Source organism: Musa acuminata, chromosome BXJ1-3 (genome assembly GCF_036884655.1).
Source record: "Musa acuminata AAA Group cultivar baxijiao chromosome BXJ1-3, Cavendish_Baxijiao_AAA, whole genome shotgun sequence".
NCBI lineage: Eukaryota > Viridiplantae > Streptophyta > Magnoliopsida > Zingiberales > Musaceae > Musa > Musa acuminata.
In genome coordinates, this window is record NC_088329.1 from 13,056,123 (window position 1) to 13,128,211 (window position 72,089).

General features: G+C 40.3%; 3 protein-coding genes across 6 annotated transcripts; all 3 read left to right on the forward strand.

Annotated features, from left to right (window-relative positions):
• The first annotated feature begins 351 nt into the window (after nt 1-351).
• Nucleotides 352-29,056, forward strand: LOC103978313 (choline/ethanolaminephosphotransferase 1). Of its 4 annotated transcripts, XM_009394070.3 has the most exons (19): nt 352-763; nt 1,222-1,361; nt 8,774-8,783; nt 8,882-8,932; nt 12,132-12,209; nt 12,562-12,637; nt 12,722-12,744; nt 12,827-12,927; nt 14,927-15,021; nt 15,164-15,232; nt 24,824-24,893; nt 25,660-25,723; nt 25,796-25,836; nt 25,927-26,011; nt 27,667-27,729; nt 27,927-27,985; nt 28,085-28,137; nt 28,481-28,553; nt 28,646-29,056. In XM_009394070.3, the coding sequence occupies exons 2-19, from the start codon at nt 1,225-1,227 to the stop codon at nt 28,665-28,667; spliced, it is 1,170 nt and encodes a 389-aa protein (XP_009392345.2). In that variant the 5' UTR covers nt 352-763; nt 1,222-1,224; the 3' UTR covers nt 28,668-29,056. The 4 variants fall into 4 exon arrangements, with proteins under 4 accessions (XP_009392345.2, XP_064982705.1, XP_064982695.1 ...); XM_065126633.1 differs by lacking the exons at nt 352-763; nt 1,222-1,361 and adding an exon at nt 1,916-1,939 and having other exon boundaries at nt 8,774-8,932; nt 25,660-25,836; XM_065126641.1 differs by lacking the exons at nt 352-763; nt 1,222-1,361; nt 8,774-8,783; nt 8,882-8,932 and adding an exon at nt 11,092-11,723.
• Nucleotides 29,057-30,977: 1,921 nt separating this feature from the next.
• Nucleotides 30,978-36,739, forward strand: LOC135623553 (rop guanine nucleotide exchange factor 1-like). Its single transcript, XM_065126664.1, has 5 exons — nt 30,978-31,561; nt 31,678-31,794; nt 31,877-32,412; nt 35,523-35,873; nt 36,041-36,739. The coding sequence occupies exons 1-5, from the start codon at nt 31,294-31,296 to the stop codon at nt 36,461-36,463; spliced, it is 1,695 nt and encodes a 564-aa protein (XP_064982736.1). The 5' UTR covers nt 30,978-31,293; the 3' UTR covers nt 36,464-36,739.
• A 959-nt stretch (nt 36,740-37,698) lies between these two features.
• LOC135623558 (cytochrome P450 71A1-like) lies at nt 37,699-39,777 on the forward strand. Its single transcript, XM_065126669.1, has 2 exons — nt 37,699-39,005; nt 39,090-39,777. The coding sequence occupies exons 1-2, from the start codon at nt 38,082-38,084 to the stop codon at nt 39,699-39,701; spliced, it is 1,536 nt and encodes a 511-aa protein (XP_064982741.1). The 5' UTR covers nt 37,699-38,081; the 3' UTR covers nt 39,702-39,777.
• Nucleotides 39,778-72,089: the final 32,312 nt, after the last annotated feature.

Below are 72,089 nucleotides of genomic sequence, written 5' to 3' on the forward strand. Positions count from 1 at the left end.
CATTTTTAGGTTTTCGTTTTTATTATTTATCATGATTATTGATTGATAGTCCAAAATGCTCAAGTTCATGATAGTAATTTCGTTTAGGTTCCTCTCACATTTAGGTAAATTGGGTTTTTACAACAAGAGCCTCAGTCGAGTTAATTTTGGACTCGAGTCACCTTTCTATTCTATTTCTCCAGCATCCCATCGGAATCTACTGTTTTTTATAAAAATAAAAAGCATAGAGTCCAGCTAAAAAGGCCCGACTACGTCTTGATAACAACGAATCAAGCGTGTGACTGCATTTATAAAGGTCGGCGCTCCTTTTCCACCTATGACAAACGAGTAAGCATCAACGGAAACGGTGCACATTTTGTAAAGGTTGGACAAGAACAAACCTCGCCTGGCCAAATGGTTCCTGACCCGTGTTTTGGCCGATTTCTGCTGAACCGCATCGGACCGTCGTGAAAGCGAACATCGTCTTGCGTGTCGAACCGGACTGATCGACCTCCCCAGGTGCTCGATTGTACTGATCCACGCTCTAGGCCGCGGATTTGCCGTCGCTGAACCGTGCCCGCCCGTGTAACTCGTTCCGCGGATAGGCCGACTGGTGAACCTTGTACCAAGCCAAAAGAATTTGGCCGTTTGGGGGTCTTTCATTCGCCCCCTCTCCGCCCATTACCAACCCACATCGATCTTTCCTTGTCTAGGGTGCCGCGCCAACGAAGCGAGCTCCCCTCTCCTCCCTCCTCTGCACACACTCGCCCGCCCAAACCCTAAGGTATGGAACCCTCCACCTGATTCCCCTCTAGATCTGCTCTTGGATTTGCTTTTCTTGATCGCGATCTGTCCGTGATTCGATCTATTTTCTTGCTTTGTTTATGGTGGGAGCTATTGCTTCCGGTCTCTTGGGGCTCGGTTTTCTTGATGTCGATTGAATCTAGCTATTGCTTCCGGCTTCTGGGGTCTCGGTTCTATTGATGTGGATCGCATCTAGTTATTGCTTCCGGTGTCTTGGGTCTTGGTCTCTTGATGTGGATTGAATCTAGCTTTTGCTTCCGGTTTCTTAGGTCTTGGTTTCTTGATGTGGATTGAATCTAGCTTTTGCTTCCGGTTTCTTGGGTCTTGGCTTTGTTGATGTAGATTGAATCTTTTTGTTAGGTGGTGATTTGGTAAAAGAACCAAAAGAAAAGAAAAAAAAGGAAATTAAAGAACTGCTCCTTTGTTCTGGTTGGGCAGGAGATGGGATACATTGGACACCATGGGGTAGCGACGCTTCACAAATACAAGTATAGTGGTGTGGACAAATCGCTTCTTGCTAAGTATGTCTTGCAGCCGTTTTGGAGTCGCTGCGTTGCCCTTTTCCCTCTTTGGATGCCGTAAGTTCTCTCGGTGGTATATGGAAGAATTTTTTTTCTTCTGGGTTTTCTATCAGTCTTTTTTTATCATCAATATTTTTTTGATCGACTGATGTACCTACTTGGTTATTAGCCAGGCTGTGAATATTGCACTATTATTTATGTTATTTTGCATGATATACATGCTTTCGGAGAAAACTAACTTAGAGTACTTCAATACGGCACCTGAATCTTGAAGTTTGGCATAGGTTCATTACATGGAATTTATTATCACTGTTGTCGATAGTGTTACTTGGACAGGGTGTCGGGTACCAGACATTTAAAAGAATCCCATATGAGAGCTTATGAAATAAAGAGACACTGAGACATGTCTACACACACACACATTAAAGTAAGTAGTTGTTTGTTGGGTAATATGACTTGTGGTTGGGAAGGTCTAATGGCTTTGGGGAATCCTGATGTGTGAAATCTTTTCTTTGAAATAATATGTCAATTATTAACCTAATTTCCTTTTCTGATGTCTTATATGTGAAATCTTTTCTTTTAACTAATATGTTAATTATTAACCTATTTTCTTTTTCAGATGTCTTATGTGGAAGGTTTTTGGGGGAAATTAGTGCTAAATTTTCATCTAATCTGTAGAGTATCCTTTGTTTACCCTGCAGAAACATCTATTTAGTTTCTGCTTAGTTGATGAAATTTATCTATTGTGAAATGTAGTGGTTGGATCTCGTAATGCCTTATAAAGTAGGTTGATACTTGGGTTGGCTTATGTAGAGCATGTAAGGGTAAACCAATTTAACTGAATTTGATTGCTAACTCCTGTACCCTTCTGCTTTTCCCTTGTAATCTCTGATATAATTTGGCATGCTTTATGAACACTGGAAAGTATGTCAACTGAGAGATTAAAATGTGACATAAGCATGGGGCTAGTTCTAGGCCATCCAATTTTAGTTTTCCATTTAGCTGCATGCATCAACTACAGTGAATAAGTTACCTAACAAGAGTTCAAGATATCAAGTTCACTTAGGGTGATGGCATTGGTCTCTATTCAGGTTAGATCATGATTTGCAATATCGTACCATATCTCTCGGTACGGGTGGTACGTACTGGTCTGATAGACCGGTACGGGTGGTACGTACTGCTCTGATCGGTATAGCTTGGCACATATTATACCGACAGCTGATCGATACACCGATATGGTACTGTCACGGACTTAGCTGGTTTTGCTTGAGTCGCGCGACACCCTTGCGTGTCCGTCTGCAAAGGTCAGCCTCCCTGAAACCTCCTATGGTCTCTTAGGACCTACAAAAGAGAAAACGGGTTAGAGAAAGCGCCTTACTCGGGATCCACAAGCAATCATTTCAGGAAACACTTCATAACTAATACAAATTATAAACAGACTTCATAAGCTCTGAACGGTCACACAACAAAGGATCCAAAATGGTCCACTACAGATCAAAAGAAAATGGGGCTGCTAAGCCTATTGTCAGCCCTTTACATGCTGTGCAAAGCATGAACAAACCAAAAGACACGGACATACATAAGCATTACGTCGAACACTCCATTTACAATTTTGTCCGTGACATTCTCCCCCACTTATTCCTTCGACGTCCTCGTCGAAGCCTTTGCTGATGCTGCAACTCCTTGCCTTTGCTAAGTCTTCAATCTTCTGCTCCAACTGCAATGCGCCTCTTGGCTCCTAGCTGCTCTCCGCTGCTGTTGTTGAGTAGTCGAACTTTTAATCCACTATGCTTCTTCAACTCGCCAATGACTCTGACTCTATTGTAGGGTTGGCTAAGTTGGGTTGATCCCTGTTGGTTCTTGCGGATCCTTCAGATGAAGGAAAAGACCATCCTTAGTATGTGCTAGTCTCTCAAATGCTTCATGCCGCTTGAATTGGGTGGATGCCTGTTGGAGCTTTAACGAGCATTGCCTCGCAAACTTTTGAAGCTTTTGGGTCCTTCTTCCATAAAATTTGCCTATCGACCCTTCTTTCACTTAGTTGTCATTTCCAAGTAGGTTCGCATCACTTCCGCTCTCGATTGATATTCTGTTGGGAAATGAAGCGGATAATTTACTCTCAGTAGCATTGATCACCATTGGTGAGGATTTAACAACTATTGTCTTCCATTTGGTTTTTTCGAAGGGTCTTTGAACATGTGCAGAGCTCCTCTACTGGATAGATAAGAGAATTAGGGTACTCGATTTCGCCCATTCTCTTAAGAGTTGAGAAGACAAATGTTATTTGACTTCGCTTACCTCCTCGAGGGTTGTCCTCCATGCATCGAGCTGGTTACTAGCCTTCGCTCGCTCTTCTTTGCTCACACTTCTGGAGCACTCGAAGTGTTTGCGCTCCTTGCGTTGAGTTAGCTACTGTGATTCACCTTCTCAATGCCATCGAACTTCTGGAATGCAGGAAGTTTTCACCCCAACTTGGAGTAAGTCTCTAATAGTTTTGGTCGCCTTGGGATTATATCGTCTTCTTCATCAACCCAGCCGCCTACTCCATTGAGTAGCAAAGGTACAGCACCGCGTACTGCTTGCTTCGTTCCTTGATCATGCACTCTCACATCGACCTGAAGTCCTCAAATTTCAACTATCTTGATGAGAAGCTCGTTGACACCGATCTTACGAAGTTCCCTGGCTTATGCCCTTCAGCCTTGTCTTGGTACTTGGAGTCTGCCTCTGCATTCTCCACCTCCTTGGCCATTTTCACGAACAAGCGCTCTCCCCCCATGAGAGCAAGGGATCGATGACTTCACGGAAGTCTCGCCTCTACGGTACCATGACGCTGCCATGCCCATGACCCTATTATCCGTCGCCTCACATCTGTATCCCTTTCTTCGCGATCGATAGATCTGCCTCTATGGCACTGTTGTCACGGACTTAGCTGGTTTTGCCTAAGTCGTGCGGCACCCTTGCGTGTTCGTCCGCAAAGGTCAGCCTCCCCGAAACCTCCCATGGTCCCTTAGGACCTACAAAAAGAGAAAACGAGTTAGAGAAAGCATCTCACTCGGAATCCACAATCAATCATTTCAGAAAACATTTCATAGTCAATGTAAATTACAAACATACTTTACAAGCTCTGAACGGTTGCACAACAAAGGGTCAAAATGGTCCACTACAGATCGAATATCTCTCACAAGTGTCTACATGACACAACCTTTATTTACAAGCTTAAAATGCCACCAAACCCAACTAAAATGGGGCTGTTAAGCCTTCAACCGGGACTCTACATGCTGTGCATAGCATGAACAAACCAAAAGACACAGACATACATAAGCATTACATCAAACATCCTGTTTAGAATTTTGTCCGTGACATTGTGGCACTCCTCCGAGTCCACCTCTATTTTAACCGATGCTTGGTTTTGGGTAGCTAAGTCCCTTTGGACTCGTCGTCGCTTCCTCGCCCCTTTCGACTCCCTGCTTTAACACCTCTGTGTTCTCCAAGTAGTTCCCCTTGGTCGATGGAAAGACAGTCTGCAACTCCCATGCATGGCCTCTGCCATCATGTTGTAGGGTTCGCACCGATTCTGTTCTCCTTAGCTTCCTCGTAGCAACGTTCACTTACTTGGTCTTGTCCTTTGACTTGTCGAGCTCCCTTAAGACAATATGGGCTTTGGAGCAGTCCAACTCTCCAGCCGCTCTGATCATACCTCTATATGATCAAGTCCCTCCCATGAGACTCACTGGTACTTGCATTCAAACTTTGCCTTTAGTGGTACATAACCCCCATATGTTGATGACCAAGGCTTTCATCCGTTATAAAATTCGATGCATGCACGAAAGACCCGCCTCTGCGGTACCATGGCTTTCACTCATTGAATTTATAGCCCTTCTTATCGTCGTGTTGTTCACCAAAGTGGAGCTTCCAGTAGCTCCCGATCATACCTTTGTATGATATAGTCCATCACGGGACTAGATTCGTGTGTATCGCTTTGCCACGAACTGTTCCACCACGATCCGTTGCACCATGTCGCTTCCTGGTGACATCTCCACTGCATTCTGATCCTTGTGGGGTGAACTCGGATTGTGATCCCTCCATGTGTGGCCTTTGCCAAAACATCGCAAGGCCTCTTTCACTTTCGATTGTGTTCGCTCTTTTTGGCAATCGACCTTTGTCCATCCGCTCTCGGGTCACACCTAAACGAAACACTGCTCTAGGACAGTCCGTCGCCTAGTAGCTCCCGAAGTCCATCGACTTCGCTGAATGTTTGGATCCTAGGCCTCTACCCCTGCTGGCACAATCTCCGCTGCGCACTGCTCCCTTCATGACAACTTGAATTGTAGCACTGTGACATATTCTTCAAGAGTACCCACATTCGCATCCTCTTGCCCCATGCCAAGGCCTTTTGAACCCAACTTCGCCTCCGCGAGTTGATTTGCATTAATTCCTCCATCAAATGCTTTTTCGAGATAAGGTGCATGTGCCCAGAAGCTCCTTTCGTCTTTGACACCATGTAAGATGAGTCTGCTCCATCAGAATGAAGGACCCATGGAACGACATGATCCCGCTCTTGCCTCTGCAAGAGTTTATGTCCTTGATCTCTGTCCAAGAAAAGCTCTGTGCCTTCGCTCCATGTCCCATCTTCTATGTTGGCTCCCTTCATACGGTTTGGATACTTCGCCAAGTTACACCCAAGTTGCTCCACTCCTCGATTTGCATTGAGTTGATGATGGTCCTCACGCCCACCATTCCACGGGTCAGCCCTCCATTGAGTCCGATCTTCATATCGACTCTAAGTGTGCCTTCATTTGTGTTGCCTTAGATCGCTCCCCCACTTGATCTTGCAAATGCATCCCTCAATGCATTATCTCAGGCGAGATCATGCAACGACTCATCGTAGCTCGCTCGGTTCGTTGAGCTTTGTGGAGTTGTTTTGAGGTACTCCTCAACATGTGCGATCTGTTGTACATGGTTCTCCCTCTGGAGAGCCGGGACTTATCCCTCCTGGATATGTGTCTTGTTGGAGTAACATGTACGATCCGTTGCACATGGTTCCAAGGTCTGCAATTTTGTACCGTATCGGAGTTTCGACGTTCGCTCGGTACGGTACGAAACTGTATACTGAGCGGTATACCGCTCGGTATATATATATATATATATATATATATATATATATGTATATATGTATATAACTCGGCGACGTCGTCGAAGCGACGTCGCCTCTCTCTTCTCCCAGGCGGGGCGACGTCGCCTCGTTTATATATATATATATATATATATATATATATATATATATATATATATATATATATATATATATAAAATTTAAAAGGCGACGTCGTATCGCCTCGGCGACGTCGCCGAAAAAGGCAACGTCGCATCGCCTCGGCGACGTTGCCGAACGTCGCCTTTTTCTAAAATATTTATATATAAATAAATAAATAAATAAATAAATATTATTTTATTATTATTATTTCGTTCCACTCGGTAGCGGGCGGTCTGTGTATCGGTATGCCGTCAGACCGGTGCGTACCGCCCGTACCGGGTGGTATCATTCGGTATTGCCTACCTTGCATGGTTCTCCCTTTGGAGAGCCGGGACTTATCCCTCCTGGATATTTGTTCCGTTGGAGCAACATGTGCGGTCCGTTGCACATGGTTCTCCCTTTAGAAAGCCGAGACTTATCCCTCTTGGATATTTGTCCCGTTGGAGCAACATGTGCGGTCCGTTGCACATGGTTCTTCCTTTGGAGAGCCGGGACGTATCCCTCCTGGATATTTGTCCTGTTTGAGCAACTTCTCTCTTCGCTTCCTTCTCTCTGAAAGTTTCGGAGACCACCATCTCCTTGGACTACTCCGCCTTACTGAACAAACTGTGTATTGTTCTGCCTCCCGCAAACGTACTTGCTAGATTGTGACTCCACGTCAATACAGCCTCCGCTGCACCCCTCAAAGCCTAGCAAAATGCTGAACTTGCTGCACACTTTAGCCTCCTACGGACGTATCATTCTCATGTTGAAGAGAAAGTTTCAAAGCTCCAGGGCGTCGAGTTTCGGTCGCCTTGGGATGGCCACGAACACTCCATCGTTCGCATACAATCCTTTGCATGAGTACCAAATTCTTCGAGTTAGCAATTCCCCTTACCTCTGTGAGCTTTGCACAACTCTTTTGGTCGCTGAACATCCCATTCCACCTTACATGATCTCATCTTTTACCAAGCGCCTCGCTTGCCTTTAGCCGTAGCTCAAACGTTGAGCACCATCAAGTATGGTTGCCAACATTGAGCCGTAGCTCAAACTCAGCCATCCCAACCTTTGTGCGCTACACATTCTTCCCAGCTTACTTGTCCTCGTGGTGTCTCTTGCGCGAAGGGTTGGCCATTCCTCTGAATGCCAATCTCAGATGTCCGCTCCTCTGAGCGACTTCTTTTCCCTACATCTCCATGCCCATTTTCTCCCAAACGGTCATACGTGCTGACTGTCCCCAATGCAGCCTCGCTAGGTCCCCCACGTTTGAATGCCAAGTGTTTCTATGAGTGCTTGTCCCGCTCTGATACCATATGTCACGGACTTAGCTGGTTTTTCTTAAGTCGTGCGGCACCCTTGCATGTTCGTTCGTAAAGGTCAATCTTCTCAAAACCTCCTATGGTCCCTTAGGACCTACAAAAGAGAAAACGGGTTAGAGAAAGCGCTTCACTCGGGATCCACAAGCAATCATTTTAGGAAACACTTCATAACCAATGCAAATTACAAACGGACTTCACAAGCTATGAACGGTCGCACAATAAAGGATCCAAAATGGTCCACTATAGACCGAAAGAAAATGGGGCTGCTAAGCCTATTGCCAGCTCTTTACATGCTGTGCAAAGCATGAACAAATCAAAAGACACGGACATACATAAACATTACGTCGAACACTCCATTTACAATTTTGTCCATGACAGTACGATATTCAGAACCTTGGGTTAGATTGTGAGTAATGGTGACATTCGACAAGCGTAGTTCAAGATATCACAGTTGAGTATTCTTCCCTTACCAAAGATAAGAAAGTAGAACACACTTGTTTACATCAAACAGGACTTTGGTCAAAATTTCTGCACTAGCTCATAGTATAATCAAACAGTAAATGTTTTTGGTGCAGGTGTAGTTTTGAAGTCAAGCAATAAGAATTTGATCTATATTGGGGTTTGCCATAGATATATAACCTTTGTTTTCCCCATCTGGTACTTATGGCTGAAGTGATTTTTGTATGTCTTCTAATTTGTGAGCTTGTCTTCTAATATTTCATTTTATTTTGTTCCATCTGATACATCCTCATATGTATACACTTCAATGTGTGTGTGTTTACATATAAACACATCCATATAGTAATAGTGTAAAAGTTCTTCTATCTTTGGTTGCAAGTTGTACTCTACATCGGATCTCTATTGATGTTTTCTACTTCTCTACTTCTTCATTCCTCACATGTGAGATGCTTTTGCAGGCCAAACTTGGTAAGAACCCCACCAGTGTTGCTTCTTTTTTCTGCACTTCTTCTATAGCCAAATCATCTTTGCTGAAGGAGCAGTCATCTCATTTATGTGATTTCCAGATTACACTTATGGGGCTTATGTTCTTAGTTACATCTGCAGTTCTTGGCTATGTAAGTAGTTCCAACAACCCTTCTATCTGATTATTTTTGTGTGTAACCATCTCTTCTTCTATATATGTGCTTAAGTTATAGATTAAGGAAGCCATATTTTGTATGCTTAATCTTAGTTGTGCTGTCATTTTCTTAGGTATGTGTTTAATGGTCCTCTGAAGTTGGTCCATCCTAAACACACTTTGGAGATAATGTACTGGGCTAAACTTGTTATCACTCTTAGATAAGGTTTGATTTGTAAGGGCTATAATTGAGATTCTTTTGGCTCAATTGTGTCAAAAGTTTTGATATAAACTGCTATCTCCCTACCTTTCAGGGATAGGGTTCCACAGGCAATGGTGAGGGCATGTTTTTGTAATAGCATGCTGTCTGCTGCCTTAATTGCTTGTTTGATTGATCATCATGTCTAGGGTTTAACGAGGCAATGGGATGGATGGATAAAAGCCATGGAAGGAAGAATAACTAAAAGGAGAAGGAAAGGATGAAGTTTGAGCTAGTTCAACCTTCAGATATGAAGTTACTGTTCATTTGAAAATTTGATACATCATTTTATCTGAACCACAATGATAGGCTGGAGTGGGACTCAACTGAGTGGAAAAGATACTTATTTGAAGATAGACTCTTACCTTTCTCACTAAAACCATATCCACGTGAGGTGGCTGCATATTACTGTAGCCTTCCAGCTGCATGATTTTCACTTTATAGCATTGGAAATATATTTTGTTTGTGTTACTGTCAATTTGAAACTAGCTAATAAATGTTCTTAAAAAATCCTGTTAGGAAAAAAGAAAACATTAATTTAATTACATACTTTTCTTTACAAACTGTGGGGAATTACCACATTGACAAAGAAAATATTTTGATGGCATGGATTTATATCTGAGTGGAAGTTGTGAATAATGACCAACCAGGCCTTGGCCTATTGGTTGTCTCTTCTTCTTGAAGAGTTTTTAGATTTAATCGTTTTGGAGGATGGGCTCAAACATTCAACCATGGTAATTCTGTAGGTGGGGGATCAGTTCCCTCAGAGAGAGTATATAATTTTTGAATTAAATGAGTAATAGCTTAACTCTTAGAAGCCAATTTTCTCCTTTAGCTATAATCAAAAGATATGAGAGAGAGAAAGGACAAATAATCTTTGAATTAAATGAGTGACAACTTTACTCTTGGAAGCCAATTTTCTCTTTTAGCTATACTCAATATGTGAAAAGATATGTAGTTAATGCTTCTTTGTATCACTAGATGGAAGGTATTGAAGAGGCAATTAATTAAGTTGAGCTTAAACACAACTTGTATGAAAGGTATATTCCAAACAAAATTGCAATAACAAAGAAAAAAGATTGTGGTCCTACAGATCTGCCCATTCATCGAGGCACATTCGTTGATGTGGACTTACTGGTCTGCAACTAACTCTGTGCCATAAATAAGAAAAGTGGCATGTAATAATGTGTTCTTGGGACAATATTTAACAAGGCTGGATTGGCTTTCCTCAAGTCTTCATGCAAAGTATAAGGTGTAAGTGCATAGAACTGGCAAAATTTCTCTTATGTAATTTGGTATATATTTCATGCAATTACTATTGGTCTCTCTCAGTGGATATTCTCTCAATCACCTCAAGTCTTTGACATTTCAGGATTTTGTTTCTTCTCTCTCCCTTGTGGCTTTGTAATTATTTAAGTGTTATTGTGTTAGGTTGCTATTTTCATTGACACAGTCACAGCTTTTGTTGTCTGGCAAAATTTAGTTATAACAGTGTTATATGCATTGCAATAACTGATGCACTGATTCCATCTTAAATGAGTCACATGGTGGACAGTCTTTTGCTACCATGGATTGCCTTGGGTAATGGTCAAGAATTACCATGCTATGTTCTGGTTACCAGCCTACTTGTGAGGATCCTGCAAAATATGTCATTCTCTTCTGCCATTCAACCATGCGGCAAGCATAAACTATCCAATATGCACTTATGCTTCTGTATTGGCACACACCGATGTGTCTGGTGAACTGTTTCATAGCTATGTATCCGACCAGCATAACCAGCATTACAACTTAAGTATGAGAAAATGATTTTACTCAAAGTTTTTAATTTCATTTCATACCGGCATACTAAGCGGTACGCCCTTCTTTTAAGAAGAAACCATCCTCGCCCGCTCCGCATGCGAGATGGTTTCTTCTTAAAAGAGAAAGAAACCATCCTCGCCCGCGCCGCATGCGAGATGGTTTCTTCTTAAAAGAAGAAGAAACCATCCGGCGGAGTGGGCAAGGATGCAACAAGTTGCCTCTGTCCACAGCTCAAAGTCATCCCCTGCAAGGCACTTCGTAATGCTCCCTTGGCAGCCGTATTTGGCGGGGATCCAGCCCAGGGCGAGCTCATCTCCCGCTCCCCCGCCGCTACCGCCCTTAGCGAATGTGAGGAACAAGACCAAGATGACGGCGAGAGCGAGAAGGGGAAGCAGCAGTCCAACTTGGGCCAGAATCCCTTCCTTCGTCGTCGACCGTGACCTCCCCGACCACAGCATCCACGATCCCTTCACTCCGTACCACGTTTCGCTCGATGGAGCAAGGACCCACCCCCTACAGTGTACTGCCCGACGAAGTGAGGACTCTCCCCCTATCGTGTTCTGCCCGATGGAGCGCTTCTTCGTGTCCCACCACGTCCAACTCTCTTCTCCATCATGTCTTCTCCATCCAACGAGCGTTGCAGCCTCGTCTTCCTTGTCGTCCTCATCCTATAGGCCAGCTGACACTGCTTGGTAGCGGGTGGCCTGTATGCCGGTCAGCTGGCAGACTGGTACGTACCACCCATCCTAGGCGGTACAATTCGAGATTCAAATCCTTGATTTTACTTACCTAGTTTCTTGGCTCCAATGTTATGAGAAATTATTTAATCTTTGGAATGGTTTTGGACAATGCAACTGAAGACTAGCTCAAACCTTTCTTTTTGAAATTTTTTTTGTGCGCTTAACCTTGAGCAGCATCTAACAAAGACTTTTTTTTTTAGTTGCTTTCTTTCATGATGAAGAAGCTACCAATGACTATCTCATGCCTACCTCAACTAGCCGCTTGTCTTGTATAAAAGATGCCTCTTTGTTGTTTTAATGAATGTTAATATGCATTTAACTGCAAGATGCATTTACTTTGTCATATTTTAATTTTCATATTCGATAACTACAGTCTGACTTGGCCTATTCTTTCACAGATATATTCACCCCATTTGGACACTGCCCCACCAAGATGGGTTCACCTTGCACATGGATTGCTTCTCTTCTTATATCAGGTTTGTTCAAAGACCTAGTAGATTTAGAAAATAATCCATTGCTATGTAAAAGAAAGAAATGGAACAGGGATGAAAAGAAAATGATCATGCAGATGAATCTTGAATTATGTTTTTGTCCTTAGGAGGAGGGGGGAAATGAAGAAGAAAGAAGAGGGGGGGGGGGGGGGGTGTGGGAAGGGATTGTTTTTGGGGTTTGAGGGAGAGAGAGATGTAAAATTGAAAACCTGGCATGTCGTTAGCTTTGATTAAAAACAAACTTGTATTGCAAAATATGTTTGATGGTGCAGCTTTTGTTAAGTAGGATCTATTTCCAATTTACTAATACTAAATGTTTTAATGTTGTCATGCCCAGACTTTTGATGCAGTGGATGGTAAACAAGCAAGGCGGACCAATTCCTCTAGTCCATTGGGAGAACTTTTTGATCATGGTAAATCTCTTCCCATTAGTAGTTACCTTACCATCTGATGTTATATCGCTATATCTTGATCTCTTAAATTTTTTATCATTGCAGGTTGTGATGCTCTGACATGTGCTGTATGTCATTTTTCTTGTCTTCTCCTGTTGATTACTGTTTTTGATGTTTCACTTATGACCTTGTCTCTCTTTCTCATATCAGTTTGAAGCCTTAGCTTTTGGGAGCACTGGCATGTGTGGAAGAGCTACTTTCTGGTTCTGGGTAATTGCAGCTGTCCCATTTTATTTTGCAACATGGGAACAGTATGTTCTTCTCCTTAAACAACATTATACTACATTCATTCTGATAGATGAAACTTTACTGTTGTTTATTGTTCATTTTGCTCTGTAATTTTTTCATTTGATTTGGCCGATGTGTTTAACATATAGTGCTACCATTCATCGTTGGCTATATCTAATCTTTGTCATCTTCTGCAGTTCCTAGAATTGGCATAAATCATACACAAGCTTTTTATTAGTTCCATCACGAGCTGTTAGAAATGTATGATTTAGCATGCTGTTTGTGCACCTTTTTAGGAAAAAGGGAAAATAAAAAGAAGTGTACTTATTAGTTATTACCAAGAATCATATATATATTTATATTTATAAATCATATATATATTTATTTATATATGTATGTATATATGTATGTATGTATGTATGTATGTATATATGTACGTATATATGTATATGTATATATGTATATATATATGTATATATAAATATACATATACATATATATATATATATATATATATATATATATATACATACATATATATATATACATACATAAATATACATATATACATACATATATATACATATATACATACATACATACACACATATATACATACATACATACACACATATATACATACATACATACACACATATATACATATATATATATATATATATATATATATATATATATATATATATATATATATATATATATATATATATATATATATATATATATATATATATATATATATATATATATATATATATATATATATATATGTTAAAAAAGAGGGGCGACGTTGCCTCATTTTTTTGCTCGCATGGGGAGAAGAAATCCAGGTTTCCTTCTCTTCGCGCAAAAAAGGGTGACGAGGCGACGTCGCCACCTCGTTGCCTTGGTTCTTCTCCCCGCGATGTCGTTGAGGCTTCTTCTCCTCGCGCGGATGAGGAGAAGTCGCTGACGACGCCGAGACCTCGTCGCCTCAGATGAGGAGGAGGCGACATCTCATCTGCAGTGTCCGACGAGGGAGGGCGGTGATGGATCGGGATTGTCGAGAGAGAGCAGCGTCGGATCTCCAAGTTCTCCCTTCTCTTCTCCCTCTTCTTCTCCCTCTTCTTTCTTCTCCCTTAGCTCTCCCTCAGCTAATACCACCCGGTAGTGGGCGGCAATGGTCGCCGATCGATTTAGGGTGGTGACGGGGTGGAAGTAGCCCCAATCGACGGTACTGTCTGATAGCGGGTGGTCCACGTACCGGCCTGTTGGCGGACCGGTACGTATCGCCTGGTACGGGTTGTATTATTCGAAATTAAAATCCTTGCTTATTACAATTACAACTGTTGGTGGGTCTCAGCTGGATAGTTTTAAGAAGGATTGAGAAGGTGTAGATATAGGTCTTTGTGTACATGTGATGTGACGAAGGAAACGATGCCACAAACCTTTCTTTGCTCTCAGCTTCCTCTTGGTCCCTCATCTTCCTTTCTTCTTGTATATATTTCCTGTTAATCTTTGAATCAGGGTTTACTGTTATGCTGCTGTAATTGATGCTGGAAACAACCTAGGAGCATCATTCTTTAGTTCTTAGATCTGATCGATATCATTCTGTAGAATGGTATTATTTGATTGGTTGGAGGTTATAGAGGTTTTAGGAGTCTGAAAAAATTGAAGGGCTATATCCACAATTCATGACTTTGAAAGTGCATAGACACTACAATCGAAGCTTGCATGTCTCTATAAAGACCCAATATGTAAGGAGTTACAGACAACTTTTTTTGGTTTCCTTTTCACCTAAGGATGAGGTTGTCTCATGCCAGACAAATCACAATGGTAAGTAATTGTCTGTTGATACTGTTGACCTTAGGTCTGATATTCAGTATTATGGTGGCATTTTCTTCTCTTTGTTCTTTATTGGCGAACTAGTTGGCGAACTAGTTGTTGCCTTGACTTCTGTATGTGATCCTTCTTCTTAGAGTTCTATTTGCATATAATGAAACACATTTGTCTTTGATACAGCTTCTTTACAAATACACTTATTCTTCCAATAATTAATGGACCTACAGAGGGACTCATGTTGATATACGTTGCCCATTGGCTTACCTTCTTTTGGGGTATGTGGATTTAAAGCTTATTTTGTACTGTAATTTAAACTGAAGAATTAATTTGTCCTCCATTTTTTTGGTTTTTGTGTGATGGCCAACTACTATTTAAGAAATCGGATCTCCATGTTTCTAAAATGTTTTCTTCTTTTAGGTGCTGAGTGGTGGGCACAGGACTTCAGGAAATCAATCCCTTTCGTGGGTTGGATGCCAGTTGCTCATGGTAAGTTTTGAATAAGTTATTGATATCATCTTTTGGGTTTTAGTAAAATACCTTGTGATTAACCATTGGTCGGGGTGGTTGGATCACTTTCATAACTCCATTACATCACTTTTTTTTTCATCAGTTGTGATTAAATGGTAATATTATTTCATCCATGGACTTCATTTGCTTAGTGACTAATCAGTCTTCATAAATCTGCTGTTCTCTTAAGAATTTCTTGTGACTATTGTTAGCCAAACATTGGATAACTCTTTTATGTTATATTACTTATGTTTCTGTATCCTTGTATTAAATCTACAATGAGTTCCTAGTATACCATTTTTTTGTAGCCACTGTTTCATAAAAGTATTAAAATAGAATTTCTATTATGTGTCATTGATGATCATTTCCTTGTAAAAAATTCTAATCCTTGGTACATTATAAGTAGGTGATAAGTTTATTTTCCCTATGTGTTTAGTGTTGTTGTAGAGCATATATGAGAGAGAGTATGAATTTAGGATTTTAGTACAAAGGACAACTATCGTTGAGACAAGCAAAATTTCATGTTAGCAAAGAGTTGATTGGATTAGAATGTACCAATGACATGTTGATTGTATCATCAAAGTATCATTGAGACATGTTGACAGATAAAGAGTTGATTGTATCATTGAGAGTTGATTGAGACAAGCAAAATTTCCTTGTCTCAATGATAGTTGTCTCAATGACATGTTGATTATAATACATTGTTATATTTATCTGGGAAGCCACATGTCAACATGTACAATCCTTAAAGGATATTCGACTGTGAACTCTTATCAGGTTTATAAAAGATTGGATTAGTTTTTTGAACTACAGATTAATGAGAGACTTGCATACAATTATGTTTAAATATCTTTGAAGTTAAAACATTTGACGTGGATATTATCTTTAAGGTGCCTTGATGAGCAGGTACCTAGAAACGGTTCAAGCATAAAAATGATACTTTGATGAAGCTTTTAGATCTTGACAGTGCGACAGAAACATGAATGTGAATTTTATACACTTATGACTTTGTTTGAACTTTGGAACTTAAGTTTAGTTCGTCACACATGATTTATGGACTTCAACTTGTTATGGCCAACATGAAAAGTGGTACATTGTTTATTGCGATTGCCACTTCAGAAAAAAGTTTCGGCTTATGAACTGTATATGCACGTGAAATGTGTCTTTGTGTTGTAGAATATACCTTCTATTTCAAATTGAAGAAACCCTCTTGAATAGGGACTAAAGAACATGAGCATTTGGAGAGGTTGTACAAACTGGATCCGGAAGAACTGTTAGGAATGGTTCCTTTTACTAACACTCTTTCTAGTTCAAGGAAGAGAAGAAACCTTCAAAGTTATGAACTAACAAGTAACAATTAAGTTCTACTAATTGAACTAAATTTTTGCATAAAAGAGGAGAAGACAATCCAGTAGCATGCCCTCTTGGTGTTATGTGACACATATACGGACTACCATTTACTAGTGGAGCTAAGTTGTATCTATGGGCTGCCCCACCACACCCCCCCCCCCCCCTTTTTTTTTTCTGTTTAGGAATCCTTTTCAGAGCTAAATACCAATCTTCTCCCTTCCAAATCCATTGTCATTACTGCCTGAACTATCTATAAGCTGTAAACATGCATCGTGAAGTATCCAATCCCATTTCAGGCCTTATACAGGACAAGTCCAGCCTGTAAGGTAACAGCTGAACTGCTGTGGCAGCCCAATGAGAGCCAAAAGATCTTGGCTGGTCTGGTCTAGGCTTGAGTTGGATTGAGGTTGAGCCCTGTCCACTCCATAATAAACTGTATGGTTGGGTACTCAGATTTTGTTCCATTTAATTTTCTGGCCGCTCTTAGTTAGATATGAGCTTGTATAGTAGGAAATGGGAGACTCATATCGAGGAGCTTTTCAGGTGATATTTGATGTAAAATAAGTTCTGGATCCAGAGTTGTACTGTGATGATTTGGTTTTCAGTTGAACTGAAGGTCAGCTTGCAATACTATCATACTGTATATGGATGCAACAATCAGATTGCACGATTTAAGTTTGACTTGGATAAAAAGACAGGAGTTCCTTAGGCGACTTTTCAACTGGTGTTTCCTATGATCTCTACAACAACCTTTGAAAATAATACGATGTATAGTAAAAAAATGGATCTCCTAGCAACATGGAGAATTGTTGCAATCCACATTCCAGCTATTGGCCATCAATGCTATCCTACTTATTATCCTTATCTCACTAGAATTGTAAGAGCCCCTCAATTAGAACAATAAAGACTTCAGAGATGTCTTTTAGTACTAATTGATTTTTTATCAGAAGCAAAGAACATTGTCTCCATATCTTCAGCAATTGTTGTATCATGAAGCCCAAGAACAATTTTATATAGCTTTTTTTTCTCAATTTGATTTTCCAATGCCCAAGGATTTACTTTTATTTATTGGTTCCTTATTGATCATTAGAGTGACTAGTACGGCGCCTCAATCTAGTTTGGCAATATTGTGGTATACGGAAAAAGCAATGCAACCAAAGCTAAGAAAAAAGGGAAAGAAAAGATTTGGATTGAGGTTGAGCCCTGTCCACTCCATAATAAAAACTGTATTGTTGGGTACTCAGATTTTGTTCCATTTAATTTGATGGCCGCTCTTAGTTAGATATGAGCTTGTATAGTAGGAAATGGGAGACTCATATCGAGGAGCTTTTCGGGTGATATTTGATGTAAAATAAGTTCTGGATCCAGAGTTGTACTGTGATGATTTGGTTTTCAGTTGAACTGAAGGTCAGCTTGCAGTACTATCATACTATACACAAATCAGTGATTTAAAAAGCGTTAGGCGCTAAACAATGCCCGAGGCGCTAGGCGCACGCTCGAGCGAAGCGAGGCGTTAAAATATAAAAAATATATAATATAATTAATAAATATAATTATTTAAAATTTTAAATTAAAATATGTTATTAAATTAAGAAAATCTATTAACAGTATTGAAAATTAATAATTTCAAATAAACCTAACAATATTAACAGTATACAGTATACTATTAACAGTATACAGTATACTGTTAACAGCAAGGTTTGCTGTACCGGACTGTACCGCCCGGTACGGGCGGTACGTACCGGTCCGACAGGCTAGCGGTGCGCGGACCGCCCTGTATCGGTCCGCCCGTACCGTGCACTGTAGCAGTGCACTGTAGCACTGCTACAGTCCTCGGTACACCTGAGTGTACCGCTCGGTACACCTGGGTGTACCGAGCGGTATACCGTACCGTACCGGTACCGAGCCCGGGTCGAAACGCCGGTACGATACGGTACGGCGAACCTTGGTTAACAGTATACTATATACTGTTAACAGAAGGAGAAGAAGGAAGTGTAAGGGGGTGCTGAGCCTGCTGACTGAGAAAAGAGGAAGCGGCAGCGGCAGCGGAGTGTAAGGAGGCAGCGGCGAGCAGCGGGAGGCGCGAGCGGCGACAGCGGCAGCGTTTGTGAGCAGCGACAGGAGCGGGAGCAGGAGCGGCGAGCAGCGGGAGGCGCGAGCGGTGACAGAGGCAGCGTTTGTGAGCAGCGACAGCAGTAGCGGGAGTAGGAGCGGCGAGCAGCGGGAGGTGCGAGCGGCGACAGAGGCAGCGTTTGTGAGCAGCGACAGCGGCGAGCAGCGACAGCGGGAGCAGGAGCGGCGAGCAGCGGGAGCAGGAGCGGCGAGCTGTCACGGACAAACTTCTAAACAGGATGTTTGATGTGATGCTTATGTATGTCCGTAACTTTTGGTATGTTCATGTCTTGTACAGCATGTAGAGGGACGGTCGAAGGCGTAATAGTCCCATTTTAGTTAAGTTGGTGGCTTCTTTAGGCTTGTAAATAAAGGTTGTGTCATGTGGACACGTGAGAGATTTTCGGTCTGTAATGGACCATTTTACCCTTTGTTGTGCAACTGTTTAGAGCTTGTAAAATCTGTTTGTAATTTGCATTGTCTATGAAGTATTTTTCGGAGATGTTTGCTTGTGGATCCCGATTGAGGCGTTTTCTCTAACCCGTTCTCTCTTTCGTGGGTCCTAAGGGACATGGGAGACTTCGGGGAGGCTGACCTTTGCGGACGGACACGCAAGGGTGCCGTACGACTTAGGCAAAACCAGCTAAGTCCGTGATAGATGGTATCAGAGCGGGACAAGCACTCATAGAAACACTTAGCATGCAAACGTGGGGGACCTAGCGGGGCCGCGTTGAGGGCAGTCAGCACACGCGCGACCGTTTGGGGGAAAACGAGCATGGAGATGTAGGGAAAAGGAGTCGCTCGGAGGAGCGGGCATCTGACATTGACATTCAGAGGAATGGCCAACCCTTCGCGCAAGAGGCACCACGAGAACAGGCAAGCTTGGAAGAATGCGGAGCGCACAAAGGTTGGGATGGTTGAGTTTGAGCTACGACTCAACGTTGACAACTATACTTGATGGTGCTCAAGGCAAGCGAGGCGCTTGGTAAAGGATGAGACCATGCAAGGTGGAATGAGTTGCTCAACGACCAAAAGAGTTATGCGAAGCTCACAGAGGTGAGGGGAATTGCTAACTCGAAGAATTTGGTACTCATGCATGGGCTTGTATGCGGACGATGGAATGTTCGTGGCCATCCCAAGGCGACCGAAACTCGGCGCCATGGAGCATTGAAACTTTCTCTTCGGCATGTGAAGGATACGTCCGTAGGAGGCTGAAGTGTGCAATGAGTTTAGCATGTTGCTAGGCCTTGAGTGGTGCAGCGGGGGTTGTATTGACGTGGAGTCGCAATCTAGCAAGTGCGTTTGCAGGAGGCAGAACAATGCACAGTTTGTTCAGCAGATCGGAGTAGTCCAAGGGGATGGTGGTCTCCGAAACGAAGAGAGATGTTGCTCCAATGGGACAGTTATCCAGGAGGGATAAGTCCCGGCTCTCCAGAGGGAGAATCATGTGGGACGGACCTCACAAGTTGAGGAGGAGTACCTCAACAAACAACAACTCCATGAAGCTCAATGGACTGAGCAAGCGGCGAGGAGTCGTCGCATGATCTCGCTTGAGAGAATGCATTGGTGGATGCATTGCGAGATCAAGTGGGGGAGCGACCCAAAGCAACCCAAATGAAGGCACACTTGGAGTCGATGTGGAGATCAGACTCAAGGGAGGGCTGACCCGTGGAATGGTGGGCACGAGGGCCACCATTGACTCAATGCAAAAACAAGGAGCGGAGCAACTTGGGTGTAACTTGGCGAAGTACCCAAGCCGCATGAAGGGAGCCAGCATAGAAGTTGAAACATGGAGCGGAGGCACAGTGCTTTCCTTAGACAGAGGTTAAGGACATGAACTCTTGTAGAGGCAAGAGTAGAATCATGTTGTTCCATGGGTCCTTCATTCTGACGGAGTGGACTCATCTTGCATGGTGCCAAAGACGAAAGGAGCTTTTGGGCACATGCACCTTATGTCGGAGAAGCATTTGATGGAGGAACTAAGGCGACTCAATTTGCGGAGGCGAAATTGGGTTCAGAAGGCCTTAGCACGGGGCAAGAGGACTCAGAGGTGGGTACTCTTGAAGAATATGCCACAGTGTTGCCATTCAAGTTGCCATGAAGGAAGCGGTGCGTAGCGGAGATTGTGCTGGTAGGGGCAGAGGCCCAGGATCCAGACAATGGTGCACAAATTACAGTGAAGTCGGTGGACTTCTGGAGCTACTAGGCGACGGACTGTCCTAGAGCGGTGCTTCATCTAGGTGTGACCCAAGAGTGGGTGGATGAAGGTCGATTGCCAAAGGAGTGAACAAAATCGAAGGTGGAAGAGACCCTGCGATATATTGGCAGAGGCCACACATGGAGGGTTCACAATTCGAGTTCAACCCACAAGGATCAGAATGCAATAGAGATGTCACCAGGAGGCGACATGGTGTAGCGGATCGTGGTGGAACAGTTCGTGGCAATGCGATACACACGACATAGCCCCGTGAGGGACTAGATCATACGGAGGTATGATCGGGAGCTACTGGAAGCTCCACTTCGGTGAACAACACGACGGCGAGAAGGGTTATGGATTCAAGGAGTGAAGGCCATGGTACCGCAGAGGCGGGTCTTTCGTGCGTGCATCGAATCTTGCATCGGATGAAAGCCTTGGTCATTAGCATATGGGGTTGTGCTCCACCAAGGGAAAAGTTCGAATGCAAGTACCAGGGAGTCCCATGGGAGGGACTTGATCATGCAGAGGTATGATTGAAGCAACTGGAGAGTTGGACTGCTCCAGAGCTCATATTCGCTTAAGGGAGCCCGACAAGTCAGAGGACAAGGTCGAGTAAGCGAACGTTGCTACCAAGGAAGCTAAGGAGAACAGAATCGGTGCAAACCCTATAATGCGATGGCAGAGGCCATGCATGGGTGTTGCAGTCTGTCTTTCCATCGACCAAACAGACTGCTTGGAGAACACAGAGGTGTTGAAGCAGGGGGTCGAAAGGGGCGAGGAAGCGACGAGGAGTCCAGAGGGACTTAGCTACCCAAAATCAAGCATCAGTTAGAATGAAGGTGGACTCGGAGGAGTGTCACAGAGGCATATCTACTGATTGTGAAGAAAAGGGATGTAGATGCGAGGCGACGGATAGTAGTGCCATGGGCATGGCAGCACTATGGTACCGTAGAGGCGGGACTTCCGTAAAAGTCATTGATCCCTTGCTCTCATGGAGGGAAAGCGCTTGGTCGTGAAAGGGGCCGAGGAGGTGGAGCATGCAGAGGCAATCTCCAAGTACCGAGACAAGGCTGAAGGGCAGAGGCCGAGGAACTTCGTAAGACCGGTGTCAATGAGCTTCTCATCAAGATAGCCGAAAGTGAAGGACTTCGGGTTATGCAAGAGTGTATAACCAAGGAACGAAGCAGGCAGTTCGCGGTGCTGTACCTTTGCTACTCAGTGGAGTAGGCGGCAGGGTTGATGGAGAAGACGGTACAATCCCAGAGGTGACCAAACCTATGAGAGAATTACTCCAAGTTGGGGTGAAAACTTCCTACATTCTAGAAGTTCGATGGCATTGAGAAGGTGAATCACAGTAACTAACTCAACGCAAGGAGTGCAAAAACTTCAAGTGCTTCAGAAGTGTGAGCAAAGAGCAAGCGAAGGATAGTAACCAGCTCGATGCATGGAGTACAACCTAGAGGAGGCGGGCGAAGTTAAGTAACCTTTGCCTTCTCAACCCTCAAGAGAATGGGCGAAATCGAGTACCCTAATTCTCTTATCTATCCAGCAGAGGAGCTCTGCACAAGTTCAAAGACCCTTCGAAGATAATGAAAGACAATAGTTGTCAAATCCTCACCAACGGTGATCAGTGCTACTGAGAGTAGATTGTCCGCTTCATTTCCCAACAAAATGCCAATCCAAAGCGGAAGTGATGCGAACCTACTTGAATGTGACAACTAAGTGAAAGAAGAGTCAATGAGCAAATTTTGTGGAGGAAGGACCCAAAACTTCAGAAGTTTGCGAGACGATGCTCGTTAAAGCTCCAACAAGCATCCACCCAGTTTAAGCAGCATGAGGAATTTGAGAGACTAGCGCAGTAAGGATGTTCTTTTCCTTCATCTGGAGGATCCGCAGGAATCAACAAGGATCAACACAACTCAGCCAACCCCGCACCAGAGTCAGAGTCATTGGTGAGTTGAAGCAGCATGGCAGATCAAAGGTTCGACTACTCAAAAACAACAGCGGAGAGCAGCTGGGAGCCAAGAGACGCATTGCAGCAGAAGATTGAAGACTCAACAAAGGCGAGGAGTTGCAGTGTCGACAAAGGCTTCGACGAGGACGTCGAAGGAATAAGTGGGGGAGAATGTCACGGACAAACTTCTAAACAGGATGTTTGATGTGATGCTTATGTATGTTCGTGTCTTTTGGTATGTTCATGCCTTGTACAGCATGTAGAGGGACGGCCGAAGGCGTAATAGTTCCATTTTAGTTAAGTTGGTGGCCTCTTTAGGCTTGTAAATAAAGGTTGTGTCATGTGGACATGTGTGAGAGATTTTCAGTCTATAATGGACCATTTTACCCTTTGTTGTGCAACTGTTCAGAGCTTGTAAAGTTTGTTTGTAATTTGCATTGTCTATGAAGTGTTTTTCGGAGATGTTTGCTTGTGGATCCCGATTGAGGCGTTTTCTCTAACCCGTTCTCTCTTTCGTGGGTCCTAAGGGACATGGGAGACTTCGGGGAGGTTGACCTTTGCGGACGGACACGCAAGGGTGCCGCACGACTTAGGCAAAACCAACTAAGTCCGTGACAGAGCGGCGACAGAGGTAGTGTTTGCGAGCAGCGACAACGGCGAGCAACGAGATCGGGATCGGGAGCGGCAGCGGCGAGGGTTAGGGTTGGGTTCTCACTTATATCGATTTTAGTTGGTTCGATTGAACCAACTAACCATCAGAGACCGAACCAGGACCGAACCAGACCTAAAATCTTGGTTCGGTCGCCTTGGTTAACCCAGGCACTCACTCGAAGCGCCCAGCGCCTGGGCTCGGGCGAGCGCCCAGGCGGCGCTTGTTTGAAGCGCGCCGCCTAGGAGATTAGCGAGGCGCTCGGGCCTTGCCTCACCTCGCTCGAGCGCCTTTTTAAATCACTGACACAGATGCAACAATCAGATTGCAGGATTTAAGTTTGACTTGGATAAAAAGACATGAGTTCCTTAGGCGACTTTTCAACTGGTGTTTCCTATGATCTCTACAACAACCATTGAAAATAATATGATGTATAGTAAAAAATGGATCTCCAAGTGACATGGAGAATTGTTGCAATCCATATTCCAGATATTGGCCTTCAATGTTATCCTACTTATTATCCTTATCTCACTAGAATTGTAAGAGCCCCTCAATTAGAACAATAAAGACTTCAGAGATGTCTTTTAGTACTAATTGATTTTTTATCAGAAGCGAAGAGCATTATGTCTCCATATCTTCAGCAATTGTTGTATCATGAAGCCCAAGAACAATTTTATATAGCTTTTTTTTCTCAATTTGATTTTCCAATGCCCAAGGATTTTACTTTTATTTATTGGTTCCTTATTGATCATTAGAGTGACTAGTACGGCGCCTCAATCCAGTTTGGCAATATTGTGGTATACGGAAAAAGCAATGCAACCAAAGCTAAGAAAAAAGGGAAAGAAAAGAAATGTCTCAATTGTCTCTGCTAAGATACTAGTGTCTAGTCAGATATCTAGTGTTTGGCCAAAGCATTTATATTTTAACTGACAGATGTGTCCTTGTCTGGGCTTGGACTTGGTAATATCCAGCATCATTGAAATTCCATGAAATATAATTCCTTTTCATTTTCTGATCTAAATATATTGGGCAGTTTCTTTTTCTGTATGTATCTTCACTGCACTGCAACTAATAGTGCTTGGACCAAATCATTTCTAAGAGGGTATACTTTGCACGCAACTTTAGGGACATGTATATTGTATTTATCTTTTTTATTTTGATGGTCCTCCAGTACTTGGATAACTACATGTCTTTTCTCACTTATTACTTAACATTTTAACTGGTTCTGTTTCAGTTCATTGATGATGAATTGCTCATATCTTCATATCCTTATCTATAAATGAACCTTTTTCCTGATTTTTTTTTCAGAGATTCCAACCTATGGAGTTGTGCTGTTTATTTTGATTGTTTTTGGTGTATTCCCAACCATCAGCTCCAAGTAAGCTTCTTTATCATGATTTATGATAATTTTCCAGAAACACATTTTTGGTACTTTTAGTTGTGATTATACTAATTAGTTCTAACCAAAAACAAATGTGCTTTCTCATAACTTATGCTTTCTCAATCTTGCTGTTAAATTTACCATTAAGATAGTTATTGCTCAGTAATTTCTATTAAATTAATAAATTTATGCTTGAAATTTAATTTAGCAGTTTCTTGAGCTCACAAAAGTCCTTGTTGGATCATAGTGAGCAACAGATGCGTAGCTTTCCTGTTGTTAAGGAGTAAAGCAAAATTAAGGAGCATTGGTTGACGAAAATCATTTTTTGCAGATACGTGACATGTCAAGTCAATGCCTGTTGATGGATATGCATGCTTGATTGAGCTTATAAAGATTTTCTCTAATTATCTAGCAAGAGTTAATAATAGTAATTACATCTGATTTTGTTTCTGTCAAATCAGAAAATTAGTTATATTTTTGTTAATTACCCACTAACCCTTTCTTTGATGTTGATGTCCCAAGTTGGGATGATTTAAGTTATTCACACCACATATTCTGGCTTGAATTATAATGTAAGATTCTTAATTGGTTTTAAAGAGATTCTTGAGTATACACTGGTGATATATTGATTATGTAGCATATCCATTTTAAATATATAGTTACTGAAAAAAAATTCAGCCAACCTATCAACAAATTGTATGGTGGGGCAAGTTGCAGTCTCTTTTGGTAATGGTTGAAATTTTATTGTATGTTATTTCTGCAGCATTAGCAATGTCCGCAAGGTTGTCCAAGCAAGAAAAGGAAGCATGTTGCTCGCGCTAGCAATGGTAATTTCTATTTACAAATTCCACCATCTCACATTATCAAGATTTTTTGATGAACTTATTTGTTCTTGCCAGATATTTCCTTTCGTTGTGCTGATGACTGGAGTTCTTATCTGGTTTGAATACAATGAAACTAACTATTTGGATACTGTTCCACGAGCTGTAATTTTGTAAAATGTTGTTAAGAGAGATCTTTGTCTGTGCAGGTCATACTTATCTCCTTCAGATGTTATGTGCAACCATCCACATTTGCTTATAGTTGGAACAGGATTTGCATTTGGTTTTCTTGTGGTAAGATTGCTAACCACTGAACTTGCTAACTGTTGAGCGATCAATCTACTTTAAGAATTTGTGTGTTTGTGCTTGGTGTACTATTTGGTAGCGCTATTGTGAAGCTCAAATCTTAGACATGGTTGGAACCTAGACTGCCTATCTAAGGTTTCATGGCACAGACAAAGGAAACAGCATTTACCTTTGATATATTTCTGGTTCCTTAGTTCAACAGTGGGCAGTAGATAGATATGTGCCTGGAATCTGATGGAACTTGTGGATCTTAGTTATTTGCTTAATTGTTTTCAAGACAAGCTATTTTATTCCACAAAGCTACAATTTCTTTGGATCTTGCTTTTGTAATTAAGTTGAATTCTTCTTTTTATGATGATGGTACGACTGTTTGTTAAACCATTCTCCCCCCTTCAACTTGTCTCTTCATTTCCCATTTTGTTATATATAGCATGGGTGGTTATTTTAGTACCACTAGGCTGCTTTGGGCTGAGGGGCATGTGAATACAACATCAAGTTTGCAAGAGCATGTTGCTCGCTGAACGTTGTGCCACCAAACTGAATTCTATCAGACCCAAAATATGGACTTGCAACCTATGTAGCGATTATTGTTCGATGGTCAAGAAAGGTTGATTGGAGCAGGGAAATTTATTCCAAAATGATTGTGCTATTTATATGTGAGGCAGACTGTCGATGTAGATGGTAGTTATCTTATTTGTGGGCATTTATTCTCCTGGAAGATCTAGTTCTTTTGATGGGTAGTCGGTCAGAAGTATCAGTCAAAAGTGAGCTAAGATGATATAAGGTAGAAACAGGAAATTTGAGCTTATTTTAGCAAGCTGAAGAAAGCAGTGATTAAGACCTCAAGATAACTCTTTAGATTACTCAGTTCTGTAGATTGTGCATAGACGAGTGTGCTATCTGTGTGGTAGTTATCTACCAGAAATATATGAAGGCATTGTCTGAGACTTTTTAATAACCATCATATTCATGGGAAGAGTTGGAGCTGAGAATCATGGGATGAGTTGCAAACGGCAAGAACATATCTGTGGACCAAAACCAGTCCATGCCAATTGATTTACTTCAAATGCTTATTATATCGATACAAATCATCTATTGAATATACAACATGGACCTGTCATTTACAGTATGACGTGCATTTATTATTGTGCAACCATTTATGTTAATCTTTCATTCATCACAGAATTTGGTGACACTTACTAGGAGATCCTGTTGCATTCATTTTCACAATGGACGACATGTTTTATAATCAAACATCATGACAATGACAGAAATTGGTAATGATAACTATACAATTATAGCATATTAAGGGAGTTGTGATCATGGAGTTGCAATAGTTGAATTTATGAGTAAGACCATTGTGTCATGCAGCATTAACATAATTACCTTTATGGATCTTTAGGGTACTACAGATCCTTGTAATAGAAGAATTTGGCTTCTGTAGGCATTGAATGTTCATTGTGTCACTTTTATTTTGTGTTTTATGTTTGGAAAATCTCATTTGTGTAAATGGCTAGTTGCCTATATATGCCATGTCCATAAATAAGTTTGTGATAATCTATTTTACAATTTTTACCTCTTTTTCTTCTAGAAATATGATAGTGTGCTTCCTCTCTTTACTAGAATTATGAAATTATTGACAGGGGAGGATGATTCTTGCTCACCTATGCGATGAACCCAAGGGTTTGAAGACAGGGATGTGCATGGTACACACCTCTCTCTGAAGCTGTGGTTCTGTGCATCTTGTGTTCTTGTTCTCAATTTTTTTATTAAGTACATCATCAATTACATTTCACTCTTAGGATTTCTGAAACCTGAGTGGATAGGATGTTGCCAATACTTATTTGCCTACTCTTATTGATGTGTCATTTGAACATATTCACTGAGAAATCTTTGTTAACAGTCACTACTGTTTCTTCCTCTTGCCATTGCAAATGCTCTCACCGCTAGGCTCAATGATGGGTACGTTTTTGCCTTTACATAAAAAACATGTCTGCGGAAATAAAAAAAATATTCTGCAGTCCAATTCATTTACTTATCGGTTTTTCTCTTTTTCTACAGAGCTCCTCTCATTGATGAATATATCATTCTTCTTGTGTATTGCTTGTTCACAGGTAATTTGTTTTTTCCATCTTGAGATTATCTGTTATGAAGTGACTTTTCTATGTTACTCCTGAAAGCTTGTTTCAACAAATAAAAAACTAAAAATGCCTCTGATTTTGGGTAGTATTAATCCAGCATAATAAAAGAAGGCTTGATATTTCCTTCACATGCTAAAGATCGACTAGCATATAATTGGAATGTTCTTAGTATTAAGTTATGCCCTTCCATAAGAGCAAGATTGGCTCAAACATTATGAGATTTGTGTTCAACTCTTGCTTTTGAATCCCTTTTTCATATTGGTCTTTTTTTTGTCCCCTGGTGCTTTTCATCATGAATCTATTTTATTCAAAACAGTGGGGCTTTACTTGCATTTTGCTACATCTGTCATCCATGAGATAACAACTGCTCTGGGCATTTACTGCTTCAGGTTAGGAAACTTTCCTGCTGTTAATGTGCTGACATTTTGTGACTCAACTGCAAGATTTGAATGTGGTGTGCTGTTTTTGGTTTGACCTACAGGATAACCAGGAAAGAAGCTTGAGAAAGACTTTGACGTGCTGTTCTTAGTGCACGTCTTTATTGTTGATTATTTTTTTACTGAAAGCAGGGCTACCTGACATTCAATCTGTGTGCCATATAAGATGGGTTCCCCACTCTATTAAATCAGTGCTTGTGGGGAATGCTGTGTAGAAGATAAGCCACGTTAGTTAGATAAGATGAGAAATTGTTGTCATTATTTTGGTCCTCTGTAGGAATTGACTGTAGTTGATCGGTTGTTGTATCACTATCAATTTATCCAATTGTGAGAATGCATGTTATACATGAAGGACCACTACAAAAGTTGGAAAGAGGATAATTGACGTATAAATTCCAAAGAAAATGTTTTGGTTGTGAAAAAACTTTATTGAATACAACCTTCCTATTTCTCTATTTTCTTCCTTGGATCTGCTCACTTTCATATTATCTGACATGTATAAACGAGCAAACCCAATTGATTTCATGCCACCCTTATTGCTCAGCCAAGTCCCTCATTGTTGATTGATTTGATCAGCTCCCTGCATCGAATAAGCCAGGACTAACAAGTCCGGCTTAAGATAACCATGGTTATCGCCCTCAAACTCTTGATATGTTTTACTAGGACAGCCATCACATCCTTCATCTCCTCGAGAACCCCATTTGCGAAATAAGAAAAAGATGATGATGCTTTTAGATAAATATCGCGGACCTCCAATGCGGATCTTCTTCATAAGCAACATCGGTTCGGTCTTCTCGGATGGTTACGTGTATGAGATGATGATGTATTGCAAAAAGCTATGTTCAAATGTTTTGAAAACTAGGATGCTTTTGTTTGGAGGGAAATCAGGGGCTGTGTAGTGATTAATGGAAGAGGGCAGGGGGTTCTGAGTGACATCATAACTTGTTTCTTTTCCCTCCTTTCCACAAAAAAAGAAAAAGAAAATGGCATCACAACTTTGCCCAAAGCGACACTCTTTCAACTTTGAACGCTCTTCTATACATGTTATTATATCCAATGAATAAACCTCGTCCCAAATCACACTCTCCACTGTGCGAGGAAGCCGTCAAAACTCCTCCTGTGAGCCAGCCATGTCTCCCGAGCATCAGCCGTCGCTGCATTAATAGCATCCTCGGAACCACCTCTGCATTAAGAATGGGGCTTAGCAACTAACTCCCTAGCTGCCCATTGAAAAGGTAAACCTCGAACAAGCCACTGGGCCCCGCCACAGCTCCAAACCAGAAATTCGCAGGACCCAATTAGATCCAAACAAAGATCCCACGTTTCATCTCCTCCCGAACAGACGCCCGTGAAAGCCAGGGAGAGTCGGCAAGACTTACGTGGTCGACACCAGCGACCGGGCTTTCTCTCGTCATGCCCTCGTCCCCGTGCGGTGCCAACCAGGAAGGGGCAGCAAAAAGAAGAGCGTTCCTTGTTACTGTAGCCCCACATCTCGCATACGCCCAGAAACCACATGCCCATGCGCTTGCTTCACGCAACAACGCACCCGGAAATATTTTTGTTCTCCTCGCGTACTCACTCCTCCTTCACGTGAACGCAGGTGATTACCCCCTCGCTCATCTCGCAGTGCACATTACGACTAATCATCATAACGCCGCCCCCCTCCCACCCCTTTCACATATCCCAATCCCCGCCCTCGACAACATTACGTTAACGTTCCATCGCCGAATGAGTGTGTAATCCCAGCAGAGTAGCGGTAGAAGTAGCAAAAGAGCCACCGGGTAGAGTCCAAATTGTGAGTAATCCCCCTACCCCCACCCCACGTTGGTCCCCCTTCGTCATGGCATAATTATATTTAAGCCTTCACCAACCATTATATGTAAGCACAACTATAATTTCATGGCATTTAAGTCTTTTTTCCTATTCTTCGTAACCAGCAATTCCAACCAAAAATTAAAATTTAGAGAAATAAGGTGGAAAGGATTCGTAGGGACGATCAAATCTATTTTTTTTCCCTTAGTTGGTCCATCTATATTCCCTTGTCTCCATTTCAATTAAAAAGCTTTTACGAGCTTATTCTTTTTTTTTGTCTTTTTTTTTTCTGAGCTATAATAGTTTTCCTTCCAGTCGGAGCTTGTTGAGTACGATGAAATGTATATGTACTGGCACAAGTAACCAGGAGTCTTCACAGTATGCTTTGGATCCGAAGTATAGCTGGGTATAACTGAGAGCAGCGCCGTAGCCGGGAAACCCATGTGGGTACTGTGGACTCATTATAAAGCAAAGGGAACCAGAAAAGTAAAAGGCCGAGTAAAAGAAGCGCAACTATGTGGGTTGGTGTGTGTGTGTGTGTGTGTGAGAGAGAGAGAGAGAGAGAGAGAGAGAGGGAGAGAGAGAGAGCTGTCGGGTGTTTTCTATGGAAAAAGACGAACTGTGACTGCCGTTTCCCCCTTTTACTTTTTCCCCTCCCCTGCTTCGTTGCTGCATCCAGAGAGAGAGAGAGAGAGACAGAGAGCGTGTGTGTGCGCGCGCGTCATATATAGAGCTCTTTAGCTCGCCTGCCTTATTCTTCTTCTTCTTCTCTCTCGCTCTCTGCTTTTGGTGGCAGGCGGAGTAGTTGGGGCGCTCCCAACGAACCAAGGCAGAATCAAGAGACGCGACAGGGAGGTTTTGGCTTCGCTGGCGCCGCACGATGGTGAGCCTGCCGTCCGACGAGGAGGAAGAGGAGGAGGAGTACGCCTCCGACATACAGAGCGAGCGATGTGAGAGCTATAGCCCCAGCGCTGACGTCAGCGAGTCCGAGTCCTCGGGTCGCGTCGGGCGCGCCGCCGCCGCCGGGGCCTCCAGCTCTTTCTCCTCCTCCCCGCCGCTGGCCCCTGCCAGAGCGGCGCTGTTGCCTGGGGTGCCTCATTTGGTGTTCTGGGAGTCGAAGTTGGAGAAGAGGGAGGCCGATTTCTCTGGTTCGTAACCTATCTCCTCATCCCCAGCAAATGTGCTTAGCTTCGAGATCTGAGAGAAGCTCCCCTAACAGCTCCTCTTGATCAAGATCGATTAACCACATAACCACTTATTTCAGAAGTGGAGATGATGAAGGAAAGATTTGCCAAGCTTCTGCTCGGCGAAGACATGTCCGGCGGCGGCAAAGGGGTCTCAACGGCGCTTGCCATCTCGAATGCGATAACGAATCTTTCCGGTGAGATCCATTTGTGTCATTCGATCTGCAGGTGTTCGTGTGCTATCTCGTTCGATTGCTACAAAACCACTACTGTCTTCAGCTACTGTGTTCGGAGAGCTTTGGAGATTGGAGCCCCTTGCGCCGCAGAAGAAGGCAATGTGGCGCCGGGAGATGGATTGGTTGCTCTGTGTGAGTGATTCCATCGTGGAGCTCATCCCTTCCATCCAAGAGTTCCCTGGCGGCGGGACCTTCGAGGTGATGGTCTCTCGCCCCCGGGCTGACCTCCACATGAACCTCCCCGCTCTCAAGAAGCTGGACGCCATGCTTATCGGAATGCTGGATGGGTTCCAAGACACCGAGTTCTGGTATGTGGATCGGGGGATATTGGTCGCCGATGAGGATGGAAGTGGGTCTTGCCCATCTTCCTCGTTTGGTAGGCCGTCATTGCGCCAGGAAGAAAAATGGTGGCTACCATGCCCAAGGGTTCCGCCCAAAGGCCTGTCCGAGGATTCAAGGAAGAGGTTGCAGCAATGTAGGGATTGTGTGAATCAGATACTCAAGGCGTCCATGGCAATCAATAGTGGAGTGCTTGCCGAGATGGAGATCCCTGATGCCTATATTGAAACCTTGCCCAAGGTAAAACTCATGATGATTTAGCTTACTGATTGATCTAATAATACACTGAATTTGAATGTGTATAGGATAAAGGACATGAGTAATTCTATATTCTTTAGATGTTGCCAATGACCTATTTCTTCATTATTTTTAGGTCTCATAAAATATTCATGAACATCTAAAGCTTATAAGTAAATGCTCCTCACTAAGATGGTCTTTTAATTTGCACTAATTAATTCTAAATTTTCGTCACCAGATTTAAGTTAAACTCAGTTCATACTAACTTTTTCTAGGCAGTATTCATTTGCTTAATCGAATCTCTGCTTTTTTTTAAGGACAATATGAACTTAAGCTGACATTATAAAGAGCTTTGGGTGGTAGAATATTTTGCCATAAAAGATTTCTTGGATTCTCTTATGACAAGTTGTCTTAGCCATTTTTACACTATTGGTTATATCCAGATATAGGTCTACCTTTGGGGGCAAATAGGTGTCAAACGTCACAAGCATCGATGGATAATAGTTCGTATTGAATGTTGTCAATCAACCTGACACATAGGTTATAAACATTTACTTGTTAAAGGATTGGAGTCAATTAAGTAAGCACATATTCGTATGTGTCATGTTTGTGGTTGCCAGAGCTAATCACAAGTGCCATAGGATTGGATTCAAAAGTAGATGAAGAGCAAGATGGGATCTGAATTGGTATCATTTAGCTGCCCTGTTGGTGTAAACAAATTGTCACTGTCCAAGGAATAATAAAGTGTAAAGTAGAGAGTCGTGGGAAAAGGGATACTGTCAAATGGTATAGTTGTTGAGAATGGCATGGAAGGTTTTTCCTTGGAGAACGATAAGTGTAAGTGAAGGTTTGCTCCATATAGAAGATGTTTTAAGCTATCTATATTATGCAATTTGTGGCATCATTATTGTTACGTCTCTTTCTGAAATGTGAATCATGAAAAGAAGCACATCATAGTGACTTTAGTCATTAAATGGAAGAAAAGACAACTCATGTGGAATGAAAGAAATGTAGTTGGAAGTAATAAATTGTGAGTATTATTGTTGAAGAAAAGATTATGTGGAAGCTGCATACTTGATTAAATCATGATCTTTGAATAAGGGGTCGAATAAAGAGATTACGAGCAGATAGGAAATTTTGATGTTGCTGATAACGATTCAGCCACCCGTTAGGAAATACGAGGCAGAAAACTTGAAATTAGCTTTGCAGAAAGAACCTGATTAAGGAAAGAACAAGAATGACTGCAGTATTCAATGACATGAAGAGGGGAAGAGAGAGAAAGAGGGATCTTGAACTAGGAAGATGAAAAGAAACATATAGAGCAGAAGAAGCACACAAGTTGTATTGATGGCTAACGTGCATGGCATAACCTGTACTTTTGGAAGTAAAAAACTATTGGCAAGTTAGATGCGGCCGATGTCATGTATCTCTTATTGAAATCTTGTTTATAGGAAGTAGACGAATTTTAACTTGTGAGACAAATGTATACATGAAATCTCTTATTGAAATCTCAAGTATTAAATGCCAATACCTAATGTAAAATGTGAAATCAGAAATTATAACGTTAAGTGTGAAAGCTATGGCTATAAAGCCTTACAGATCTTAAATAGTAAGTACAGAAGAATAATGGAAGGCTGCATTAAGGAAAAATGAATGCATAGTGAACTAGTCCTCCATGACATTTTTTTTGATATCCAGAGGGAAACAGAAGCACTACAAAGAATCTGGAAACAAGGATGGAGAATCTATTGTACTGCTGTTTGTGCAAATAGCTGCCCACTTTATTGCACGAGTGTCTTCTCATAAGCTTCTTATCTGAAAGACAGCACATGCTTCTCATGGATCAATAAGAAGCCTTCTAATCCCTTATGGTCACCTTATTCGTTAGATAGCATGTTGTCTGACAGAAGTGAAGCTAGTAGGAGTGCTCAGTGATTTTAGTTGTCAGATGTGTGAAGCTCTATGCGGTAGGTTGTTGAATACTTTGGTCCTTGTAACTCAAGATATAATCGAGCTCTCTGTCATGTGGTCAAAAGAAAGCGAAGTAACACAAGCTTGTGATTTTAATTTCCAACAATTTCAACAGGTAGCCATTTATGGCCCTGTGATCAGGTGTATTCATATGTTATTGAGCCCTTGCTAAGCACCAAACAGTTGGTATATCTGGTGCATCCAGAGAAAGGACCTGGTTTTAGATTAACGAAAATCAACAGGACTTGAGGAATCCTTTTTAGGCTTGTCCAAATTCAATGACCTGATCAAGGAATTAGATTATGACTGAATTACCTGAGTTGGAGACTTCATATTATTGCCTTCCTTTGCTACTCAAATTTCATTGTGGCTCAAAATTATTGTACAAAATAATTCTAGAGAATTCAATAAACAGAAAATAAATTAACCGAGAAGCTGATTTGAAAGATAGCAAACAGAAAGATAAATTAATAGTTGGGCCAATTACTTTTGTGCTGCGGTTAGTCAGAGGCTTGTTGACAATTGGATGTGTGGCTATAAGTATGTAAGGGTTTAGGGAATGGATCCATATGCATGCCTTTTTTACTTGAAGCCATCTGTAATTGGATAGTGTTCTTGTTGAAAAGAATGATGATATTAAAGGACAGCAAGCACTATGATATTAGTGCTACCGTATCATGGCTTACTTGATATCAGGTTTACTATCCAGCTGTTTGTCAGAGTTACAAGTTATGAAGCAGTACTTGTAGTCCTTTTCGTCGACTCGAAGCGCTTGATGAAAAAAGGTCTGCCACTTCACAGTTGTTCTTCAGCTGGTGATGGGTGCTCTATTTAGCAGCTATTTCAATTTGAGATCAACAAACCATAGTCACCCTGTTCTTGTTGTAAACTTGTGGATACTCTTCTGTTCAGCATGCTGACATAATTCTTTTGTTTGATTTGTGTGAGCAGTAGTGTTTGTTGCTTTATTCACATGGTGCTTTGCTGAAGGCATCCTAAGATTGACATTTTTATTGCATTGGTAAAATAGGATTCTGCACTGTTTTCTTCCTGTAGTTTATTAAAATGCACCCATCTTAAAAACATTTGTTGGTCTAAATATTTTGCAAGTGTAACTTTGCTCCTATTGTTACTGTTTGCAGAGTGGAAAATCATGCTTGGGTGAGATAATTTACAACTATATAACAGCTGAACAATTCTCACCAGATTGCCTTTTGGATTGCTTGGACCTGTCATCCGAGCATCACACACTAGAAATAGCAAATAGGATTGAGGCAGCAATTCACGTTTGGAGACTGAAAGGCCAAAGAAGACATTCTCAAGTTAAGGCGAAAACGGCATCTTGGAAAGGAAAAGTGAAGGGTTTTGTTGCTGACACCGAAAGGAGTCAATTTCTAGCAGAACGAGCAGAGGGTTTGTTCCAGAGCTTGAGAATTCGTTTTCCTGGACTCCCCCAGACAGTTGTAGATATGAACAAGATTCAGTACAACAAGGTATTCATTAGTGACCACTTAGAAAGTGATGACAATAATAATTACAGTCATTTTGGATGCTTCATTCACAGATTTTATCGAGAGGATGACAATGTTTTTGTTTATTCTGCACTGCAACATTCTTTGAACAATAAGAGCCAAACATTACACTGAATTCTCTTTTGTAGGATGTGGGGCAGTCAATTCTTGAGAGCTATTCCAGAGTTATGGAAAGTTTGGCATTCAATATCATGGCAAGGATCGATGATTTGATCTTTGTGGATGACGCAACAAAAAAATGTGCAGTCGCTGAAACTGTTTCGATATTCAACCGGGGAGGATCAGGACTTCCAGTTCAGAAAAGGATCTCACCCAGTCCCTTCTCAATTCAGAACACACCTTATGCCTCACCATTTGCAACACCCACCTTTTGCTCTTCAACCCCGGTGATCGGAAGCCCTCGAAGACTGCAAACTTTGGTAAGTAAAAAGAGCACCCAGTGTCCACCACAAGAGGGGAAGATCATCTCTGGTGATATGGAGAAGGTATGGTCATACACTGGCAACCTGAGCGCCAGAAGAGATGCAGGAGACGCCCCCGAAAGGGACTAACTTCAAAAACAAAAGTCGGACGCCTGAGGAATCTACGACATGAGACTTTTGTTGCCCGGTTGGTGGGTTGAGTTATGTACAGAGATGCAATTGCAGATATCAGGTTTTGTCCCTCTTTTAGTCTTAGCTGAATCTTCTTAGTTTGTAGACTTGTTACTAGTGAAAACTGATGGCTCTTTAGCAAAACATGTGTACGATCTGGTAGGTAGGTAATGAAATCATGCTCAGACAAATCTACCATTAGCAGAAAAGTTTGCCTTTGGTCGACCGGGTATGTGAATTAAAATCAGCTGTTCTCACAAGTAGTACGTACTTGATGAATTCAACCATAACTCGCTCTTATTTTAGATAAGATGTGGTATGTGAATTAAAAACTAAATTTTTTGGACTATGATTAGTACTTACTAAGCAGTGATTTACTCATATTATTATTATTATCTTTTAATCTTTTTAAATTATACAGTAAAATATGATGAATTAATTATTGATTAATTATAAATTAAATTATATACTAATTATTTCGTGAAAATTATTTGTTTTGATTTTGACTTTACATATTTATAGAAGAATCCATAACATTACGACATTATGCTTTCAAATTTTCACTGGGCTGCAAGCGTTACAAAACGAATCGATAGATAATTACAAAGAATTAGATCAAATATTTATCTCTTCAAATGATCCAACCGTTAAAAAGAATAGATTTTTCAGATGGAAACAGGTATCTCTCTCCCCAAGTCTACCTTCTCTCGGATTCGTTTCGGAAAGAATCGGGTGAAACTGAAGTCTCATGCTTTCGAAATTTATGGCCCACAAAGTTGATTTGTGGTGTGGATTTTACTCCAATGTTAACATCCATGTATTTTTCTGGACGCCAATCACATTTCAAAGGACCGATGGATGGAGGAGAGGCATCCATCTACGTGTTTCACATTTTGTTTCCCTATCAGTTTTAATGGCCATGTCAACAAGTCAGCACTCACTAATTGTCCCTCCTTGCGGTCATGACAGTGCCTTCTCTGAAGCGACTGTTCTCTAACACAGAAAATGAAGCAGCAACACGTGAAACACGGTTCATGTCCACATCACGGCCTTGTTCTCTCCGCCGCAGATGATTGAGAATATGAGCGAGAGGAGGAGGTTCGCGCCAGGCTTATATAACCTAAAGAGCTCTGAACAAGTTGGCCGGGAGTTTAGGAGTAGAAGAAGAGGCTACAACAAATGGAGACTGTGGCCACGCACTCCCTGCTGCTGCTGCACCTGCACCTGCACCTGCACCTGCACCTGCACCTCCTCCTCCTCTCTCTGCTCTTACGTGTCATCCTCATCAACATGTTTCACATTTATTTCCCTATCAGTTTTAATGATCATGTCAAGTCAGCACTCAATAAGCGTCCATTGACAGTGCATTCTTTGAAGCGTCTGTTGTTCTCCAACACAGAAAATGAAGCAGCAACACGTGAAACACGGTTCATGTCCACATCACGGCCTTGTTCTCTCCGCCGCAGATGATTGAGAATATGAGCGAGAGGAGGAGGTTCGCGCCAGGCTTATATAACCTAAAGAGCTCCGAACAAGTTGGCCGGGAGTTTAGGAGTAGAAGAAGAGACTACAACAAATGGAGACTCTGGCCACGCACTCCCGGCTGCACCTGCACCTCACTAACCCTTTCCTCCTCCTCTCTCTGCTCTTACCTGTCCTCCTCTTGTTCCTGCAACGTCAAAGAACAGCAGCGTCCTCGACGAAGCTCCCATTGCCACCTTCCCCCTCCAGGATTCCCATCCTCGGCAACCTGCACCAGCTGGGTTCCCTTCCTCACCGCACTCTCCGGGCCATGGCGGCCAGGCATGGTCCTATCATGCTTCTCCAGCTGGGGCAAGTCCCCGCGCTGGTGGTGTCCTCCATCGACATGGCGCGGGAGGTCATGAAGGAGCAAGACCATATCTTCGCCAGCAGGCCTTCTCTGAAGGTGCCCAACATGCTCCTCCGCGACGGCCGGGACGTGGCCTTTGCGCCCTACGGGAACTATTGGAGGCAGGTAAAGAAGGTGAGCCTCCTCCACCTGCTCAGCGCCAAGATGGTCCGGTCGTTCCGGACTGTGAGACGGGAGGAGGTGGCCCGCATGACCGACGAGATATCTCGGTCGAGCTCTTCCGGCCCCGTCGACGTGACAGGGGCCCTGAAATCTCTCGCGAATCATATCATCAGTAGAATTACCTTGGGAAGCTCCTCAAAGCAAGAAACATGGGATAGACACATCGTAGACTTGCTGGGAGAAGCCTCCACGTTGACGGGAGCCTTCCATGCGGGGGACTATTTTCCTTCGCTTCCATGGCTGAGCAGACTCAGCGGTTTGGAGGAGAGGGTGAAGAGAGTGTTGGACGTCATCGACCCAATTCTCGATGAGATCATCGAGAAGCATAGCAGGCGGTCGAGGGAAGACGAACGTGAGACGGACTTCGTCGATATTTTGCTCTCTCTGCAGGAGGACCCCGAGATGAAGCGCTTCATCAGCAACGAGACCATCAAAGCGATAGTCACGGTAATCTTCTCGCCATTAACAGCTGTCGTGTTACACAGTCAATAACAGCATCGATAGTGTCCATGGTTCGTCTGATATCAACAGGACATGTACGCTGCTGGAACGGACTCCACGCACATCGTCATCGAATGGGCCGTGGCAGAGCTGATCCGGAACCCAGGAACCATGAAGAAGCTGCAAGATGAGGTGAGATCGGTGGCAGGATCTAAGCACACGCTGGAGGAGGACGACTTGGTCAATGGAATGGACTACCTGAGGGCTGTGATAAAGGAATCCATGCGACTCCACCCGCCCGGGACCTTGTTGGTTCCGAGAGAGCTGATAGAGGAGACGACAATCGCAGGCTACAGAATCCCCAAGGGGACAAGAACCTTCGTCAACGTCTGGGCCATCGGAAGGGACCCCAGCATATGGGAAGCTCCCGATGACTTCCGCCCCGAGAGGTTCCTCGGGAGCTCCGTGGATTACAGAGGCCAGCATTTCGAGCTTGCTCCGTTTGGCGCGGGGCGGAGGATGTGTCCGGGAATTGGGTTCTCGGTCACGATCATCGAGCTCGCCCTTGCAAATCTCATGCTGCAGTTCGATTGGAAGTTGCCTGACGGCATGAAGGAAGAAGACATGGACATGATCGAAGCTTTTGGGGTCACCACACGTATAAAGAGCGGCCTGCGACTTGTTGCGACACCTCGATTCTGATAGGAGTCGATCGAAGACAAAATATGGCTTCTATATGTTGGAATAAAGATAATAAAAAGAAAACTTTGTGTTGTAACATGTAGTCAAATTAAATTAAATCATAATAAAATAAAATATCAAGATTTACGTGAAAAATCTATATATAAGGATAAAAATAATGAGATAAATTAGTAAAAATTTACTATAAGAATAATGAATATATAAATCTCAAAGTTTTTTATCCAAAACCCAAATAATAATCACAAGAGAATAACTGATATACAAGAATTACGTCACTGTACACAATATCCAAAATCTTCCCAAATAATCACAATAAGAATCTACTATAGAACTGATCTAACATAAGATGAAAACACTACCTAGATGATTGAGAATAGTCTCTCTGTATTTCTTTGTCTTCTTCCCTTTTCTTCTCTTATTTTTTTATCATTTTTTTACTTTTTGAATCATGTTGCTATTGTAGTTTTCTACCCTTATTGCTGTAGTTTTTTGTCTCTTTTTCGTAGCCACCACACCCACCTTATTAGATCTAGGTTTATGATAATAAGGAAAGTGGGCTATGGGCTGTTAAAGCCCACTATGGGCTAAACTCTATATGCCCAACAAGTTTTCCCATCAGCCCATAAGGTGTTAAGATCAAAGTCGACACTATGGGGGGGGGGGGGGTTGAATTAGTGCTTTCGATAAAAATGACATTAATTCAAAGGTTCATTCGATAAAATTTATATCTAAAAAACCGTTTAAACTTGAACGTAAGTGATTGAGAGCAGTGAGCAAATAAATCAATGAGTGATGAGAATAAAAATCATAAAAGAAATGACACAGAAAGAAAGCACACTGGATTTATAGTGGTTCGGTCATCGTGACCTGCATCTACTTTTGATTCCACCTCCGTTAAGGCCACTAGTGTTCACTATGTTGGGAAATCTTGGGGGCGACATCACATGCGCAGCGGAAGAACAAGAAAACAAAATCCCCGATTCCCAAAGAGATGTTCGTCGTCGTGCGAAGATTGGTGTGCAAAATCCATGAAACTTAAAACTGCGTATAGAGTAGATTGTGTTACCTAGGGAGTATTAGGATCGGAGCGGCACTAAGAGGGGGGGGGGGGGGTGAATTAGTGCAGCGGTAAAGTACGATAAACTTTTGACGATTTAAACACTTTTGGAAACTTCGTACGATAAAAGCAACGTTTCGTTGGAAACCGTTTCGATTGCGTTTTAACTTGAAGGGATACGTAAGAAGGAGACAAAGAAGTAGAGCATCAAAGTGAAGATGGTTTGTAGTAATATAAATGACAATAAGTAAATACAAACTAGAGAACACACCAATTTAAAGTGGTTCGGTCAAAATGACCTACATCCACTTGCGAAGCCTTTTTCGAAGAGGCTCCCAACTTCCACTAGCAAATCACTTTGAAAGGGAAGGACAAATACCCCTCTTACAACCTTTTACAAGTGGTTCACACTCTTACAAATTTTCAAAGAGAAAGAGGGAGGTGAACACTCAAGCTATTGAAAACAAAAACTTGCTAAAAGCTTTGCTAAGACTTTTATCTCAATCTCTTGCTTCTCAAAGGTTGTATTCTCAGCTGAGAATTGAGGGGTATTTATAGGCCTCAAGAGGATTTAAATTTAGGCTCCAAAATTTGAATTCTCTTTGGTTCCCGATGCTAGCGGTGCCACCGCCTGTTAGTGGCGGTGCCACCGCCTGTCAGTGTCTGAGATGTTAGGATCAAGAGCACTAAAAGGGGGGGGGGGGGGGGGGGGGGTGAATTAGTGCAGCGAAAAACCATCTACGAAAAATAAAAACTGCGTTCGTTCGTTAAAAGTGATTTTGGTAAGAAAGCCGATTCGTAAATCACTTTAACTTTTGTTTAAGCGAGATGCAACAGAGATATAAATGCAGTTTGCAGTTATGATTCTAATCAGATAGTAGGCGCAAACTGAAGTATGATATTCGTACGAAAAAACTGTTTTACGTCTAAATGTTGATTCGTAAATCACTTGATTAAGCGAGATGCAGTTTAAGCAAGGATATAAAGGCAGTTTGCAATTGTGATAGAAATCAAAACGTAAACCAAACAGAAATATGATGATCGTACGATGAAACTGTTTTACGTCTAAACGCCGATTCGGAAAGTGCAAAGCTTGAAACCCGATCGTATATGTGCAGAAAGCAGTAAGCTTTAGAGGAGGTTTGCAGTAAAGATAATATGCTCAAAGTAAATGCAAACCGAGATTTAGAGTGGTTCGGTCAATCTTGACCTACTCCACTTTTGGCTTCCTCCACCGACGAGGTCACCGACGTCAACTAGAGGCCTTCCTTCAATAGGCGAAGGCCAACCACCCTTTTATAGTTTCACTCCTTTTGACGGGCTTAGGAGACAACCCTTACAGAATTTTCTCTCATCTCTTTAAAGCTCAGAACTTGGAAGAAAAGAGGGAGAAGAACTTTTGGCCTTTACAACAATTTTGAACTCTAAAAATCAGAAAACAAGATAAGGATTTCGGTGTATATTCTGTGCCCTTTCAGTGCTGAATGGGTGGGGTATTTATAGGCCCCAACCTAGTTTGAATTTGGAGCTCAAAACTGTCAATTCCCGGAATTCCGGGAATTCCGGGATCTAGCGGTTGCACCTCCTGACTGGAGCGATTGCACCGCCTAGCAGAGCTCGAAGATTGAGCCTCTGGGCGGTGCCACCTCCTGTCAGGGGTGGTTGCACCTCTTGCCAGAGCTCGAAGACCGAGCTCAGGCGGTGCCACCTCCTGACTGAGGCAGTTGCACCGCTCAGCCAGAGCTCGGAGACCGAGCCCAGGCGGTGCCACCTCTGTCAAGGGAGGTTGCACCGCTCAGTCTCGCTCGGAGACTGAGCCCAAGCGGTGCCACCTCCTGGCTGGGGCGGTTGCACCGCCCAGTCTCGCTCGGAGACTTAGCCCAGGCGGTGCCACCTCCTGGCTTGGGCAGTTCAATCGCCTGGCAGAAATCAGGGTCCGAATGGGTTGATCCATTCGGCCCAATTTGGGTTTTTCAGTGGCCCAATTGCCCCAAGATTAAGTTAATGGGATCACCTCCCATTTCCAACTTAATCATTGTGCTAACTACGATTTTTCCTAAGATATTTACTACAACTTGCTCCGGTGCGTCAATCGCTTCTTCCAGCGAGCTTCCGACGAACTTCCGTCGATCATCCGATGAACCGTCGGTGATGCTCCTGCGGACTTCCGGAAAACTCCTGGACTTACGACGATCCACTTGGAGAGTTCCGACGAGCTTCTTTGGCAAGCTCATGGACTTCTCGGATTTGTTCCCGCAGAACCTCCGACGACTGTCCGAACTTCCGTCGAACTCTCGAACTCCCAACGTGATTATTGTCTTGACTCCGACGCAACTCCTGCTGCATATCTTACTTTCATCGTAGTTAATCCTGCACACTTATCTCAACATATAGATTAGATAATAAATGACAATTGACTTCATCATCAAAATCCGAGATTCAACAATCTCCCCCTTTTTTATGATGACAATCAATTGATAATGAAGTTAACCTTAACTCCCCATGTCTATATGCCATACTTGAGATAAGTCATTTTTGGATTCAAAACCTTTGAATTCAAGAGACATATTGATAGTTAAAATCATTTAAACTTATCAATACTCCCATCATGATGTTTCTCTCTGAAGATGATGTCAAGGCTTGACATTCATTTTCAAATTTTACATAACAGGTTTGAATGATGGTAATAGTAGCAATTCATCAGATTGTAAGATATCAACATGTAAAACTGCGAAGTAAGATTTTGATATCATTACATGATACAAACAAGGCATAATGCAGATTATAGCAATCATAGCATCAATTCATATATCTCTTGGTGATGCAAGCATGACATTAATACTCATATATTTCTCTCCCTTTGTCATCAACAAAAAGCATGGTAATTATGATAGCAGGAGAACAATAAGCGAATTTTGAGCATAAGCGTGATAGTTGTTCATGCCTTTACACGTTATTTTCCAAGCATATAAAGGAAAATATGATACATAGATTGCTTTGAATACTTCTTCCTTTTTATTTGTTATAATCTTTTTGCATGAAGGAGGAAGGCTATTTGTGATACCAACTATTTGTGAGTTTACTTTGAGTGAAGTTAAAATTGATGAGAGATTAAATCATGCTTTATTTTTACAAGGATCAAGATATGTATGTGAAACAAGTCTTTGCAAGTAAAAACACTATCATCCATATTTCAAAATGAAATTTATAAGCAGGAATCATTTCATCAAATCCATTTCAGAAAAAATATTTTTCATATAATAAGTGTATGAGAAAATCTGATTTTTAGGATACCAATTGTTAAGTGAATCCGAAAATGAAATTAACACTTTCATGCATTTGGACAAGACTATGCTATTGATCATGAAGACAAAACATGCACATAATTTCCAATATGTTATTTAGGCATGTAATGACAATCAAGTGATTTGATCATTCAATAAAGTCCGAAAGATAATTTTAACTAATTTATGTATTCGGACACATCAACATTCCTAATTCTTTCTTATGAAATCAAATTGTTCTTCATTTAGAGGTTTTGTAAAAATATCAGCTAGTTGATGTTTAGTATCAATGAACTCTATGATTACATTATGATTAGTAACATGATCTCGTATAAAGTGATGTCTAATATCAATATGTTTTGTTCTTGAGTGTTGTATAGGATTCTTCGTTAAGCATATTGCACTTGTGTTATCACATTTAATGGGAATATTTTTAAGATGAATTTTATAATCTTCTAAGGTGTTTTTTATCCATACAACTTGTGCACAGCATGCACTTGCTGCAATATATTCAGCTTCGGTTGTTGATAGTGCAACCGAGTTTTGTTTCTTAGATGACCAGGAAACAAGGGCATGTCCTAAAAATTGACATGTTCCTGATGTGCTTTTTCTATCTAGTTTACAACTAGCAAAGTCCGCATCAGCATAAGCAATTAACTCAAGATTATTTGATTTTAGGTACCATAATCCTAGATTTGTGGTACCATTAAGATATCTAAGTATTATTTTAACTGCTTTGAGATGAGATATCTTAGGGTTTGATTAAAATCTAGCACAAAGTCCTACACTGAACATGATATCTGGTCTAGTTGTAGTGAGGTAAAGTAAACTTCCTATCATGCCCCTATAAGTTTTTTGATCGAAGCTTTCTCCACTTTCATCGATTTCTAACTTAGTGGAGGTGCTCATAAGAGTGTTAATAGCTTTTGAGTTATTCATATTAAACTTTTTTAGCAAATTCATAGCATATTTAGTTTGACCAATAAAGATGCCATTGCTTAGTTGTTTGATTTGTAAGACTAAGAAGAATGTTAATTCTCCCATTAAACTCATTTCGAATTCAAGACTCATAGTTTTAGCAAAAGATTCACAAAGAGATTCATTCGTAGAACCAAAGATAATATCATCAACATAAATCTGAACAATGAGAAAATCATTTTCAAAATTCTTGATGAACAATGTAGTATCAACCTTGCCTTTTGTGAAATTATTTTCGATAAGAAAAGAACTAAGTCTCTCATACCAAGCCCTCGGAGCTTGTTTTAAACCATAAAGAGCTTTAGTTAATCTAAACACATGATTAGGGAGGCTATTATTTTCAAATCCAGGAGGTTGTTCAATATAGACTTCTTCGGAAATAAAGCCATTAAGAAAAGCGCTTTTAACATCCATTTGAAACAACTTAAAATTATTACTACTTGGGTAGGTAAGGAGCATCCTTATGGCTTCTAATCGAGCCACAGGAGCGAAGGTTTCTTCGTAATCGATACCTTCTTCTTGGTTGAAACCTTTGGCCACTAATCTAGCCTTGTTTCTAACCACGATACCATATTCATCTTGCTTGTTTCTAAAAACCCATTTAGTACCAATAACTAAATGGTCATTTGGCCTAGGAACAAGCTTCCACACCTCATTTCTCTCAAATTGATTTAATTCATCTTGCATTGCGATAATCCATGAATCATCTTTCATGGCTTCGTCAACACATTTGGGTTCAATTTGGGAGAGAAAAGCTACGTTGGAACAAAAATTTTTAAGAGAAGAACATGTTTGAACCCCCTTTGATGTGTCTCCTAAGATTAGCTCCTTAGGATGAGCATCTACATACTTCCAATCCTTGGGTAAGGATATTTCGGAAGTGGATGCATCCAAGTTGCTAGTTGGAGACGGGGTTTCATTTAAATTCAAGGAATCAAAATTAACATCATCATCAAAATCGTTTTTCCTGATTTCGGAAATCTCATTGAAAACAACATGAATGGATTCTTCAATAATTAAAGTTCTTTTATTGAAGATACGAAAGACTTTAGAAATCGAAGAATAACCAAGAAAAATTCCTTCATCGGATTTAGCATCAAATTTTCCTAAGTTATCCTTTTCATTCAAGATAAAGCACTTACACCCAAAGACTTTAAAATATGAAACATTGGGTTTTTTGTTGTTCCATAACTCATAGGAAGTTTTGGTGAGTAAGGGTCTTACTAGAACTCTATTCAAAATATAGCATGCAGTATTTACGGCTTCGGCCCAAAAATATTTGGGTAGGCTATGTTCATTCAACATGGTTCTTGCCATTTCTTGTAAATTTTGATTTTTTCTTTCTACTACATTTTGTTGAGGATTTCTAGGAGTAGAGAAATTATGGGTGTATCCATTGAGTTCACAAAATTCTTGGAAATCATGGTTTTGAAATTCACCATCGTGATCACTTCTAATTGACGAAATCATAGAACCCTTCTCATTCTGAACAAGTTTACAAAACTTGGTAAAATATCTAAAGCATTCATTTTTCTGTTTTAAGAAGTAAGTCCATGTGTATCTGCTATAGTCATCCACAATGACGAAGGCGTATTTGCTACCTCCTAGGCTTGATGTAGAAATTGGTCCGAACAAGTCCATATGGATCAATTGTAAGGGCCTAGAGGTGCTTATTTGATTCTTAGATTTGAAACTGCCCTTAATTTGTTTACCTAATTGGCAAGCATCACATGCATTCTCTTTGATGAACTTGATATGAGGAATACCTCTTACAAGTTCTTTAGATGATATTTGAGTGATTAGTTTCATGCTAGCATGACCTAATCTTCTATGCCATAGCCAAGCATCCTCATTCAAAACCGAAAAACACATTTCATTACACGTATTTTTGTTTTAATGCAATCATAGACGTATTTTTGTGTGGTTTTTCAATGATGCAAGCATTAGATTCGAATCTGACAATATATCCTTTATCACATAATTGACTAATGCTCAAGAGGTTATGTTTTAAACCATCAACTAACAAAACATCTTCAATAAAGAAGTTGGATTTGTTACCTATGGTTCCTTTTGCCAATGATTTTACCCTTGTTGTTGTCTCCGAAGGTGACATAGCTTTTGTCTATGCTAGTGAGCTTAGAGAATTGAGATGGATCTCCGGTCATATGCCTTGAGCATCCACTATCAAGGTACCATCTCTTGCTCCTAGCTTGCGATGGTATAGGTTTCTACAAGAAAGGATGATCTTTAGGTACCCATTTGCTTTTGGGTACCTCAAAAATAGATCTACATTGTTTATCATGTTGCATAGAATTTATCATGGTTCCTTTAGGAACCCAAATTAATTTGTTTGGACTAATTTTCTTGAATGGACAATAATGCGTTTTGTGTCCAAGTTTGCAACAAAAGTTGCATTTGTCTTGGTGTCGAACATGTAAGATGGGGCCTTTTATGAAGGTGGTTGGATTTTGGTGAGGACTTCTCACAAATCCGATTCCACTTCTTTTGGGAACGTGACCCTTGTTTGCAAGGATCATGTTCAAGGACTTGCTACCAACCTCGAATTTCTTCAAGGTGTCCTTAAGTAGCAAGTTTTCCTTTTGGAGAGTTTCTAGATCATGGCATTTTATGCATGAACCTAAACTATCATGATATTCAGCTTTTAACTTATCGAAATTATAAGTAAGACTATCATGCTCCTTTTTTAGCAATTTGTATTTTCTACTAATAATCTTACATTCATCAAATAAATCATGGAAGGCATTTAATAATTCATTGATTGATAAATCTGCATCTATTAAATTCGTTACCTCCTCTCCGATGGCCATTAAGGCGTAATGAGCAACTTGCTCGGTGTTGGACTCCTCTTCTTCAGACGCGCTCGAGTCATCCCATGTTGCTTTGAGCGCCTTCTTCTTTGATATTCTCTTTTTGACTAGGGGACAATCACTCTTGTAGTGTCCCGGCTTCTTGCACTCATAGCAAATAACTTGGTCATTCTTGGGTTCAAGTTTATTTTTTGTGTCATTCTTAAACTTGTTTCTTTTAATGAAATTTTTTAAATTTTCTTGTTAGAAGTGCCAAGTCATCATCACAGTCCTCATCACTTGAGTTTTCTCTCAAGTGGTCTTCTGAAGTTCTAAGTGCCATATCCTTCCTATTCTTTGGAAGGATGTCTTCTTGCTCTTCATGAGATTTGCAAGTCATCTCGTAGGTCATTAATGACCCGATTAGTTCTTCAAGAGGGAAGTTGTTTAGATCTTTCGCCTCTTGAATAGAAGTGACTTTAGGATCCCAACTCTTAGGAAGGGATCTTAGAATCTTATTTACGAGCTCAAAATCCGAAAAACTTTTTCCGAGTCCTTTTAGCCCGTTGACGACATCCGTGAAATAGGTAAACATGTCGCCAATAGTCTCACTCAGTTTCATCCAGAAAAGTTCGAAAGAGTGTAACAAAAGATTGATTTTTGACTCTTTCACTCTACTTGTGCCTTCGTGAGTCACTTAGAGTGTGTGCCAAATATCAAATGCGGTTTCAGAAACCGAAACACGGTTGAACTCGTTTTTATCAAGCGTACAAAATAAGGCATTCATAGCCTTTGCATTAAGAGCGAAAGCCATCTTCTCCAATTCATTCCAATCGATCATTCGAAGAGAAGACTTCGAAAATCCATTTTCGACAAGATTCCAAAGTTCAAAATCCATAGAAATAAGAAAGATCCTCATTCAGGACTTCCAATAGGTGTAGTTCGTCCCATTGAACATGGGTGGACGTGTAATAGAATGACCCTCTTGGTTTCCGGCGTATGCCATCTCTCTTGGCTTTTAATCCATTTGAGAGTTAACCCCGCTCTGGTACCAATTGTTAGGATCAAGAGCACTAAGAGGGGGGAGGGGGGGAGGGGAATTAGTGCAGTGAAAAACCTTCTACGAAAAATAAAAACTGCGTTCGTTCGTTAAAAGTGATTTTGGTAAGAAAGCCGATTCGTAAATCACTTTAACTTTTGTTTAAGTAAGTTGCAGCAGAGATATAAATGCAGTTTGCAGTTATGATTCTAATCAGATAGTAGGCGCAAACTGAAGTATGATATTCGTACGAAAAAACTACTTTACGTCTAAATGTTGATTCGTAAATCACTTGATTAAGCGAGATGCAGTTTAAGCAAGGATATAAAGGCAGTTTGCAGTTGTGATAGAAATCAAAACGTAAACGCAAACAGAAATATGATGATCGTACGATGAAACTGTTTTACGTCTAAACACCGATTCGGAAAGTGCAAAGCTTGAAACCCGATCGTATATGTGCAGAAAATAGTAAGCTTTAGAGGAGGGTTGCAGTAAAGATAATATGCTCAAAGTAAATGCAAACCGAGATTTAGAGTGGTTCGGTCAATCTTGACCTACTCCACTTTTGGCTTTCTCCACCGACGAGGTCACCGACGTCAACTAGAGGCCTTCCTTCAATAGGCGAAGGCCAACCACCCTTTTATAGTTTCACTCCTTTTTATGGGCTTAGGAGACAACCCTTACAGAATTTTCTCTCCTCTCTTTAAAGCTCAGAACTTGGAAGAAAAATGGGAGAAGAACTTTTGGCCTTTACAACAATTTTGAACTCTAAAAATCACAAAACAAGATCAGGATTTCGGTGTATATTCTGTGCCCTTTCAGTGCTGAATGGGTGGGGTATTTATAGGCCTCAACCTAGTTTGAATTTGGAGCTCAAAACTGTCAATTCCCGGAATTCCGGGATCTGGCGGTTGCACCTCCTGACTGGAGCGGTTGCACCGCCTGGCAGAGCTCGAAGACTGAGCCTCTAGGTGGTGCCACCTCCTGTCAGGGGTGGTTGCACCTCCTGCCAGAGCTCGAAGACCGAGCTCAGGCCGTGCCACCTCCTGACTGAGGTGGTTGCACCGCTCAGCCAAAGCTCGGAGACCGAGCCCAGGCGGTGCCACCTCTGTCAAGGGAGGTTGCACCGCCCAGTCTCGCTCCGAGATTGGGCCAGGCGGTGCCACCTCCTGGCTGGGGCGGTTGCACCGCCTAGTCTCGCTCGGAGACTTAGCCCAGGCGGTGCCACCTCCTGGCTTGGGCAATTCAACCGCCTGGCAGAAATCAGGGTCCGAATGGGTTGATCCATTCGGCCCAATTTGGATTTTTCAGGGGCCCAATTGCCCCAAGATTAAGTTAATGGGATCACCTCCCATTTCCAACTTAATCATTGTGCTAACTACGATTTTTCCTAAGATATTTACTGCAACTTGCTCTGGTGCGTCAATCGCTTCTTCCGGCGAGCTTCCGGCGAACTTCCGTCGATCATCTGATGAACCCTCGGTGATGCTCCTGCGGACTTCTGGAAAACTCCTGGACTTGCGACGATCCACTTGGCGAGTTCCGACGAGCTTCTTTGGCAAGCTCATGGACTTCTCAGATTTGTTCCCGCAGAACCTCCGACGACTGTCCGAACTTCCGTCGAACTCTCGAACTCCCAACGTAATCATTGTCTTGACTCCGGCGCAACTCTTGCTGCATATCTTACTTTCATCGTAGTTAATCCTGCACACTTATCTCAACATATAAATTAGATAACAAATGACAATTGACTTCATCATCAAAATCCGAGATTCAACATGACACTAACAGTGTACTGGCAGTGCCACCGCCCAATCTGGCGGTGCCACCGCTAGACACTTCGGTTCACTGGTTGGGCTTTAAGTCCTGCCCAAACCAAGTCTAATTTTGGGCCCAATTGGCTCCTACTTGGGTTATAGGATTAACACCTAATCCTAACCTTAATCAACGTGCTAACTACAAATTTAAAGACATTTCCTAAGCTATTACAAAGTCCGTAAGTCAAGACTTCTTCCGGCGAGCTTCCGGCGAACTTTCGACGGTCTTCCGATAAACTCTCGGAAACCATTTTGCGGACTCCCGGCAAGCTCCTAGACTTTACGATTTGATCTTGGCGAGTTCCAATGAGCTTCTTCGGCAAGCTCCGATCTTTCTTGGCAAGCTCCGCGAACTTCCAACGAACCTTCCAGCGAGCTTCCGAAAAACCCTTCGGCAAGCTCCCTACTCATTCTCGGTTAGTTCCGGCAGCATTCCCGACGAACCTTCGGACTTCCGTCGAACTCTCGAACTCACAACAAATCCTTCGCACTTGACTCCGACACTTTGTTTCACTTTATATCTTCATCATTATCATAGTTAATCCTACACACACAAGCCAAAACTCTACTCCGATCTAGACAATTATTATAACGCGAATTGACATTCTATTGCCCGGCACATCATTGGTTGGCGCTTCGTCCGATTCTTCAGCGTATCGTCCTCTCTTGCGGCTTGTTGCCCAATCGGCGGTTAAATTCCGCAACCCCGATATCCTTGGCGCAATTCCGCTCTTGGCCCGATGCCCGACGTCCGAAGCCTTCTGCCATCCAATATCCTAACGTGATCTCCTCCGACGCAACGTCAATTCCTCCTGCGTTAACTGTCTAATCCTGATCGAGTAGACATACATAACTCAAAATGCAGTTAAACATATAAACATAATCAATTAGTTTCATCATCAAAATCCGAGATTCAACAATCTCCCCCTTTTTGGTGATGACAACTAATTGATGACTAACGGAGTTAACCTTAACTCCTCTGAGTTTAACCAAACTCCCCCTATCAATATGTCATTGATAGAATACTTGGATTATCCCAAATCCAAATAACATTTATCACATGTTATGAAAAACATTTAAACCATCATGCAAATATATATAAAATATTCAATTCAATGCATGAAGTCATCAATATACTTCTCCCCCTATGTCATCAACAAAAAGGAGAAGTAGCTTTAGCTATTTTAAAATATATTCAAGTTTTTATAACATGAAGCTAGATTTTCATCACAACATATAAGCACAAAAGCATACCAAGATTCTTAAGTTCAATCATGGCAATTCAACACTTGAATTTTTGTGCAAGATTACACTTTGCTTTTCTTTGCAAGTAACAATATTTATGATGTTTGATATAGCAAATTTCTTCATTCAAGTGTGCAAGCTAGCAATAACTTTCTCCCCCTTTGTCAATGTCAAAAAGGAGAGGAACCAATGATTTAGACTTTTACATCAACTTTGCATCAATCAATATTTCAATCATCACATGATGCATACAAGACAATGTTGAATCTCGTATTTTGATGATGAAACCAATTGATAATTATGTTTATGTTTAACTGTATTTTGAGTGATGCAGGTCTACTCGATCAGTATTAGACAATTAAGGCAGGAGGAATTGACGTTGCACCGGAGGAGATCACGTTAGGATATTGGATGGCAGAAGGCTTCGGACGTTGGGCATCGGGCCAAGAGCGGAATTATGCCAAGGATATCGGCGTTGTGGAGGTCAACCGCCGATTGGGCAACAAGCCGCAAGAGAGGACGATGCGCCGAAGAATCAGACGAAGCGCCAACCAATGACGTGCCGAGCAACAGAATGTCAATTCGCTTTATAATAATTATCTAGATCGGAGTAGAGTTTTGGTTTATGTGTGCAGGATTAACTACGATAACGATGAAGACATAAAGCGAAACAAAGTGCTGGAGTCAAGCGCGAAGGATTCGTTGGGAGTTCGAGAGTTCGACGGAAGTCCGAAGGTTCATCGGGAATGCTGTCGGAACTAGCCGAGAATGAGTAGGGAGCTTGCCGAAGGGTTTTTCGGAAGCTCGCCGGAAGGTTCGTTGGAAGTTCGCGGAGCTCACCGAGAAAGATCGGAGCTTGCCGAAGAAGCTCGTTGGAACTCGCCAAGATCAAATCGTGAAGTCTAGGAGCTTGCCGGGAGTCCACAGAATGATTTTCGAGAGTTTATCGGAAGACCGTCGGAAGTTCACCGGAAGCTCGCCGGAAGAAGTCTTGACTTACGGACTTTGTAATAGCTTAGAAAATGTCTTTAAATTCGTAGTTAGCACGTTAATTAGGGTTAGGATTAGGTGTTAATCCTATAACCCAAGTAGGGGCCAATTGGGCCCGAGTTCGGACTGGTTTGGGCCAAATTTGGAGCCCAACCAGTGAGCTGATTTGGCCTAGGCGGTGGCACCGCCCAGCACCCGAGAGCTGGGCGGTGACACCTCCTTGGCTAGGCGGTTGCACCGTCCAGCACCCGAGCGCTAGGCGGTGGCACCGCTTGGCTGGGCGGTGGCACCTCCAGCATTCGGGAACCCAAAGAGAATTCAAATTTTGGAGCCCAAAATTTGAATCCTCTTGAGGCTTATAAATACCCCTCAAATCTCAGTTGAGAGAACAACTTTTGTACAGCAAGTGATTGAGAGAAAAGTCTTAGAAGAGTCTTTGCCTTTCTTGTTTTCAATTTGCTAGAGTTCTCCTCATTCCTTCTTGCTGAAAATTTATAAGAGGTTGAACTGCTTGTAAAAGGTTGTAAGAGGGGTATTTGCCCTTCCATTTCAAGAGATTTGCTAGTGGAAGGTGGGAGCCTCATCGAAGAGGGGCCTCGCAAGTGGATGTAGGTCATTTGACCGAACCACTCTAAAATCGACGTAATCTCTGGTTTGCATTTCATTATTGCTATTTACATTACTGCAAACCTTCTTACATGCTTTAGTTCCTTATTACCTTTGCTGCGCAACTTTAAGAATACGCTTTCAAGTTTAGCTTTTCAAGTTCCATTCTTATCGTACGAAAGATTTGTCGAAACCGAAGTTTTAATCCGCTGCACTAATTCACCCCCCCCCTCTTAGTGCCGCTCCGATCCTAACAATTGGTATCAGAGCCACGGTTTTCTACTTTGGTTTAACACCCAAATAGAAATGGCTCTTTATGGCTTTCAAGAGGGTCACTCTCTCATTCGTCCTCCCTTTTTCAATGGGACGGACTACACTTGTTGGAAAACTCAAATGAGAGTTGTCTTACTTTCTTTGGATTTGAATTTATGGCACATAGTCGAAAATGGATTTGAAATGTCTTCTCTCCCAATGAACCATTGGAATGATTTGGAGAAGAAGATGTTTTCTCTAAATGCAAAGGCTATGAATGCCTTATATTGTGCACTTGACAAAAATGAATTTAATCGCGTTTCGATGTGTGACTCGGCTTTTGATATTTGGAGAACTCTAGAGGTCACTCATGAAGGCACTAGCCGAGTGAAAGAGTCCAAAATCAATATTCTTGTGCATTCTTACGAACTTTTCCGAATGAAACCAAGTGAGTCCATCGGAGACATGTACACCCGTTTCACGGATGTCATCAATGGACTCAAAGCTCTTGGTAAAAGTTTTTCTAATTTTGAACTAGTCACTAAAATCTTAAGATCCCTTCCAAAAAGTTGGGATCCAAAAGTTACGGCCATTCAAGAGGCCAAGGACCTTAAAACATTCCCTCTCGAAGAACTTATTGGGTCTCTAATGACCTATGAAATGAACAATGTGATAAAAAGGAAACTCGAGAATAACCTTCCAAAGGACAGGAAGGATTTCGGACATAGAACACATGAAGACCACTCGAGCATAAGCTCAAGTGATGATGAACTTAAACTACAAATGAAACAAAAATTAAAAAGAAAAAGGAATGGAACTACTTGCTTTGAACGCAAGAAGAATAACAATTGGGATGAATCGAGCTCTTCCGAAGATGAGGAGAAAATCAAGAAAGGCGAGGTAGCAAACTACGCCTCAACCACTTTCAACAATGAGGTAATCGAAATCCCCCTAATTTATTTCGAAATTACATAATACTTTCATGAGTTATTTTTAATTTAGTTTAGGATTAATTTTCTTGAAAATTATATGTGTTATGTTAATGCAATAAAATGTTAGATATAAATCTAATTCTTATACACCTAGTAAGATTAATCTTATGTATGTGCTTGAGAAGCAAGAATGTGTATTTTGACGATTTCAATATTGATTTTCAATGACGATGCATAACTTTTGAAAGGAAGGCTTGATGATTTTTTTTATGAACCTTGTCTTTGGTTTTCAAACATGATGTATGGTTTTAACATATGAACAAAATTTGAGCATGCTAAGATAAAGTCAATCATATAAACTAAAACTAAAGAAGTTTTAGTTATCTATAAGAATCATTCAAAATTATGTTCAATAAAAAAAGTAAAATGATAGAATGAAAATATTAAATGTTTTAATACCATTTTATGCATGAGATTTTAAACGTTATACATAATGATCTTGATGGTTGTTATGAAGAAATTTATTTTTCGATCCTAAATGATTGATGATATATATATTTTTTGGCACAAAAAGGACAAAGGCATACTTATATGAAACAACTAAATAGATAAAAGTATTTTTCTTGAAAATTCTTAGTTTGATGAATCTATTTTATCATCTTTTTATGAATATCTTGAAAATAATTTTTGATTTGATGATTGGAATTTGAATGAGCTTTATCTTGATTTTTTGAGATTTATAACTTGAGATTTACTCTATAAAAATCAAGATCGTGTATCCTCGATGTTCCTTTTTAGCATCTATTATCCAAATGAATTATGATTGGTATCATTGCTATATTTCTTCTTATCGTGCACTAAAGAGAAAATTTTCCTAAATGAATCGTGATATTTCGGAACCACAATTCTTTTTATGATTCATAATGAATTGAGAAATTTTATATACTTGAATTAAGATTGAATGAATTTTATCTATATCATGATCTCCTAAGATTTTTCCTTGATTATTTAAGAGGAGATTTTTCAAAACAAAACGTATCTTTTCATGATATGATTTTTATGCAATTCCTTGTACTCATGAAATATTTATCTCATCACCCAATAACTCTTCTTGATATTCCTTATGTGATGAAACGAAATAATGTATGAAATTCAAATAAGAAGTTAATGATCATGCATGATAGGATGTAATGAATTTTGACATTTAGATACTATCATTTGAATAGCTATGATCATGTTGCCAAAATGATTTATCATGAATGCTTGAATATCATGTATGATATGCCGATATTGATGATTGAGTTATTTGTATCATGCATGAAAAATAAAAGATATAGTTTTGAAATTGTGCATGTTCGAATTTGAAAATATGATGATGCCTAATGATGAAATTGTGCAATGAAAATATTAAACATTTTGAAACCATGTTTTAGTGTCATGCATAATGATCATGCTTAATAAATTTTAAAATTATGCATGATGAATCTTGCGATTTACGGATTATTGATTTTTACTATAATGGAAGTGCCTTATTGATCCTTGTTGTAATAAATCTTACACTTTCGGTTTTAAACATTGTATATGTTTTTATTTGGCATAAATGAAATAAAATCATATGAATTGAAACAACTAAAAAGAGAAAAATATTTTTTCCTTGAAAATTTATTTTTCTCTATCTTATTGATCTTGATGATTATTATGATAAATCTATGTATACCATTTTGAATCTCTTGAAAGTAATGTTGAGATTTTGATGAATTTGACGATTTGAATTTGAATGAGTTTGTATTTAAATTATGATCTTGATTTCTTGGATTTACTACTTGAGATTCTTTTTTAATCACAATCTCTTCTTTGTACACCTACAATTTTTGTTATTTATAAAAGGAAGAGATTTGATAAAATGAATCATGTCTTTTAGTATTCAAATGGTTTTATCTTTGATGATATGATTTCTTTATTTCTATGATATAAATGCCTTGAAATGATTGAAATATTTTACACTTTTATGCTCTTCCCTACTTCTTTCTTGTTTTCAATGATAAAACGGGGAGAAGTTTTGATCATGCATGGTAGGATATAATTTGACAAAATTTATACCATCATGAAACATTTATGATTTGCAATGATGCATGCAATACTTGTGCTTTCTAATTATGATGTGATGTATTGCATATGATGTAAATCATGACTTAAATGCTATGAGTTGTTACTAAAATGATAAATGTTGATTTAATGTTTTGTATCATGAATGCTCTAAATGATGATTGTTTGGTACCATGATCAAAATATTGATAAATAGTTAAAAATTTTAGTATCATATATGATATCTTCATAATGTCGATCGATTTATTCAATATCGTGCATGAATGAAATATAAGGCTTTTGAAAATATGTATATTTTAATTTAAAAATATAATGATGCATAAATAAGATTGACACTTGACCCTTGTCATGATTTGAAGATTATAGTAAAGGGAAATGGCACCGCTTGGCTGGGCGGGCTCCAAATTTGGCCCAAACCAGTCCGAACTCGGGCCCAGTTGGCCCCTACTTGGGTTATAGTATTAATACCTAATCCTAACCTTAATTAATGTGCTAACTACGAATTTAAATACATTTCTTAAGCTATTACAAAGTCTGTAAGTCAAGACTTCTTCCGGCGAGCTTCCGGCGAACTTTCGGTGGTCTTCCGATAAACTCTTGGAAACCATTCTGCGGACTCCCGGCAAGCTCCTAGACTTCACGATTTGATCTTGGCGAGTTCCAATGAGCTTCTTCGGCAAGCTCCGATCTTTCTTGGCGAGCTCCGCGAACTTCCAATGAACCTTCTGGCGAGCTTCCGAAAAACCCTTCGGCAAGCTCCCTACTCATTCTCGGCTAGTTCCGGCAGCATTCCCGACGAACCTTCGGACTTCCGTCGAACTCTCGAACTCGTAACAAATCCTTCACGCTTGACTCCGACATTTTGTTTCGCTTTATGTCTTCATAATTATCGTAGTTAATCCTACACACACAAGCCAAAACTCTACTCCGATCTAGATAATTATTACAACGTGAATTGACATTCTGTTGCCCGGCACGTCATTGGTTGGCGCTTCGTCTGATTCTTCAACGCATCATCCTCTCTTGCGGCTTGTTGCCCAATCGGTGGTTGACCTCCGCAACCCCATTATCCTTGGCGCAATTTCGCTCTTGGCCCGATGCCCGACGTCCGAAGCCTTCAGCCATCCAATATCCTAACATGATCTCCTTCGGCGCAACGTCAATTCCTCCTGCGTTAACTGTCTAATCCTGATCGAGTAGACCTGCATCACTCAAAATGTAGTTAAACTTATAAACACAATCAATTAGTTTCATCATCAAAATCCGAGATTCAATAGGGAGATCGTATATCCCTGTTTCCTTACAGATCTTTAGGAGAGGGTGAAGGAGGTCAAGCGTCCTCCTCTCTAGCGGTGATCCACACAGTAGGGCTGCGACGACGCTCCTCAAAACTCCAGGCCTGCTCTGAGGTGGAGAGGGGGAGGAGAATAGGAGAGGCAAGCAAAGGCTCTAGCCTATGAGGCTCTGAATCCCTCCTATTTATAGAGGTCCCCTGTCAAACCCTAATGGGTCCTCTGCTAGTGGGTATTGGATCTGCATCCAATAAGACAAGGGCTCCGTCGAATATCTTATATCCAAACCTCTACTCATCGCAATGCCTACCATATGTGTGTGACCCTCTAGGCCCAACATCGAGCTGGCCGTGAGTCATACCTGTTAGAACTCCTTCTAACTCAGTGAATTATTATCTCTGTAATAATTCACTAGACTCATCGACTACGGACGTACTAGGCCACTACGCCGTAGTCCCCAGACGATACAGAGGAATCCAATCCATTAGACCTGTCTGTCCTCAATTACCGTGTACCTATAGTCCCTCATCCATCTAATATCCCAAAGACCGTATATCGAGTATGGTGCTGTTAGACCCATACGGTTTCTACTCGAGTCTCGCTCTAATGGATTCTCCTGGAGAACTCTTTCTCTCTCAACCCAAATGACCCTGGCTAGGGATTTTTCTGAGCAAGAACATATGGGATATTCCTCTCATGACGCCGAGAGTGGATGATCCTCTATCGACACTCAATAGCCCTCGTAAGGTCGACTACCACTCTCAATGACCAGTTCTACTAGATCTGGGACAGCCAAACCTATAAGTCTGGTATCAAAGAGTGGAGCACTCATATAGGACATCCTTGGTTTCTCAAGTCTAAGGACCAAACATACCACTAGGACTACGGAATCACTGTCTGACAATAAGGCATCATCAACCATCCAGCATTCCGTAAGCGGATCAATCAATGAACTCATTCTCCAATGAGCACCTGTACTGTATCCCTAGTGTCCCTACACGAGCAGCTATGAGACCAGCTGCATCCATCATATAGACGGGTATACAGCACACCAGTCTATCCAGTTATCACGATGTCCCTCTCGAGTAACCTATGACCGGGATTATTTAGGATATGTGTTTAAAGGTGAATCGATCTCATTATCGTGATCTCATCTTGATCCGATTCCCATTGCACAAATCCAAGGACATCACAATATATATATGCATATATGCAATAGTTATAAAGTGATATACGCCAAAATATAATAAGCAAAAAGATTCTATATCAAGTCACACGTGCCATCACTCACGTGATTGGCTTGCTGGGCACCTATGACTAGCACACTAATGGTCTTACTTCAATGAGCAAAGACCAAACACCCTCTTGCAATACTTTCTCCCTTTTATAGGTTTAGGAGATAATCTTTTACAAGTCTCACACATCTCTTAGATTGATCACAAGGCTAAAGAAGGAAGAGGAGGACACTTAGCACTATTTCAACACTTTTACAACCAAACTCTCAAGATTTTTGTTCATACTTTTCGTACTTTTTCATGCAAGAAAAAGTGGGGTATTTATAGGCCCCAATGGTTTTAAAAATGGAGTCAAAAAGTGTTTCATCCCGAGTTTTCGGGGTATTAGCGGTACCACCGCTATTATTGGGTGGTACCACCGCTTGTAGACTGATATTAGGTGGTACCACCACCTAGTCCGGGCAGTATGATGGCCTGATAGAGCCTCGGAGATCGGGTTCTAGCGGTACCACCTCCTGGCAGCGTTAACTACTAGTGGTACTACTGCCCAAACCACTTGGGAGGCTGAGCCTTAAGTAGTACCACCACCTAGTCTAGGTAGTGCCACCGCTTGACGTGGCTCCAAGTGGCTGAATGGGCCATCGAACTAGCCCAATTCAACTATGTTTTTGGGCCCAGTTAGCCTCTAATTGAGTTAGTAAGATTTCTCCTAAAACTAACTCAAATTAAAGTCCTAACTATGATAGTTAAGGCTAAAACAATTATGATACATGTAATCTAAGTTGTCTGGTGCGTCAATTGTTCAAATGAACTCTTAGTGAATTTTCGATGAATTTTCGACGATCTTTCGGCGGGCTTTCGGTGAACTCCTGACGAACTTCCGATGAGCTTTCGGTGAACTCCCGGTAAACTTCTAGTGAGCTTTCACAGCATCGTCTGATCCTTCGATATATCCCCCGATTCATCGGGCCCGATGCCCAATCATTGACTTCGACCCAGCTTCAATTTTTCTGTAATCATTTTGTTTTTCTCACAATTGTAGTTAGTCCTGCATCACTTATCTTAATACATGGATTAGATCATTAATTCACCAATTGATTTCATTATCAAAATCCGATATTCAACAATCTCACCATTTTTGATAATGACAACCAATTGATGACCGAGTTAACCTTAACTCCCCTATCTATATGCCATATTAAGATAAGGAAAACTTGAATTAAAAAAGAATCATAACCTTTGAACTCAAGTGAAATAATTTCGATTATAGTGATCAAATGTAATATATGAAAATTTCTTACATTGTACATCATCATAGTTTTAAGTCATCAAAGTATAAGTACACAATTTTATCACTTCATGTATGATAATAAATTACTTTGGGCATAACCTATATGATACTAAAGTATTCATCACTTTATGTATGATATCAAATTTAATATACATGATACTAAAGTATTTTTTTAATCATTTATCACTTTATGATACCACATTCAACATCATTTTGGCATGATTCCAAATATTCATCATTTCTCTCCCTTTGTTATTAACAAAAGGGAGAATCATTCAACAATTTATATAACTATTTTAAATTATTCAAGTAATTTTTACACCAATTTATGCAAGCTAGCAAATTTGTGAAATGAGAAGTTAAGCAAAAACTTTGCATGATAACTACTTTTGCTTTTTGAAATGGGCAAGCTAGCATTTTTGCTTTAGATATACAAGTACTTTTTAATTCTTCTTGAGATGTGTAATTATTTTTCTTCCTTTTGTCATAACAATAAAAAGAAGATGAAGAAGAAGAAGAAGGGAGGAATTCAGTCATCACAATAAAAATCAAGTTATAAGAACCAAATCTATGAAAAGATTTGAACCAAATCAAATATATGAAAAAATAAGTTTCATTGAATCAAGCTTCTACTTTCGTAAAGAGAAAGGATTCATCATAAAAGATCAAAATGTGCATACTAGAAATTTATGAATCAAATCCCTATTCTTGTAAATAGAAGGAAGAAGGATTCACGCATAAAAGATCAAGTATACCAAAAGTCTATGAATAAAAAACTCTTCTTTAATAAATTACAAGAAGAAGGAACGAAGGAAACAATCTAGATTTAAAAAGAAATCTCAAGTTATGAAAAACTGAGAAATCCGAAAAATGTATAAAGGAATTCATGCATTCGGAAGATTTAACATGCCTAATTCACTTCTAATAAAATCAAATTGTTCCTCATTTAAGGTTTTTATGAAAATATAAGCTAATTGATGTTTTGTATCAATAAATTCTAAAGATATATCATGATTATTAATATGATCTCTAATAAACTGATGCCTAATGTCAATATATTTAGTTCTAGAGTGTTGAGTGAAATTTTTTGTTAAACATATCATACTAGTATTATCACATTTTATAGGTATATTTATTCAAGTGAATTCCATAATCTTCTAAAGTATTTTTCATCCATATAACTTATGTACAATATGCACCTACTGCTATATACTCAGCATCGGTTATAGATAATGCAACTGAGTTTTGTTTCTTAAAAAACCAAGAGACAAGTGCATGACCTAATAGTTAACATATTCCAGATGTGCTTTTTCTATTTATTTAATAACTAACAAAATCAGTATCGACATAAGTAATCAATTCGAGATTTTTAGTTTTTGGATATCATAATCCTAGATTTAGAGTTCCTTTTAGGTATTTAAAAATTTATTTAATAGCTTTTAAGTGAGATTACTTAGGCTTTGATTGAAATCTAGCATATAGTCCAACACTAAACATAATATCAGGTCTAGTTACTATGAGATATAATAAACTACCTATCATAATCTTATAAGTCTTTTGATCAAAACATTCTCCATTAATGTTCATATCTAATTTTGTAGAAGTGCTCATTGGTGTATTTATAGCCTTAACACTATCTATATTAAATCATTTTAATAGATCTAATATATACTTAATTTGATTAACAAAAGTTTCATTACTAAGTTGTTTGATTTGTAAACCTAGGAAAATGGTTAATTTCCCCATTAAACTTATTTTGAATTTATGACTAATATTATTGGCAAAAGATTCACATAAAGACTCATTTGAAGATCTGAAAATGATATCATCAAAATAAATTTGAACAATGAGAAAATTATTTTTAAAATATTTAATAAACAATGTAGTATCGACCTTGCCTTTCATAAAATTATTCTTAATTAGAAAGGAATTAAGTCTCTCATACCAAGGCCCTTAGGGCTTGTTTCAAACTATAGAAAGCCATAGACAACTTAAAAACATGATTAAAAAAAAATGGTATTCTCAAATCCGGATGGTTATTCAACATAAACTTCTTCAGAAATAAATCCATTAAGAAAAGTACTTTTAACATCCATTTGAAATAACTTAAAATTATTATAACTAGCATAGGCAAGGAGAATCCTTATGGCTTCCAGTCTAGTCATATGAGTGAAGGTTTCTTCATAATCGATACTTTTTTCTTGGTTAAAATCTTAGGCCACTAATCTGACCTTATTTCTAACCATGATACTAAGTTTATCTTACTTGTTTCTAAAGATTCATTTAGTACCAATCACTAAATGATCACTAGGTATAGGAACAAGCTTTTATATCTCATTTCTCTCAAATATATTTAATTCTTCATGCATTTGCAAAGACCCATGAATCATCTTTCAGGGTTTCGTTAATGCATTTTAGTTCAATTTGAGACAAGAAGGCTGCATTAGCACAAAAATTCTTAAATGAAGAGCGAGTTTGAATATCTTTTGATGTATCTCTAATGATTAACTCCTTAGGACGAGCATCTACATACTTCCAATCATTAAGTAAGGATTCTTCGGAAGAAGATGCATCCAAGTTGCTTAGGGGAGGAGAGTTTTTATTCAAATTTAAAACATCAAAATTAAGATCATCATCAAAATAATTTTTCTTAAATTTGGGAAACTCATTAAACACAACATGAATATATTCCTCTATAACCAAAGTTATTTTATTAAAGGCAAAAAATACTTTAGACATAGAGGAATAATCAAGAAAAATACATTCATCGGATTTTGCATCAAATTTTCCTAAGGTATCATTTTCATTTAAAATAAAATATTTAAAATCAAAAACTTTAAAATACTTTATATTGGGTCTTTTGTTGTTCCACAATTTATAGGGAGTTTTGAAAAGTAAAGATCTTACAAGAACCCTATTCATGACATAGTATGCTGTGTTAATGGCTTCGACTCAAAAATACTAAAGTAAGCTATGTTGAATCTCGTATTTTGATGATGAAACCAATTGATAATTGTGTTTATGTTTTAATCTACGTTTTGAGTGACGCAGGATGCTTCGATCAGGATGAGATAATTAAAGCAGGACAAATCATGTTGGACCGGAGGAATATGTCAGAAGATTGGACATCGGGCCGGTGGATCGGTCGACGTATCGACAGAAGGCTTCGGGCCATGGACTCAGGCATCGAGCCAAGAAGAGCGGGTACTGTGCCAAGGATATCGGAGTTGCGGAGTCAACTGACTGATTGGGAAAAAGGCTGCAGGAGAGGATGATGCGTCGAAAAATCGGACGAAGCGTCGAGGGACCAATGACATGCCGGACAACTTGATTAATACTTAGTATTAATTGTCTAGATCAAAGTTTGTTTTACATGTGCAAGATTAACTACGATGGAAGTAAGACATGCACCAGGAGTTACGCCAGAGTCAAGACTATGATCACGTTGGGGGTTCGAGAGTTCGACGGAAGTCCGAACGGTCATCGGAGTTTCTACGGGAACAAATCCGAGAAGTCCAAGAGCTTGCCAAAGAAGCTCTTCAGAACTTGCCAAGTAGATCGTCGCAAGTCTAGGAGTTTGCCAGAAGTTCGCCGGAGCATTGCCGAAGGTTCATCGGATGTTCGTCGGAAGTTCGTCGGAAGAAGCGATTGACGCACCGGAGCAAGTTGTAGTAAATGTCTTAAGAAATATCGTAGTTAGCATGTAGATTAAGTTAGGAATGCGAGGTGATCCCATTAACTTAATCTGGGGGCAATTGGGCCCTTAACAGACCCAAATTGGGCCGAATGGATCAGCCCATTTGGACCCAAATTTCCTGGCCGGCGGTGTCACCACCCAGGAGCTCAGGAAAGCTGGGCGGTGCAACCGCCTAGGTCAAGCGGTGGTACCGCTTGGGCTCAGTCTCCGAGCGAGACTAGGCGATGGTACCGCCCCTATCAGGTGGTGGTACCGCCTGAGCTTGGTCTCCGAGCGAAGTCAGGCGGTGGTACCGCTTGAGCTCGGTCTCCGAGCAGTAGTACCGCCAGGACCCCGAAAATCTGGGAGAAGACATATTTGTTGAATCTCGGATTTTGATGATGATGTCAATTGTCATTTGTTATCTAATCCATATGTTGAGATAAGTGTGCAGGATTAACTACGATGGAAGTAAGACATGCAGCAGAAGTTGCGCCAGAGTCAAGACTATGATCACGTTGGGAGTTCGAGAGCTCGACGAAAGTTCGGACGGTCGTCGGAGGTTCTGCAGGAACAAATCCGAGAAGTCCAAGAGCTTGCTAAAAGAAGCTCGTCAGAACTCGCCAAGTGGATCGTTGCAAGTCCAGGAGTTTGCCAGAAGTCCGTCGGAGCATCGCCGGAGGTTCGTCGGATGTTCGCCGGAAGTTCGCCGGAAGAAGCGATTGACGCACCAGAGCAAGTTGCAGTAAATGTCTTAAGAAATTCGTAGTTAGCACGATGATTAAGTTAGAAATGGGAGGTGATCCCATTAACTTAATCTTGGGGCAATTAGGCCCTTGAAAGACCCAAATTGGGCCGAATGGATCAGCCCATTCGGACTCAGATTACTTGGCCAGAGGTGGCACCGCCTGGGTCGGCGGTGGCACCGCCCAGGGCTCAGTCTCCGAGCTCTGGCTGGGTGGTGCAACCGCCTGAGCTCGGTCTCCAAGCTCTGGTAGGAGGTGGAACCGCTCCTGACAAGCGGTGGCACCGCCCAGAGGCTTAGTCTCTGAGCTCTGCCAAGCGGTGCAACTGCCTCAGTCAGGCGGTGCAACCGCCAGACCCCGGAATTCCGAGAATTGACTGTTTTGAGCTCGGAATTCAAACTTGTTTGGGGCCTATAAATACCCCACTCTTTTAGCAATGAATGAGCAACCAAAACCACCGAAATCCTGATCTTACTCTATGATTTTTAGAGCTCAAAAGTGTTGTATGAGTTAAAAGTTCTTCTCCCTCTTTTCTTCCAAGTTCTGATCTTTCAAGAGAGAAGAGAAAATTCTGTAAGGGTTGTTTCCTAAGCCCGTCAAAAGGAGTAAAACTGTAAAAGGGTGGTTGGCCTTCGCCTATTGAAGGAAGGCCTCTAGTGGACGTCGGTGACCTCGTCGGTGGAGGAAGCCAGAAGTGGATGTAGGTCAAGATTGACCAAACCAATCTAAAATCGCGGTGCTCTCTGGTTTGCATTTACTTTGAGCATATTATCTTTACTGCAAACCTCCTCAATAGCTTACTGCCTTCTGCGAATTTACGATCATGTTTCGTAGTTCAGTATTTTCCGAATCGGTGTTTAGACGTAAATCAGTTTTATCATACGAACATCATATTTCAGTTTGCACTTACATTCTGATTTCCATTATAACTACAAACTGCCCTTATAGATTCACTTTAACTGCATCTTGCTTGATCACAAGTTAAAGTGATTTACGAATCATCTTTTCTACCGAAATCGCTCTTATCGTACGAACGTAGTTTTAATCGTCAAAAGTTTTCCGCTGCACTAATTCACCCCCCCCTCTTAGTGCTCTTGATCCTAACAATTGGTATCAGAGCGGGGTTAACTCTCAAACGGATTAAAACCCAAGAGAGATGGCATATGCCAGAAACTAAGAGGGCCATTCTATTACACGTCCACCCATGTTCAATGGGACGGACTACACCTATTGGAAGACCCGAATGATGATCTTTCTTATTTCAATGGATTTTGAACTTTGGAATCTTGTCAAAAATGGATTTTCGAAGTCTTCTCTTCCAATGATCGATTGGAATGAATTGGAGAAGAAGACTTTCGCTCTTAATGCAAAGGCTATGAATGCCTTATTTTATGCGCTTGATAAAAATGAGTTTAATCGTGTTTCGATTTGTGAAACCGCGTTTGATATTTGGCATACACTCGAAGTGACTCACGAAGGCACAAGTAGAGTGAAAGAGTCAAAAATAAATCTTTTGATACACTCTTTCGAACTTTTCCGAATGAAATCGAGCGAGACTATTGGCGACATGTACACCCGTTTCACGGATGTCGACAATGGTCTAAAAGGACTCGGCAAAAGTTTTTCGGATTTTGAGCTCGTGAATAAGATTCTAAGATCCCTTCCTAAGAGTTGGGACCCTAAAGTCGGGAGGCTAAAACAACTTCCCTCTTGAAGAACTAATCGGGCCATTAATGACCTATGAAATGACATGCAAGACTCATAAAGAGCAAGAAGACATCCTTCCAAAGAACAGGAAGGATATGACATTTAGAACTTTAGATGACCACTTGAGAGAAAACTCAAGTGATGAGGACTGTGACGATGACTTGGCACTTCTAACAAGGAAATTTAAAAAAACCATTAAGAGAAAAAGTTTAAAAATGACACAAAAAATAAACTTGAACCCAAAAAGGACCAAGTTATTTGCTATGAGTGCAAAAAGCCGGGACACTACAAGAGTGATTGTCCCCAAGCCAAGAAGAGAACATCAAAGAAAAAGGCGCTCAAAGCAACATGGGATGACTCGAGCGCGTCTGAAGAAGAGGAGTCCAACACCGAGCAAGTTGCTCATTACGCCTTAATGGCCATCGGAGAGGAGGTAACAAATTTAAGTGATGCAGATTTATCATTTGACGAGTTATTAAATGCCTTCCATGACTTATTTGATGAATGCAAGATTATTAGTAGAAAATAAAAATTACTAAAAAAGGAGCATGATAGTCTTACTTGTAATTTCGACAAGTTAAAAACTGAATATCATGATAGTTTAGGTTCTTGTATAAAATGCCATGATCTAGAAACTATCCAAAAGGAAAACTTGCTACTTAAGAACACCTTGAAGAAATTCGAGGTTGGTAGCAAGTCTTTGAACATGATCCTTACAAACAAGGGTCACGTTCCTAAAAGAAGTGGAATCGGATTTGTGAGAAATCTTCACCAAAATCCAACCACCTTCATAAAAGGCCCCATCCTACATGTTCGACACCAAAGCAAATGCAACTATTGTTGCAAGTATGGACACAAAACACATTATTGTCCATTCAAGAAAATTAGTCCGAACAAATTAATTTGGGTTCCTAAAGGAACTATGATAAACTCTATGCAACATGACAAACAATGTAGATCAGTTTTTGAGGCACCCAAAAGTAAATGAGTACCTAAAAATTATTCTTTCTTGTAGAGACATACACTATCACAAGCTAGGAGCAAGAGATGGTACCTTGATAGTGGATGCTCAAGGCATATGACCAGAGATCCATCTCAATTCTCTAAGCTCACTAGCATAGACGAAGGCTATGTCACCTTCGGAGACAACAACAAGGGTAAAATCATTGGCAAAGGAACCATAGGTAACAAATCTAACTTCTTTATTGAAGATGTTTTGTTAGTTGATGGTTTAAAACATAACCTCTTGAGTATTAGTCAATTATGTAATAAAGGATATATCGTCAAATTCGAATCTAATGCTTGCATCATTGAAAAACCACACAAAAACACATCAATGATTGCATTAAAACAGAATAACGTATACACCATTAACATCAATGATCTTTGCAATGAAGTATGTTTCTCAGTTTTGAATGAGGATGCTTGGCTTTGGCATAAGAGATTAGGTAATGCTAGCATGAAACTAATCACTCAAATATCATCCAAAGAACTTGTACGAGAAATTTCTCACATCAAGTTCATCAAAGATAATGTGTGTGATGCTTATCAATTAGGAAAACAAATTAAGAGTAGTTTCAAATCTAAGAATCAAATAAGCACATCTAGGCCCTTACAATTGATCCATATGGACTTGTTCGGACCAATCTCTACATCAAGCCTAGGAGGTAGCAAATACGCCTTCGTCATTGTAGATGACTATAGTAGATACACATGGACTTATTTCTTAAAACACAAAAATGAATGCTTTAGATATTTCACCAAGTTTTGCAAACTTGTTCAAAATGAAAAGGGTATTATAATTTCATCAATTCGAAGTGATCATGGTGGTGAATTTCAAAACCGTGATTTCCAAGAATTTTGTGAATCTAATGGATACAACCACAACTTTTCTACTCCAAGAAATCCTCAACAAAATGGAGTAGTAGAAAGAAAGAATAGAAATTTACAAGAAATAGCAAGAACCATGTTGAATGAACATAGCCTACCCAAATATTTTTGGGCCGAAGCTATAAACACTATGTGCTATATTCTAAATAGAGTTTTAGTAAGACCCTTACTCACCAAAACTCCCTATGAGTTATGAAACAATAAAAAACCCAATGTTTCATATTTTAAAGTTTTTGGGTGTAAGTGTTTTATCTTGAATGAAAAAGATGCCTTAGGAAAATTTGATGCTAAATCCGATGAAGGAATTTTTCTTGGTTATTCTTTGGTTTCTAAAGCTTTTCGTATCTTCAATAAAAGGACTTTAATTATAGAAGAATCCATTCATGTTGTTTTCAATGAGATTTCCGAAATCAAGAAAAATGACTTTGATGATGATGTTAATTTCGATTCTTTGAATTTAAATGAAACCCTTTCTCCAACTAGCAACTTGGATGCATCCACTTTCGAAACATCCTTACCCAAGGATTGGAAGTATATAGATGCTCATATTAAGGAGCTAATCTTAGGAGACACATCTAAGGGGGTTCAAACACATTCATCTTTTAAAAATTTTTGTGCCAACGCCACTTTTCTCTCCCAAATTGAACCTAAATGTATTGACGAAGCCATGAAAGATGATTCATGGATTATCACAATGCAAGATGAGTTAAATCAATTTGAGAGAAATGAGGTGTGGAAGCTTGTTCCTAGGCCAAATGACCATTTAGTTATTGGTACTAAATGGGTCTTTAGAAACATGCAAGATGAATATGGTATTGTGGTGAGAAACAAGGCTAGATTAGTAGCCAAATGTTTCAACCAAGAAGAAGGTATCGATTACGAAGAAACCTTCACTCTTATGGTTAGATTAGAAGCCATAAGGATGCTCCTTGCCTATCCTAGTAATAATAATTTTAAGTTGTTTCAAATGGATGTTAAAAGTGCTTTTCTTAATGGTTTTATTTCTGAAGAGGTTTATGTTGAACAGCCTCCCGGATTTGAAAATAATAGCCTCCCTAATCATGTATTTAAATTAACCAAAGCTCTCTATGGTTTAAAACAAGCCCCAAGGGCTTGGAATGATAGACTAAGCACTTTTCTTATTGAAAACAATTTCACAAAAGGCAAGGTCGATACTACATTGTTTATCAAGAATTTTAAAAATAATTTTCTCGTTGTTTAGATTTATGTTGATGATATTATCTTCGGTTCTACGAATAAATCTCTTTGTGAATCTTTTGCTAAAACCATGAGTCTCGATTTTGAAATGAGTTTGATGGGAGAATTAACATTTTCTTACGCTTACAAATTAAGCAACTAAGTAATGACATCTTTATTAGTCAAACTAAATATGCTTTAGACCTACTGAAAAGATTTAATATGGATAGCTCAAAGGCTATTAACACCCCTATGAGCACCTCCACTAAGTTAGAAGTTGATGAGAGTGGAGAAAGCTTTGATAAAAGAACCTATAGGGGTATGATAGAAAGTTTACTTTACCTCACTGCAACTAGACCAGATATCATGTTCAGTGTAAGACTTTGTGCTAGGATTCAATCGAACCCTAAGATATCTCATCTCAAAGTAGTTAAAAGAATACTTAGATATCTTAAAGGTACTACAAATCTAGGATTATGGTATCTAAAATCCAAAAATTTGAGTTAATTGCTTATGCTGATGTGGATTTTGCTGGGTGTTGACTAGATAAAAAAATCACAACAGGAACATGTCAATTTTTGGGACAGTCCCTTATTTCCTAGTCATCTAAGAAACAAAACTTGGTTGCTCTATCAACAACTGAAGCTGAATATATTACAGCTAGTGCATGCTGTGCACAAGTTGTGTAGATGAAAAATACCTTAGAAGATTATAAAGTCTATCTTAAAAACATTCCCATTAAATGTGATAACACGAGTGCAATATGTTTAATAAAGAATCCCATTCAACACTCAAGAATAAAACATATTGATATTAGACATCATTTTATATGAGATCATGTTACTAATCATGATGTAATTATAGAGTTCATAGATACTAAGCATCAACTAGCTGATATTTTTACAAAACCTCTAAGTGAAGAACAATTTGATTTCATAAGAAGAGAATTAGGAATGTTGATATGTCTGAATGTATAAACTTGTTAAAATTATTCGGACTTTATTGATTGAATGATCAAATCACTAAAATAACATGTTGGAAATTAATACAAAAATTTCCATAACAATGAGCATGTCTTTATGATTGTATAGTCTTGTCCGATTGCATGAAAGTGTTAAATTAAATTTTCAGTTCCAATCGGATTTCATGAATACATTATTCTCTTTCGGGCTTTGATTCACATCATTGATTTTTGAAAAATATTTCCTTTGAGAAATAGATTTGATGATTCCTTCTTATAAAAGGAAGATATTTTTTGCAAGGATTTGATTCACATAAATATCCTGATCCTTGTAAAGCATGCCTTAATATCCTATCGATTTGAACTACAAAAATGGCTTTCCTCCTTCATGCAAAAAAGATAATAACAAATAAAAAGGAAGAAGTTTTCACTCTATGTAAATAATCTCCATGTAATGTTTTTCTTGAGATATTTGTATCCTATAAATGACATGAACCTACTTATGGCATCATACGTATATTTAAAAGTTGTTTATATCGTTCTCCTTTTTGTTGATGACAAAGGGGGAGAAGTATATGAATTGATGCTATAAATGCCATATTATGTTGAAAGAAGCAGATATATGATTATTGATGCTATGATTATGCTATGACTACATCATAAAAAATATATGAATTGATGATAACTATGATTGCCATATTTGTATCATGTTAAGATATCAAGAACTTGCATCGTAATTTTACGTGTTGATATCTTACCATATGATGAATTGCTACCATAACCATCATTCACATTTGAAATTTGAAAATGGATGTCAAGCCTTGACATCATACATCATTTTCAGAGAGATACATTATGATAGGAATAATGATGGGAGTATTGATAAGGTTAAATGATTTTAACTTATCAATATATCTCTTGAATTCAAAGGCTTTGAATTCAAGAATGACTTATCTCAATTATGGCACATCGATAAGGGGAGTTAAGGTTAACTCCGTTATCAATTGATTGTCATCATAAAAAAGGGGGAGATTGTTGAATCTCGGATTTTGATGATGACGTCAATTGTCATTTGTTATCTAATCTATATGTTGAGATAAGTGTGTAGGATTAACTACGATGAAAGTAAGACATGCAGCAGGAGTTGCGCCAGAGTCAAGACTATGATCACGTTGGGAGTTCGAGAGCTCGACGGAAGTTCGGACGGTCGTCGGAGGTTCTGCGGGAACAAATCCGAGAAGTCCAGGAGCTTGCCAAAAGAAGCTCGTCGAAACTCGCTA

Bases quoted from the DNA above. Each gene is read 5' to 3' on its own strand.
- LOC135623558 (XM_065126669.1), top strand. From the start codon at position 38,082: ATGGAGACTCTGGCCACGCACTCCCGGCTGCACCTGCACCTCACTAAC. The intron at 39,006-39,089 runs GTAATCTTCTCG...TGATATCAACAG, and splicing joins CCATCAAAGCGATAGTCACG to GACATGTACGCTGCTGGAAC.
- LOC135623553 (XM_065126664.1), top strand. From the start codon at position 31,294: ATGGTGAGCCTGCCGTCCGACGAGGAGGAAGAGGAGGAGGAGTACGCC. The intron at 31,795-31,876 runs GTGAGATCCATT...TACTGTCTTCAG, and splicing joins TGCGATAACGAATCTTTCCG to CTACTGTGTTCGGAGAGCTT. The intron at 35,874-36,040 runs GTATTCATTAGT...TCTCTTTTGTAG, and splicing joins ACAAGATTCAGTACAACAAG to GATGTGGGGCAGTCAATTCT.
- LOC103978313 (XM_065126623.1), top strand. From the start codon at position 8,762: ATGCTTTTGCAGGCCAAACTTGGTAAGAACCCCACCAGTGTTGCTTCT. The intron at 8,933-12,131 runs GTAAGTAGTTCC...ATTCTTTCACAG, and splicing joins CATCTGCAGTTCTTGGCTAT to ATATATTCACCCCATTTGGA. The intron at 28,138-28,480 runs GTAATTTGTTTT...TATTCAAAACAG, and splicing joins TGTGTATTGCTTGTTCACAG to TGGGGCTTTACTTGCATTTT.